Consider the following 72,089-nt stretch of genomic DNA (forward strand, 5'->3'; position numbering starts at 1 on the left):
AGCTGATCAACACCTCCACTCACTAACCCACTCGTCCATTTCCTTAACCACAGCTACTTTATCATTGCAACGCACACAAAATGCTGAAGAACTCAGCAGGCCAGGCAGCATATATGGAAAAGAGTAAAGTCAATGTTTCGGGCTGAGATCCTTCATCAGGACTGCAAAGGAAGAGGAGAATTCAGAATAAGAGAGAGAGAGAGGAATGGGGAATGAAGAAAGGGGGCAGGGGATGGGATTACAGGAAGTTCGAGAAATCGATGTTCATGCCATTAGGTTGGAGGCTACTCAGATGGAATATAAGGTGTTATTCTTCCAAATGAGTGTGGTCTCATCACAACAGTAGAAGAGGGCATGGACTGACATGTCGGAGTGGCAGTGGGAAGTAGTATTGAAATGGATGGCCGCTGGGAGATTCCACTTTTTGTGATGGACGAAGCAGAGGTGGTCGATGAAGTGGTCTCCCAACTACATTTGGTCTCATCAATATACAGGAGCACCGGATACCGTAGATGACCCCAAGTGACTCGTAAGTTAAGTGTCGCCTCACCTGGAAGGACTGTTTAGGGCCCTGAATGACAGTGAGGGAGGAGGTGTAGGGGGAAATGTAGCACTTGTTCCATTTGCAAAGATAAGGACCAGGAGGGAGATCAGTGGGGAGGGACGAGTGGACAAGGGAGTCACATAGGGAGCATTCCCTGTGGAAAACAAAAAGTGGGAGGAAGTGAATGATGTGTTTGGTGGTGGGATTGCATTAGAGAAGACAGAAGTTAAAGAAGTTATGGTGGAAGTGCTCCTCAGGTTGGGGGAGCAACACCTTATATTCTGTCTGGGTAGCCTCTAACCTGATGGTATGGACATCGATTTCTCAAACATCTGGTAGCTACCCCTCCCTCTCCTTCACCACTCCCCACTCCTGTCATAAACAGAATAAAAAAAGAGGGAATCAATTTCAGTGTACATTGCTGATTTGAAGATGTCTGATTAGTGTCAGTTTGGTAATGGGTTTAATGATGCACTGAGAAATTGTTTAGTGTAGAATCTTACAAGAAAATATTAAAAAATGTCTCTTAACTGAAGCACAATTTACATTTCAATGAACAGTTAAAATAGTTGTATCAATAGAAACGGGAGATAGAGACACAATTGAGTTGCAGTCAGGAATAAAAGTGAACATAAACAAAACTGCAATGTCTAAACAGAAATAATCCCGGACAAATTGTGTCACCATTGTGGCAGGGGCTCACATACAATGCAGGTTTAGAGGTGAAACTTGCAGAAAATGCAACAAAGTAGGACGCATACAAAAAGCATGTTAGGCAGACAAAATTAAATGGACTGCACAGAGAAAAGTTGAAGATAAAGAGTTGAGTTGCAGATTCAAGAAGAGTCTGCATGATAGAGATGAAAAATCTGATTATGATGAGAGTGACACAGGATGGCGTAGCTTTGAGATTTGCAATGTGAAAAGGAGACAAGCAATATGGCTTACATCAGAAGTGAATGGAAAATTAATTAAAATGGAATTGGACACTGGCTCAGCTGTTTCAATAATTCCACAACATGAGTTTGAGTGGTATTTCAAAGATACTAAAGTCTGCAGATATCCAGCTAATAACACATAACTGGAGTAAATATAATTCATGTAGGAATGTCATTCATAACAATGAAATATGTCAACCAACAAACCACCTTGGGCTTGTATGTGGTAAATGCAGGAGGACCAGCATTGTGGGGCCATGATTGGCCGAGGTAACTGCAGCCTGACTGGAGATCCCTCTGCCGTTTGCATGCCACATCCTCTGAAATAGAGTCAACTGAGAGCAAATTAAGAAAGGTACTGGATGATGCCATAGCAGTGTTCAATGTTGGTATTGGAAAATTGAAAATTATCAAGGGTAAAATAGCATTAAATAAAAATGCTATACCAAGTTTTACAAAGCCCGTCTGGTTCCCTATATCAGTGATAAGGTAGCCAATGAGCTTCATCACTTGGTGCCTGAAGGAATTCTTCCTAAGGTTGACTGGTATCAATGGGCAATGTCAGTTGTCCAAATAGCCAAAAAGAATGGGTCTGTCGGTACTTGGGTTCACGCACTAACCTAGTACTGAAAGCAGATCAATATCCTCTGCCCAGGATAGAGGTTATTTTTGCAAACCTTACTGGAGGAAAACACTTTAGCAAAATGGATTTAGCTGAGACCCACACACAGATAGAGATGGAAGAATAATCCAAAGTGTTTCTCACCATAAGTAGCCACAAAGGGGTTTATTGCTATACAGGTGTCCCCCGCTTTTCGAACGTTCGCTTTACGAAACCTCACTGTTACGAAAGACCTACATTAGTACCCTGTTTTCGCTTTCAGAAGGTGTTTTCACTGTTACGAAAAAAAAATCAGCGCGCGATAAAAGGCAGCGCGCCCCGAACAGCCACTCTCCCCCGGATTTGGAACGGCATTGCTTAAACACGTGCCTGTGAGCAGCCGTTTACAAGATGAGTTCTATGGTATCGGAAAAGCCTGAAAGAGCTCGTAAGTGTGTTCACTTACGGTAAAACTAGACATAATTAAGCGTTTCGATCGTGGTGAACGAAGTAAGGACAAAGTGAGTTTGGCTTGTGGAAGTTGACGAACATGATGTTGAAGAGGTTTTGGCATCCCATCACCAAGAACTGACAGATGAAGAGCTGATGCAATTGGAAGAAAAAAGGATAACAATTGAAACCGAATGAGTAATGATAAAGTACGACTTTAATTTTGAAAGGGTACGTCGGTTTAGGCGATATTTGCAGGATGGTTTGAGTCCTTATTAAAGAACTGTGCGATACAAAAATGCGCGAGGCTCAGCAGTCAAGCAAGCCTTCCACATCAGCCACAGCAGACGACGAACCTCGACCTTCGACATCGAGGCGGGCAGAGATAGAAGAAGATGAGCTGCCTGCTCTAATGGAAACAGACGACGAGATGACACCCCAGTGTGTCACCACCCCAACACCCAGGCCACGGACAGATACTGATTCGCGGAGAATGCAAAGGTAGCCGAGAGGCACACAGCACATCTTTAAGAAAAAAGCCGAAATAAAAATGCTATTTAATTAGGTGCCGCCGACACGTAGTTGTTGGCCCAGATCAGAGATGATGCAACTGGAAATTGGCACTGATCTGGGCTGACAATTACGGGCGGCACCTAATTAATTAGCATGTTTGTTTCGGCTTTTTTCTTAAAGATGTGCTGTGTACCTCCCGGCTACCGCTGGACCCCTGCGTTCTTCACGGCAATGTATCGCTCAGCGGCCCACAGGGTGGGGGCCACTGCACCACCCAAACTCCGACATCGTGTGCTCGGCGCTGTCTTCCCGATTCCCGTAAGTGATACTACACTGTACATACATTATTTCTACTTTATATAGGTTGTGTATTTTTACGTGTTATTTGGTATGATTTGGCACTGTCATAGCTTAAAGGTTACTGGAGATTTCGCTTGTGCGTGTTTCTGCCGAGAGCGCTTGCATGAGATTTTCTGCTGACGGCGCTTGCGTGCGATTTTCGCTACGGAGAGCAGTGCAGTAATGATTGTGGAAAAGTATTTCTACTTTATATAGGCTGTGTATTTATCATATCATTCCTGCTTTTACTATGTGTTACTGTTATTTTAGGTTTTATGTGTTGTTTGGCATGATTTGGTAGGTTATTTTGGGGTCTGTGAACGCTCGCAAAATTTTCCCATATAAATAAGTGGTAATTGCTTCTTCGCTTTATGACATTTCGGCTTACGAACTGTTTCATAGGAACGATCCACCTTTGGATGGCAGGGGAAAGCTGTATAAGCATTACTTTTGGAGTAGCATCTGTTCCTGCACAATGGAAGAAAGCTATGGATCAGGTACTGCAACAAGCGGTTCAACATTAGCTGGATATCGTCATTGCTACTGGTAAGGATGACAAGGAACAACTCCAAACTCTGAGGAAAGTGCTGAAAATGTTAGAAGATTATGGGTTCAGAGCACAAAACAACAAGTGTGGTCACACTAATGACACAGAAGGATTACACAAGAGTGCTGATGAAATTCAAGCAGTGGTGGATGCCCCCAAGTTGAAGGGCATGTCATAGTTGCAATCCTTTTCGAGGATTTGTCAATTACTCTAGCATGTTCCTGCCAAACCTGTCCACTGTGCTCCACCCCTTGGACTCATTACTACAGATCAGGAAGAAATGTCAAAGGATACACCAGTGGGAGTTGGCTTTCAAGAAGGTAAAGGAAATGGTGACGTCAGACACTGTACTCACACATTATAGAAACATAAAAACATGAAAAACCTACAGCACAATCAGAGCATTGAGTATAGGAGTTGGGAAGTAATGTTAAAATTGTACAAGGCATTGGTGAGGCCAAATTTGGAGTATTGTGTACAGTTCTGGTCACCGAATTATAGGAAAGATGTCAACAAAATATTGAGAGTACAGAGAAGATTTACTAGAATGTTACCTGGGTTTCATCACCTAAGCTACAGAGAAAGGTTGAACAAGTTGGGTCTTTATTCCTTAGAGTGTAGAAGGTTGAGGGGGTACTTGATAGAGGTATTTAAAATTATGAGGGGGATAGATAGAGTTGACGTGGATAGGCTTTTTCCATTGAGAGTAGGGGAGACTCAAACAAGAGGACACGAGTTGAGAGTTAAGGGGCAACACGAGGGGAAACTTCTTTACTCAGAGAGTGGTAGCTGTGTGGAACGAGCTTCCAGCAGCAGTGGTAGAGGCAGGTTCGATTTTGTCATTAAAAAAAAATTGGGTAGTTATATGGACAGGAAAGGAATGGAGGGTTATGGGCTGAGTGCAGGTAGATGGAACTGGCTGAGAGTAAGTGTTCAGCACGGACTAGAAGTGCCGACATGGCCTGTTTCCGTGCTGTAATTGTTATATAGTTATATGGTTATAATACAGGCCCTTCGGCCCACAAAATGTGCCAAACATGTCCTTACCTGAGAAATTACCTAGGGCTACACATAACCCTCTATTTTTCAAAGCTCCATGTACCTATCCAGGAGTCTCTTAAAAGACCCTATCATATCCACCTCCACCACCGTCGCCGGCAGCCCATTCCATGCACTCACCACTGACATCACCTCTGTACCTACTTCTAAGCACCTTAAAACTGTGCCCTCTTGTGCTAGCCATTTCAGCCCTGGGAAAAAGCCTCTGACTATCCACACGATCAATGCCTCTCATCATCTTATACACCTCTATCAGGTCACCTCTCATCCTTTGCCGCTCCAAGGAGAAAAGGCCGAGTTCACTCAACCTATTCTCATAAGGCATGTTCCCCAATTCAGGCAACATCCTTGTAAATGTCCTCTGCACTCTTTCTATAATTTCCGCATCCTTCCTGTAGTGAAGCAACCAGAACTGAGCACAGTACTCCAAGTGGGGTCTGATTAGGGATCTATATAGCTGCAAGATTACCTCTCAGCTCCTAAACTCAATCCCATGATTGATAAAGGCCAGTGCACTGTATACTTTCTTAACCACAGAGTCAACCTGTGCAGCAGCTTTGAGTGTCCTATGGACTCGGACCCCAAGACCCCTCTGATCCTCCACACTGCCAAGAGTCTTACTATTAATATTATATTCTGCCATCATATTGGACCTACCAAAATGAACCACCTCACACTTATCTGGTTTGAATTCCATCTGCCACTTCCCAGCCCAGTTTTGCATCCTATCAATGTCCCGCTGTAACCTCTGACAGCCCTCCACACTATCCCAATACCCCCAACCTTTGTGTCATCAGCAAATTGACTTACCCATCCCTCCACTTCCTCAGCCAGGTCATTTATAAAAATCACAAAGAGTAGGGGTCCCAGAACAGATCTCTGAAGCACACCACTGGTCACCGATCTCCATGAAGAATATGACCCATCCACAACTACTCTTTATTTTCTGTGGGCAAGACAATTCTGGATCCACAAAGCAATGTCCCCTTGGATCCCATGCCTTTCTCAATAAGCCTTGCATGGAGTACCTTATCAAATGCCTTGCTGAAATCCATATACACTACATCTGCGCGTTACTTCCATCAATGTGTTTGGTCACATCCTCAAAAACTTCAATCAGGCTCGTAAGGCATGACCTGCCTTTGACAAAGTCATGCTGACTATTACTAATCATATTATGCCTCTCCAAATATCCATAAATTGTGCCCCTCAGGATCCTTTCCATCAACTTACCAACCACTGAAGTAAGAGTCACTGGTCTATAATTTCCTGGGCTAGTTCTACCCCCTTTCTTGAATAGGGGAACAACATCTGCATCCCCCCAATCCTCCGGACCTCTCCCGTCCCAATTGATGATGACAAGGTCATTGCCAGAGGCTCAGCAATTTCCTCCCTCGCCTCCCACAGTAGCCTGGGGTATATTTTGTCTGGCCCCAGTGACTTATCCAACTTGATGATTTCGGAAAGCTCCAGCCATCCTTTTTCTTAATATGTACAAGCTCAAGCTTTTCAGTCCGCTGCAAGTCAGCACTACAATTGCCAAGATCCTTTTCCGTAGTGAATACTGAAGCAAAGTACTCATTAATTACATCTGCTATCTTCTTCAGTTCCATACACACTTTTCCACTGTCACATTTGATTGGTCCTATTCTCTCACGTCTTATCCTCTTGCTCTTCACATACTTGTAGAATGCCTTGAGGTTTTCCTTAATCCTGTCCTCCAAGGCCTTTTCATGGCCTCTTCTGGCTCTCTTAATTTCATTCTTAAGCTCCTTCCTGCTAGCCTTATAATCTTCTAGATCTAGATAGATAGATAGATAGATATACCTTATTAATCCCGAGGGAAATTTGGTTTCGTTACAGCCGCACCAACCAAGAATAGAGCGTAAATATAGCAATACAAAAACTCCAACAATCAAGCACCAAAATGCAAACTATGCCAGTTGGAAAATAAGTCCAGGACCAGTCTATTGGCTCAGGGTGTCTGACCCTCCACGGGAGGAGGAGGGTCAGACACCCTGAGACATCTCTATCATTACCTAGTTTTTTTGAACCTTTCATAAGCTTTTCTTTTCTTCTTATTTAGATTTACAACAGCCTCTGTACACCACGGTTCCTGTACCCTACCATCCTTTCCCTGTCTCGTTGGAACGTACCAAACAGAACTCCACTCAAATATCCCCTGAACATTTGCCACATTTCTTCAGTACGTTTCCCTGAGAACATCTGTTCCCAACGTATGCTTCCAAGTCCTGCCTGATAGCCTCATATTTCCCCTTACTCCAATTAAACACTTTCGTAACTTGTTTGTTCCTGTCCCTCTCCAATGCTATGGTAAAGGAAAACACGAGGAAATCGGCAGATGCTGGAAATTCAAGCAACACACACAAAAAATGCTGGTGAATGCAGCAGGCCAGGCAGCATCTATAGGAAGAGGTACAGTCGATGTCTCGGCCCGAAACGTCAACTGTACCTCTTCCTATAGATGCTGCCTGGCCTGCTGCGTTCACCAGCATTTTTTGTGTGTGTTGCAACGGTAAAGGAGATATAATTGTGATCAGTATCTCCAAAATGCTCTCCCACTGAGAGATCTGACACCTGACCAGGTTCATTTCCCAATACTAGATCAAGTGCAGCCTCTCCTCTTGTAGGCTTGGCTACATATTGTGTCAAGAAACCTTCCTGAACACACCTAACAAACTCCACCCCATCTAAGCCCCTTGCACTAGGAAGATGCCAATCAATATTTGGGAAATTAGAATCTCCCACCACAACAACCCTATTATTATTACACCTTTCCAGAATCTGTCTCCCTCTCTGCTCCTTGATGTCCCTGTTACTGTTGGGTGGTCTATAAAAAACACCCAGTAGAGTTATTAGCGTAAAGGAGGGGGGCTGGCGGTTCTGGTAAATAACAGATGGTGCAATCCTGGGCATATTACAATCAAGGAACCGGTCTGTAGCCCACATATTGAACTTTTTGCTGCTGGACTCCGGCCATATTGTTTGCCAAGGGAAATCTCGCATGCAATTGTGGTTGTTGTGTACATCCCTCCCTTGGCCAACCCGACGTCGGCTTGTAACATCATTCACACCGTCATAGCCAGACTACAAACCCAGCACCCGAGTGCCCTCATTACCATCTCGGGTGACTTCAACCAGGTTACCATGGCTTGAACACTGTCCAACTTCATGCCGTATGTGAGCTATACAACCAGAGGGGAGAGGACTCTGGATTTGATGTATGCTAACGTTAAGCATGCATACAGCTCCTCTCCCCTCCCCCCACTGGGAAGGTCAGATCACAACCTGGTGCATCTAAAACCCTGCTACGTGCCTCTGGTGAAGTGTAAACCTGCAACCTCGAGGACAGTGAGAAAATGGTGGAGGAGGCTTATAAGGTGCTCCAGGGTTGTTTTGAGGTGACAGACTGGCAGGCACTCTGTGAGCCACATGGAGAGGATATTGATGGGCTCACAGAGTGCATCACTGATTACATCAACTTCTGTGTGGACTGCAATGTTCTGACAAGAACTGTCCTTTGTTATTCAAATAACAAGCCATGGGTGACAAAGGACATTAAGGACATCCTGAACGCTAAAAAGAGGGCGTTTAGAGATGGAAATAGGGAGGAGCTGAGGGCAATACAGAGTGACCTGAAAGCCAGGATCAGGGAGGCTAAAGACAGGTACAGGAGGAAGCTTGAGTGGAAACTCCAGCAGAACAAGATGAGAGAGGTCTGGAGGGGGATGAGGACCATCACTGGGTTCCGGCAAACTAGCAACAGAGGAGTGGAAGGCAGTGTGGACAGGGCCAATGAACTTAACCTGTTCTTCAACAGATTTGACAGTGTGGCCCCTGTCCATCCCACACATGAGCCATCTGTAGTCGGCCCCCAACCAACATATATTCCACTCTCCCCCCCTCCTGTTTGAGTACTGTTGGGGGGGACAGCTTACCTGGGGGAAGCGACAGTGGCCGTGCCTCTGGCACAGAGTCTGGCCCAGTAGCTCAGAAGGGTAGGGCAAGGAAGAGGAGGGCAGTTGTGATAGGGGACTCGATAGTAAGGGGGTCAGATAGGCGATTCTGTGGACGCAGTCCAGAGACCTGGATGGTAGTTTGCCTCCCTGGTGCCAGGGTCCGGGATATTTCTGATCGTGTCCAAGATATCCTGAAGTGGGAGGGTGAGGAGCTAGAGGTCGTGGTACATATAGGTACCAATGACATAGGTAGGAAAAGGGATGAGGTCCTGAAAGGAGAATATAGGGAGCTGGGAAGGGAGTTGAGAAAAAGGACCGCAAAGGTAGTAATCTCGGGATTACTGCCTGTGCCACGCGACAGTGAGAGTAGGAATGCGATGAGGTGGAGGATAAATGCGTGGCTGAGGGATTGGAGCAGGGGGCAGGGATTCAAGTTTTTGGATCATTGGGACCTCTTTTGAGCAGGCGTGACCTGTACAAAAAGGACGGGTTACACTTGAATCCTAGGGGGACCAATATCCTGGCAGGGAGATTAGCTGGGGCTACTGAGGTGACTTTAAACTAGAATGGTTGGAGGGTGGGAATCAAATTAAAGAGGCTAGGTGTGAGGAGGTTAGTTCACAACAGGGGGATGGGAACCAGTGCAGAGAGACAGAGGGGTGTAAAGTGAGGCAAAAAGTACTAAGGAGAAAAGTAAAAGTGGCAGGCTGACAAATCCAGAGCAAGCATTAAAAAGGGCCACTTTTCAGCATAATTGTATAAGGGCTAAGAGAGTTGTAAAAGAGCGCCTGAAGGCTTTGTGTGTCAATGCAAGGAGCATTCCTAATAAGGTGGATGAATTGAAAGTGCAGATTGTTATTAATGCTTATGATATAGTTGGGATCACAGAGACATGGCTCCAGGATGACCAGGGATGGAAGCTCAACATTCAGGGATATTCAATATTCAGGAGAGATAGACATGAAGGAAGGGGAGGTGGGGTGGTGTTGCTGGTTAAAGAAGAGATTAACGCAATAGAAAGGAAGGACATAAGCCGGGAAGATGTGGAATCGATATGGGTAGAGCTGCGTAACACTAAGGGGCCACCTAACAGTAGTAGTGAGGTCGGAGATGGTATTAAACAGGAAATTAGAAATGTGTGCAATAAAGGAACAGCAGTTATAATGGGTGACTTCAATCTACACGTAGATTGGGTGAACCAAATTGGTAAAGGTGCTGAGGAAGAGGATTTCTTGGAATGTATGCGGGATGGTTTTTTGAACCAACATGTCGAGGAACCAACTAGAGAGCAGGCTATTCTGGACTGGGTTTTGAGCAATGAGGAAGGATTAATTAGCAATCTTGTCGTGAGAGGCCCCTTGGGTAAGAGTGACCATAATATGGTGGAATTCTTCATTAAGATGGAGGGTGACAGAGTTAATTCAGAAACAAAGGTTCTGAACTTAAAGAGGGGTAACTTTGAAGGTATGAGACGTGAATTAGCTAAGATAGACTGGCAAATGACACTTAAAGGATTGACGGTGGATATGCAATGGCAAGCATTTAAAGGTTGCATGGATGAACTACAACAATTGTTCATCCCAGTTTGGCAAAAGAATAAATCAAGGAAGGTAGTGCACCCGTGGCTGACAAGAGAAATTAGGGATGGTATCAATTCCAAAGAAGAAGAATACAAATTAGCCAGAGAAAGTGGCTCACCTGAGGACTGGGAGAAATTCAGAGTTCAGCAGAGGAGGACAAAGGGCTTAATTAGGAAGGGGAAAAAAGATTATGAGAGAAAACTGGCAGGGAACATAAAAACGGACTGTAAAAGCTTTTATAGATACGTAAAAAGGAAAAGACTGGTAAAGACAAATGTAGGTCCCCTGCAGACAGAAACAAGTGAATTGATTATGGGGAGCAAGGACATGGCAGACCAATTGAATAATTACTTTGGTTCTGTCTTCACTAAGGAGGACATAAATAATCTTCCAGAAATAGTAGGGGACAGAGGGTCCAGTGAGATGGAGGAACTGAGCGAAATACATGTTAGTAGGGAAGTGGTGTTAGGTAAATTGAAGGGATTGAAGGCAGATAAATCCCCAGGGCCAGATGGTCTGCATCCTAGAGTGTTTAAGAAAGTAGCCCAAGAAATAGTGGATGCATTAGTGATAATTTTTCAAAACTCATTAGATTCTGGACTAGTTCCTGAGGATTGGAGGGTGGCTAATGTAACTCCACTTTTTAAAAAAGGAGGGAGAGAGAAACCGGGGAATTATAGACCGGTTAGCCTAACATCGGTGGTGGGGAAACTGCTGGAGTCAGTTATCAAGGATGTGATAACAGCACATTTGGAAAGCGGTGAAATGATCGGACAAAGTCAGCATGGATTTGTGAAAGGAAAATCATGTCTGACGAATCTCATAGAATTTTTTGAGGATGTAACTAGTAGAGTGGATAGGGGAGAACCAGTGGATGTGGTATATTTGGATTTTCAAAAGGCTTTTGACAAGGTCCCACACAGGAGATTAGTGTGCAAACTTAAAGCACACGGTATTGGGGGTAAGGTATTGGTGTGGGTGGAGAATTGGTTAGCAGACAGGAAGCAAAGAATGGGAATAAACGGGACCTTTTCAGAATGGCAGGCGGTGACTAGTGGGGTACCGCAAGGCTCAGTGCTGGGACCCCAGTTGTTTACAATATATATTAATGACTTGGATGAGGGAATTAAATGCAGCATCTCCAAGTTTGCGGATGACACGAAGCTGGGTGGCAGTGTTAGCTGTGAGGAGGATGCTAAGAGGATGCAGTGTGACTTGGATAGGTTGGGTGAGTGGGCAAATTCATGGCAGATGCAATTTAATGTGGATAAATGTGAAGTTATCCACTTTGGTGGCAAAAATAGGAAAACAGATTATTATCTGAATGGTGGCCGATTAGGAAAAGGGGAGGTGCAACGAGACCTGGGTGTCATTATACACCAGTCATTGAAAGTGGGCATGCAGGTACAGCAGGCGATGAAAACGGCGAATGGTATGCTGGCATTTATAGCGAGAGGATTTGAGTACAGGAGCAGGGAGGTACTACTGCAGTTGTACAAGGCCTTGGTGAGACCACACCTGGAGTATTGTGTGCAGTTTTGGTCCCTTAATCTGAGGAAAGACATCCTTGCCACAGAGGGAGTACAAAGAAGGCTCACCAGATTGATTCCTGGGATGGCAGAAGTTTCATATGAAGAAAGACTGGATGAACTGGGCTTGTACTCGTTGGAATTTAGAAGATTGAGGGGGGATCTGATTGAAACGTATAAGATCCTAAAGGGATTGGACAGGCTAGATGCAGGAAGATTGTTCCCGATGTTGGGGAAGTCCAGAACGAGGGGCCACAGTTTGAGGATAGAGGGGAAGCCTTTTAGGACCGAGATTAGGAAAAACTTCTTCACACAGAGAGTAGTGAATCTGTGGAATTCTCTGCCACAGGAAACAGTTGAGGCCAGTTCATTGGCTATATTTAAGAGGGAGTTAGATATCGCCCTTGTGGCTACAGGGGTCAGGGGGTATGGAGGGAAAGCTGGGGCGGGGTTCTGAGTTGGATGATCAGCCATGATCATAATAAATGGCGGTGCAGGCTCGAAGGGCTGAATGGCCTACTCCTGCACCTATTTTCTATGTTTCTATGTTTACCCCTCCTCACAGTCCCCCACCCTGCTCTCATGACTATACCTCTTCCCCACACGAAACCACCACGGTGGGCTTCACAGCTCTACAGATGAGAAGACAGCTGAAACATCTCAACCTGAGCAAGGCTGCAGGACCGGATGGTGTCAGTACCAGTGTGCTCAAAGCCTGTGCCCCTCAGCTATGTGGAGTACTTCGCCATGTATTCAACCTGAGCCTGAGGCTCCAGAGGGTTCCTGTATTGTGGAAGACGTCCTGCCTCGTCCCTGTGCAGAAGACGCCACGCCTCAGCGGCCTCAATGACTACAGACCGGTGGCATTGACCTCCCATGTCATGAAGACCCTGGAGAGACTTGTTCTGGAACTGCTCTGGCCTATGGTCAGACCACACTTAGATCCCCTCCAGTTCACCTACCAGCCCCGACTAGGAGTTGAGGATGCCATCGTTTTCCTGCTGAACCGTGTCTACGCCCACCTGGACAAACCAGCGAGCACTGTGAGGGTCATGTTTTTTGACTTCTCCAGTGCGTTCAACACCACTCGCCCTGCTCTGCTGGGGGAGAAGCTGACAGTGATGCAGGTGGATGCTTCCCTAGTATCATGGATTCTTGATTACCTGACTGGCAGCCCACAGTACATGTGCTTGCAACACTGTGTGTCCGACAGAGTGATCAGCAGCACTGGGGTTCCACAGGAGACTGTCTTGTCTCCCTTTCTCTTCACCATTTACACCTCGGACTTCAACTACTGCACAGAGTCTTGTCATCTTCAGAAGTTTTCGGATGACTCTGCCATAGTTGGATGCATCAGCAAGGGAGATAAGGCTGAATACAGGGCTACGGTAGGAAACTTTGTCACATGGTGTGAGCAGAATTATCTGCAGCTTAATGTGAAGAAGACTAAGGAGCTGGTGGTAGACCTGAGGAGAGCTAAGGTACTGGTGACCCCTGTTTCCATCCAGGGGGTCAGTGTGGACATGGTGGAGGATTACAAATACCTGGGGATATGTATTGACAATAAACTGGACTGGTCAAAGAACACTGAGGCTGTCTGCAAGAAGGGTCAGAGCCGTCTCTATTTCCTAAGGAGACTGAGGTCCTTTAACATTTGCTGGATGATGCTGAGGATGTTCTAGGAGCCTGTGGTGACCAGTGCTATCATGTTTGCTGTTGTGTGCTGGGGCAGCAGGCTGAGGGTAGCAGACACCAAGAGAATCAACAAACTCATTCGTAAGGCCAGTGATGTTGTGGGGATGGAACTGGACTCTCTCATGGTGGTGTCTGAAAAGAGGATGCTGTCTAAGTTGCATGCCATCTTGGTCAATGTCTCCCATCCACTACATAATGTACTGGGTGGGCACAGGAGTACATTCAGCCAGGGACTCATTCCACCAAGATGCAGCACTGAGCATCATAGGAAGTCATTCCTGCCTGTGGCCATCAAACTTTACAACTCCTCCCTTGGAGGGACAGACACCCTGAGCCAATAGGCTGGTCCTGGACTTATTTCATAATTTACTGGCATAATTTACATATGACTATTTAACTATTTATTGTTCTATTACTATTTATTATTTATGGAGCAACTGTAACGAAAACCAATTTCCCCCGGGATTAATAAAGTATGACTATGACTATGACTATTGACCCCTTCCTTTTCCTAACTTCCACCCACAGAGACTCCTTAGACAATCCCTCCATGTCTTCCTCCTTTTCTGCAGCCTAACACTAACCCTGATTAACAGTGCCATGCCCCGATCTCTTTTGCCTCCCTCCTTGTCCTTTCTGAAACATCTAAAGCTTGGCACTTGAAGTAAACATTCCTGCCCCTGAGCCATCCAAGTCTGTGTAATGGCCACAGCATCATAGCTCCAAATACTGATCCACGTTTTAAGCTCATCTGCTTTGTTCATAATACTCCTTGCATTAAAATGGACACATCTCAAACCATCAGTCTGATCGCATTTCCTTCTCTATCACCTGCCTATCCTCCCGCTCGCACTCCAAGTCTCCAAGCTTTCTCGATTTGTGAGCCAACCACTTCTTCCTCCGTGTCTTCAGTTTGGTTCCCACCCCCCAGCAATTCTAGTTTAAACTCCCCCCATTAGCCTTAGCAAACCTCCCTGCCAGGATATTCAAGTGCAACCCATCCTTTTTTTTACAGGACACACCTGCCCCAAAAGAGGTCCCAATGATCCAGAAATCTGAATCCTTGCCCCTGCTCCAATCCCTCAGCCATGCATTTAGCCTCCACCTCATTCTATTCCTATACTGACTGCCACGTGGCACAGGCAGTAATCCTGAGATTACTACCTTCGAGGTCCTGCTTCTCAACTTCCTTCCTAACTCCCTGTATTCTGTTCTCAGGACCTCCTCCATTTTCCTCCTATGCCGTTGGTACTAATATGCACCACAACCTCTGGCTGTTCTCCTTCCCTCTTCAGGATATCGTGAACGCGATCAGAAATATCCTGGACCCTGGCACCTGGGAGGTAAACTACCATCTGTGTTTCTTTCTGCGTCCACAGAATTGCCCGTCTGACCCCTTAACTATAGAGTTCCCTATCACTGCTGCCATCCTCTTCCTTTCCCTACTCTTCTGAGCCACAGGGCCAGATTCTGTGCCAGATCACTGTTGCTTCCCCCAGGTAGACCGATTACGATCCACATCTTCCAGTGAAGCTTGCCATTTACCATTCCGGATGCCAATACGTCTGGAGGAAAGGAATCCAGAGCTGTCAGAACCCCTTCTCGCAGTCCCAGAGTCAAATCCTACAACTGCCAATGGAAGAAGCTCCAGAACCTGAGATAGTTTCCTAGCCACATGTCTCTCTCACCAAGCAGATTGACCTCTCCCTGTCAGGAAAGATGTTTTCCGAGCAAAAGTAAGAAATCCTCCATAGCGATTAAATCTTTAGACCGAATAGGACAATTTAAAATTTACTTGGCTGTGAATGTCCATATATGTGTACACTTTACGAGGAGTGATTGATAAATTTGTGGCCTAAGATAGAAGGAGTCAATTTTAGAAAACTTAGCACATTTATTTTCAACATAGACCCCTCCTACACTTACACACTTAGTCCAGCGGTCTTGGAGCATATGGATCTTGGACCTCCAGAAAGTGTCCACAGTAGGGGTGATTGATAAGTTCATGGCCTAAAGTAGAATGAGATGAGTTATACGGCTCTCGTTACATGCACATGTAGTTCAACTCTGAGTGATTATGCAGAAAGTTTGAAGTTAATAACTCATCAGGGGTGATTGATAAGTTCGTGACTTAAGGTAGAAGGAGATGAGTTATTAACTTCAAACTTTCTGCATAATCACTCAAAGCGTTGAACTGCACGTGCATGTAACGAGAGCTGTATAACTCATCTCCTTCTACCTTAGGCCACGAGCTTATCAATCACCCCTGCTGTGGACACTTTCTGGAGGTCCAAGATCCGTATGCTCCACGACCGCTGGACTAAGTGTGTAAATGTAAGAGGGGACTATGTTGAAAAATAAATGTGCTCGGGTTTCTAAAATTGACTCGTTCTGCCCTAGGCCACAAACTTATCAGTCACCCCTCATATCTAAGTTGTGATGCATTCGATATTGAGTTGGAGTTTCTAGCTAAATAGGGAACACCTCACCTTGCTTAAAGTAAAAGCAAAACTTATATACACGAGTTATCCCAGTTCTGTGTTTTTCTTTTAATTAATTAAATGTTTTGGCATTACAAAACATAACAAGCGAAGTCAGTGATAATAAATCTGATTCTGATTCCTTTCTATCGTTCGTCCTGTCACTGAACTATCTATTAATAGGTACAATCTCAACAGATGCTGCTCATGCTGGTAATCAGAGAAACACACACAAAATGCTGAAGGAACTCAGCAGGTCTTTACAGGACAATATTGTATGCAGTCAATGTTTCAGGCTGAGACCCTTCATCAGAACTCCTGATTTGTGAGTTCCTCCAGTATTTTGTGTTGATCTATTAATGGGAGCAGCTTCCCTCTATTTATCCCGTCTAATTCAATTACGATCCTCTACACCCTTGTAAAATGCTCACAAAAAAGCTTCCTGCTTTCCATCACTAACCACCATTATTCCCCCTGATGACCACACACCTAGCTCAGATCCGTCACCAAATTTCCAACAAAGTGATGGCTCTTGATTATCTGCCAAATTGCTAACAGAACTTGCCCTTCTTGGAAAAACTCAGTCGGTCAAGCAGCATTTGAGGAAAGAGAGGAAGAAAAGTTATTCTTTCTGATTTTCAGCAGTGGAGTTTTTAAGATTTTCATGTTTTTAATTTCAAAGTATCCTGTTAGCTTGTCATTTGCTATGAATACAAGCATTTTAGTACATTGTCATCACTTTAGAACCACTGCAGCGGTTTGGATTTAGGTTTGGATGTAATTGTTAATCATATGTACATGAAAACATGTGGTGAAATGTGTCATTTGCATTTAACAACCAACCCAATCTGAGGATGTGCTGGAGGAAGCCGCACATGCTGGCACCAACATAACATGCCCACAATGTTCAGCAGGGCAATACTAGGCCAACATACAACAAGCAACAACAGCAAAACAAACTCTTATCCCACCCTGCACCCACATGGGTCTCCAACATGAGGACAGGCTGCCTCCAGGGCTGCAACCTTCAGACTGCGGCCCCGGACTGGTTTTAAATGGGCCAAATAATTGTGGAACACAGGAAGAATTTCTTTTGGATTCTTGATATTCATAGTTCGGGGGGTACTCTGAAGCATTTCCCTTCCTAAGATAGTCAATAGGATCTCTTGTGTCCATCCAATGAGGCAGACTGTGCCTTACCTTTACCTGTGAGGGTACCAAGCTTGCAATTAAGTTGTCGCACCTTGCAAGTCAAGAGTAGGGCTAGGAACAAATAACTTAGAGCTGAGGGAGCCATTATGGGCTGGCATCAGCTATAAAATTAAAAATATCAATGTTTCTAAGACATTATTGTGTTCAAAATGTCTTTCATTCTTATCCCTAGAACAACAGACACCATACAATGGCATCCATTGTATATGAAGAGTCCAGGGACAGATCTGATTTTGCATAATTGGTGTAGTGATAAGTACTGGGAACATTTTGCATATCGAAACAGAATCAGGTCTAACAACACTGACATATTTCATGTCGTGAAATTTGTTCTTCGGCAGCAGCAGTACATAAAATTTATGATAAATTACAATAAGAAATATTTATTTTAAAAATAGTAAAAAAAATAGCAAAAACAGTGAGGTAGTGTTTGCAATGAGCTCTTCAGGCCTGTGCGTTAAGCTGGAGAGTGTTGGGCTCCGAGGTTCTTAGAGCACCTGAACTGGTTAACTGTTGCTTAACAAGTGTCGGTAATCATTTAGATCTCCTTGTGTTTTTTTCTTGAATGACTCGCTCTTTGTAATGCAGTCTCCTGGTGGTTACTATCTAAACTTGTGAAGTTTATTTTGATAGGCTCTGGGATTTCGTGTTACTTGTCTTATTTAAGCAGATACCCAGTTAGTGCTAATCGCGGGGCTTTAGTTTTGAGAATGTTACGCCTTGCGATGTCACTCGGCCGAGCCGCGGAGGTTCTGTTGGAGGAAAGAGTCCCTCCACACTTGGGTTCTGACATTGCCAGCGCACATTGTGACAGTCTTCAAGGTTGATTGGCTGCTCAGATATCTGGTGGTGGAGGGGAAGAAGCTGTTCCTAAGCAGTGTGTGTGTGTTCAAGCTTCTGTACCTCCTCTCTGATGATAAGAATAAAAAGAGAGCATGTTCTAGGTTGTGGGGACATCCTTAATTATGGATGCCGCCTTTATGAGGCATAGCCTTTTGAAGATGTCCTCAATACTGGGAAGCCTAGTGCCCATATTGCTATCCTAATATTAGGAAAGGAAGGACCACAAGAATGACAAGGTAATATAAAGGATCAAAAAGTGGCAATTTCATAAGGGTGAAAGGTGAAATGTTTTATGGGAACATGAGGGAGAACTCAGAAGGTGGTATGAGCGTTGAATGAGCTGCCTGAGAAAGTGATCAATATGAGTTTGATTTCAACACAAGAAAAATTTGTATAAATACATGGATGGGAGAGGAGTGGAGAGCTGTGGTCCGGGTGTGGCTTGGCGGGACGAGGCAGAGTAACAGTTTAGCAGGGACTAGATGAGCTGAAGAGCCTGTTTCTGTGCTGTAGTGCCCTATCACTCTACCTATCCTCGGTACTTATAGTGATAAAGTTTGCTAATGACCCTAAGAACTGCCTTCTCCAGTAGATCTTGCTTGGCAAATCTCCTCTATCAGTTTGCTTTTGAACAACTCTCCTGAATTTACCATGCTTAGAACATTTCTGTACAATATTTAGAAAACGCTGAACTGTGAACAATGTTGCAATGACCTCTGTGCATGAGAGAGCATTTCACTTGCAGCACAGTTGGTCAATCCAAACACGAGGAAATTTGCAGATGCTGGAATTTCAAGCAACGCACACAAAAAGTGCTGGTGGACGCAGCAGACCAGGCAGAATCTATAGGAAGAGGTACAGTCGACGTTTCGGGCCGAGATCCTTCGTCAGGACTAACTGAAAGAAGAGATAGTAAGAGATTTGAAAGTGGGAGGGGGAGGGGGAGATCCGAAATGACAGGAGGGGGAGGGATGGAGCCAAGAGCTGGACAGGTGATTGGCAAAAGGGATATGAGGCTGGAGAAGGGAGAGGATTATGGGAAGGGAGGCCTAAGAAGAAAGAAAGGGGGAGGGGAGGGGGGGAATCCCAGAGGATGGGCAAGTAGTTGTTGTTGTTCGTCCTTCCTAGTCGAAGATGACCATGGCTTCAAAGTCAAATGGGAGATTGGTGGCTATGGGTCCGGAGGTGACTGATGAGGCCAATCCGGGCCCTGAAGGCTCGCCCACATGTGGGACACAAGTGGGTGGGTGCTGTTGTGGCAGTGGATGCTGCTCGGGCCTTGCGCACAGCACGCTTTCGTTGCGCCTCGATGATGCGCCTGACTTCAGCTGCACGGGCTCCTGTGGTGATCTTGCTGCGCCAAGCTGGACGGTCGAGGGCAAGCGTCTCCCACGTGTTGATGTCGACACCCAGGCCTTTGAGGGACGCCTTCAGGCAGTCTTTGTAACGTTTCATCTGCCCCCCGACTGAGCGCTTGCCCTGACACAGTTCTCCGTACAGCAGCTGCTTAGGCAATCGGCTGTCTGGCATTCTGACCACATGTCCAGCCCACCTGGCTTGGGCTTTCAGCAGGAGGGTGTAGACGCTGCAGAGCCCAGCTCGTTCCAGGATTTCCGTGTCGGGGACTTTGTCCTGCCACCTGATGTGGAGGAGTCTGCGGAGACAGCTCAGGCGAAAATGGCTGAGCTGTTTGGCGTGCCTGCTGTAGACAGTCCAGGTCTCGATGGCGTAAAGGAGGGTGGTAAGGACCACTGCACAGTAGACCTTCAGCTTGGTGGTAAGGCTGAGTCCTCTCCGCTCCCAGACGTTCTCACGGAGTCTCCCAAAGGCGGCGCTGGCTTTAGCAATCCTGTTGTTGACCTCAGCGTCTATGTTCACTGCGCAAGAGAGTATGCTGCCCAGGTAGGTGAAGTTGTCGGCTGCCTGGAGGCTCTGGCCCTTCACCGTGATGCGCGGCTCCTGGTATGGCTTTCCTGGGGCAGGCTGGTACATAACTTCGGTCTTTTTGGTGCTGATAGTGAGACCGAAGTTGTCGCAGGCTTGTAAGAAGCAGTCACTTCACGCTGCATCTCCTGCTCTGTGCTGGCGTTGAGTGCGCAGTCATCAGCAAACAACAAGTCTCTGATGACAGTCTCTCGCACCTTTGTAACTGCCTGCAGGCGCCTAAGGTTGAACAACCTGCCGTCAGTTCTGTATCTGACGTGGATTCCTTCTTCGTAGTTATGGAAGGCATCTGTCAGCATGGCAGAGAATACCATACTGAACAGAGTCGGGGCAAGAACGCAGCCTTGTTTGACGCCATTTGTTACTGGGAAGGCCTCCGACTCGTCGCCGTCATCCAGAACTTTCACCATCATACCGTCATGGAACTGCCGGACGATTGTGATGAACTTGCTGGGGCAGCCAAACTTCTCCATGATCTTCCACAAGCCCTCTCTGCTGACCGTATCGAAAGCCTTGGTTAGATCGACAAAGGTCACGAAGAGGTCGCTGTGTTGCTCCTTGCATTTTTCCAGGAGTTGGCGCGCAGCAAAAATCATGTCCGCGGTCCCACGTTCAGCACGGAAGCCGCACTGGCTTTCTGGGAGCAGACCTTGCTCAAGATGTTGGAGAAGGCGGTTGAGCAGGACGCGGGCCAGAATCTTCCCCGCAGTGGACAAGAGGGAGATGCCTCGGTGGTTGTCGCAAGACTGGCGGTTGCCTTTCCTCTTGTAGATGTGGACTATGCTGGCATCTTTCAGCTGTTGCGGGACCTGTCCCTTTTTCCACATGGACTGGAAGAGTACAGTCAGCTTTTGCATCATGACAGGGCCTCCTGCTTTGTATACCTCAGCAGGGATTGCATCGGGTCCTGGCGCTTTGCCACAGGACAGTTGCTTCACTGCCTTCCTGACTTCATCTACTGTGGGGAGGGTGTCGAGGTTCTTGTTGATCTCTACCTGGGGCAGGCGGACAATGGCCTCGTCGTTGATGTCGGCAGGGCGGTTATGGACGTTGTTAAAGTGCTCAGCCCACCGATCCAGAATCTGCTTCTTCTCTGTCAGCAGCTGCGTCTCATCTGCGTTGAGGAGGGGTGAGGAGCCGGAGGACTGGGGTCCGTATACAGCCTTAAGCGCATCGTGGAAGCGCTTTACTCGTGGCTGTCTGCATAGCCCTGGATTTCATCCGCCTTCTTGCTGAACCAGCTGTCCTGCACCTCGTGAAGTTTTTTCTGCACCTTTCTTCTTGCGTTGGTAAAGGCATCTTTCTTGGCTAGCTACGTGGGGTCGTTCTGATGTGCTCTGTAATGTTGATGTTTCTCCGTTAGTAGTGCCTGTATTTCTTCATCATTCTCATCGAACCAGTCTTGGTTTCTTCGGGTTGCTGGTCCGAGGTGTTCGAGGGCAGTAGTGTAGACAGTGTCTCTGAAGGCCGTCCACTGTTCCTCAACGCTGGTCCCGTCTTCCTGTGGTGTGCCCGGCAGTCTGCCTTCAAGGTCATCGACGAATTCTTCTGCAACCCTGCTGCTTTTCAGCTTGGAGACATTCAGCCTTTTTGCAGTCTTCTGCCCTTGGGATCTTCTCATGGGCAGAATACGAAGCCTGAACTTGGACACAATGAGGCGGTGGTCGGTCCAGTAGTCGGCACCACACATGGCTCTCGTCACTCTGACATCCATCCTGTCCCTTTTCCTGGTGATGATGTAGCCAATCAGATGCCAGTGCTTCGAGCGTGGGTGCATCCATGATGTCTTCTTACGGGTGGGTAAGCGGAACAGGGTGTTGGTGATGACAAGGTCGTGTGTGGCACACGTCTTGAGGAGCAGAAGGCCGTTGCTGTTACACTTGCCAGTGCCGTGTCTTCCAATGATCCCTTCCCAGGTTTGGTAGTCTGTCCCTACTCTGGCATTGAAGTCCCCGAGAACGATGAGCTTCTCTGACTCTGGGGTTGCTGAGATGAGGGTGTCGAGTTCTTCATAGAACTTGTCTTTAATGTCATCTGGGTTGGTCATGGTGGGAGCGTAGGCACTAATCAGCGTAGCGCTTTTCTTGTTCGCAAGTGGGAGCTGAAGTGTCATCAGGTGGTCGTTGATGCTCTGTGGGTGCTTGGTGAGTTTACGGGCGAGGTTGGAATTGATGGCAAATCCCACGCCTGCTTCTCGTCGTTCAGCGCTGCTGCGACCGCTCCAGAAGAACGTGTATCCACCACTACGTTCTGTCAGCTGGCCCTTGTCTGCTAGGCGCGTTTCGCTGAGCGCTGCTATGTCCACGTTGTAGCCAGCTAGCTCTTTTGCAACCAGTGCAGTTCTTCTCTCTGGTCTGTCTGCCTTGATGTTATCTCGCAGAGTTCTCACGTTCCATGTGCCAAGGTTGAGCACCATCACTTTATTCCGCGTTGGGTTTGAAGTCATGACTTGCGCTTGACTTGGATTAAAGTGAGGGAGAGTTGCGCAGGTCATCAGCCTCACTCTCTCGTCCCGGCCTATCTGGACCCAGTGGCAAGACATAGTCAAGACGGCTGGAGATAGGTCAGGATGCAGTGGATGGCCAGCAGTGTTCTGTGTGTCTCACTGTGCCCTCTTAGCGCTCCACGACGCATTGCTGAGAATCGCCTTTCTGCCCGTTGAACCAGTGATGATTTCTTCCGCGCAGTCCGCCGGATCCAGGCTTCACACGCTAGGTAGACAAGCCCTGAGTGTTGTGGGTCTACGGCAGTTCTTGCGGCGTGCTCGCAGCCTCCCTACCCATTGTTGGGCATCCTCATCCGCCTTTGCAGCCGTTGGGAGATGTCTCCTCTTCCGCCTGCTCCGCCGTTGGGATGATCACCTCGTGGTGTGGTAATGACACCACTCCCTCACTTGTTTTCGCCCGCTAGCTGCTCCACCTTCGCCGGGTCCTGCAGCTGCTGCCGACCGTACCAGGCGGTGGGGGCGGGCGGCAGCCGTCGCGACGAGCGGCAGGCCAACTCCAGGCCTCGGGCCTCGCCCCCTCTGCCCGCCGCCGCTCGCCTTACACCCGTATAATAGGTCCAGTGTCAGTTCGGCGGCCTCGGACGGGAGTCTCGGCGCTCACGACCCGCTGTCGGCTCGACCTCGGCCGGGTGTCTCGGAATAGATATGATGGGATTGCCCTGAGAGCTGGCTGAGGCTTGATGGGCTGAATGACTTCTTGTCAAGGAGTATAATGAGAGAGACAGAGCGAGAGAGAGAGAGAGAGAGAGAGAGAGAATGAATTAATAATAAATAAATAACGGATGAAGTACGAAGGGGAGGTGGGGCATTAACGGAAGTTAGAGAAGTCAATGTATCAGGTTGGAGGCTACCCAGACGGAATATAAGGTGTTGTTCCTCCAACCTGAGTGTGGCTTCATCTTGACAGTAGAGGAGGCCGTGGATAGAATGGGAATGGGATGTGGAATTAAAATGTGTGGCCACTGGGAGATCTTGCTTTTTCTGGTGGACAGAGTGTAGGTGTTCAGCGAAACGGTCTCCCAGACTGCGTTGGGTCTTGCCAATATATAGAAGGTCGGACTCTCACAGCTACCTGGACTATTCCTCTTCCCACCCTGTCTCTTGCAAAAATGCCATCCCCTTCTTGCAATTCCTCTGTCTCCGCCGCATCTGCTCTCAAGATGAGGCTTTTCATTCCAGGACAAAGGGGATGTCCTTTTTTTAAAGAAAGGGGCTTCCCTTCCTCCATCATCAACTCTTCTCTCAAACACATGTCTCCCATTTCACACACATCTGCTGTCACCCCATCCTCCCGCCACACCACTAGGAATAGGGTTCCCCTCGTCCTCACCTACTACCCCACCAGCCTCCAGGTCCAACATATAATTTTCCGTAACTTCCACCACCTCCAACGGGATCCCACCACTAAGTACATCTTTCCCTCCCCCCCCCCGCTTTCCGCAGGGATCGCTTCCTGCGTGACTCCCTTGTCCATTCGTCTCCCCCATCCCTTCCCACCGATCTCCCTCCCGGCACTTATCCTTGTAAGCGAAACAAGTGCTACACATGCCCTTACACTTCCTCCCTTACCACCGTTCAGGGCCCCAGACAGTCCTTCCAGGTGAGACGACACTTCACCTGTGAATCGACTGGGGTGATATACTGCGTCCAGTGCTCCCGATGCGGCCTTCTATATATTGGCAAGACCCGATGCAGGCTGGGAGACTATTTTGCTGAACACCTACGCTCTGTCCGCCAGAGAAAGCAGGATCTCCCGGTGGCCACACATTTTAATTCCACATCCCATTCCCATTCTGATTTGTCTATCCACGGCCTCCTCTGCTGTCTAGATGAAGCCACACTCAGGTTGGAGGAACAACACCTTATATTCCTTCTGGGTAGCCTCCAACCTGATGGCATGAAACATCGACTTCTCTAACTTCCGCTAATGCCCCACCTCCCCTTCGTACCCCATCCATTATTTATTTATTTATTTATTTATTATTAATTTTTTTTCTCTCTCTCCTTTTTCTCCCTCTGTCCCTCTCACTACTTGCCCATCCTCTGGGCTTCCCCCCTCCCCCTTTCTTTCTCCTTAGGCCTCCCATCCCATGATCCTCTCCCTTCTCCAGCCTCATATCCCCTTTGCCAACCAACTGTCCAGCTCTTAGCTCCATCCCTCCCACTCCTGTCTTCTCCTATCATTTCAGATCTCCCCCTCCCCTCCCACTTTCAAATCTCTTACCATCTCTTCTTTGAGTTAGTCCTGACGAAGGGTCTCGGACCGAAATGTCGACTGTACCTCTTCCTATAGATGCTGGCTGGCCTGCTGCGTTCACTAGCATTTTTTGTGTGACAGATGGTCAACCTATGTTTCAAATAAACAAAACATAGGAACCTAAGCTGACACTTTATTGAGGAAGTGTTGCATGAATTGAAATTGTTCGGAATAAGACATTAAACCAATATGCCTTCTGAACGAATTAAGCCTTTGTCTTCTCATCCAATCTACTATCAGTGGATTTTAATTGGTGGATTTAAAAGATAATGTGGCTTTATTTTGCTTTTATTTTACTTAGAGATGCACCACAGAACAACCCTTTCTGGCCCAATGAGTCAGGTCTGTCATACGGGGGCGCTGGTAGCGGACCCAAATGCAAGACACAGACACTGAAGAACTGGGAACTGGACTGGACTAGAGTTAGGGGCTGGACTGGACTAGAGTTAGGGGCTGGACTGGACACAGACTAGGAGCTGGGACAGGAACACAGACTTGGGCTAGGACTTTGGCTAGAAAAGCAGGACCAGGACAAGGAACTGGGAACTAGGAGCCTGGGCATGGACTCTGAGCCAGAGACTGAGCAAGGACTCAGAACCTGGGTCTTGACTCGGGCTCGGACCCCAGAACTAGGCGATGACAGGGTCCTTCGAGGCTTGGCTACAGGACTAGATGAGGCTTGGGTTCTTCGAGGCTTGGGTATGGACTCCGAGCCAGAGACTGGGCAAGGACCCAGAACCTGGGTCTTGACTCGGGCTCAGACTCCGGAACTAGGCAAAGACATGACATGGCTACAGGGCTGGATGAGGCTTGGATTCCTCGAGGCACTTCTGGGCAGGACAGGGTACTCCTTGTTGGAACGCAGGGCTGGGACCCTTTCTAGGATGCAGGGCCGGGATGCTTACTAGAATGTGGGACTGTGATAACTGCCGAGGTAAACTGCTGAGGATACTGTCAGGGATACAGATGGACAGAGGAAGGGACCAGTCCAGCCTCAGGGTAATGGCAAAGATGGCCTGGCTTACCCAACGGAGGCGAGGACGGGAAGGGACAGATCCAACTGCAGGGCAATGGCAAGGATGACCTGACTTACCCCCACAGAGGCAAGGACAGGAAGGGAGCTCAATCCAGGGTGGCTCTGAGTCTCGGGGCGGCCAGCAACCTTGGCTGGCTACGGAAACAGCCGAATCCATATCCAGCTTGGAGTCACAGACGGCCACTCAGCTGGCCCCAGAAATGGCTGAATCCATACCATGTTGACTGCTCCAACTAGAGACAGCAAGGCTCCATGAAGCGGTGGTCCTCCCACCAGGCCTAGAGATCATGAATGGCTGTTCTAGCCTTCCACTGGCGGGTTGCTCCAAGGGGATACTGATGAGACGAACCAGCAACCACGCTCGACCCCAGGGCCACTTACATTCCCAGCCTCAAGACGAGAATCAGGTTCCTATGATTAAGCCCAAATGAAGCAAGGGACAGCCAGAAGACCTGGAGTCCGGAGTCCATGGACCGGACTGTGAACCGGAATGTGGACTTTACGGACCGGACCATAACAAGAAAGCCCAGTAACCCACTTAGCCTAATTGCAGGGCAATTTACGTTGGTCAATTAACCTACTAACTGCTATGTCTTTGGACTATGGAAAGAAACCAGAGCACCTGGAGGAAACTGATGCGGTTACGGGGAGAACATACAAACTCCTTACAGACAGCATCAGAATTGAACTCGATACTCTGATGGCCTGAGCTGTAATAGCATCGCACTAACCACTATGCTGCCATAGTGCCCCTTTTGACCCCAAGGACCTAGACAATACTTGATGGGCCCAATGGCCGAATTCTGCTTCCATGTCTTATGATCTTTTGGTCACATGCTCATCTCTCAGTAATCTTGCAAATCCAACTCTCATAATGATCACATTTCTACTTACTCTGCACCATTTGGCCTCTGCATCTTCAACTTCCTTTAAAAGAACTTGGTTTTTAAGAGTGCTTTGGGAGAACCTAACGCTGCAATACTGAAAACACTGGAAATATTGGAAACACTGAATTGATGTCACAATATTTGATAGAGAAAGATCTACATCGGTTGCTTTTTTTTTACAGCATTTAATTAAATAATGTATTAAAATGGAAAGTTATCCCAAAAGTTTCATGGGTGGACTGTTTAATAAAGAAACATAAGTAATGTTGATACATTCCGAGATAATGTATCTAGTCATTGTACTGTGAACATAGAGATGTGTACCAATTGTATTTACTGTATATATAAGTATATATTTTTTAAAAGACACTCAGCAGTTCAGGCTGTATCTGTGCAGAGATACACAGTTAACATAAACGCAACAGAGTCTTCAGATGCTATAAATGCAACATCAATCGTGAAGGGTCGCAGCCCAAAACGTCTTTCTTTATTCCCCTCCATAGATGCTGCCTGACTTGCTGAGTTCTTCTACCATTTTGTGTGAAGAGTTAACAGTTCAGGTCCAAGACCCTTCATAGATTTTTTTTCTTCAGCAAAATGACCAAAAGTGCGCTCAGAGGTGATTAGCGAAGGGAGGAAATCTGGAAATTAGAACCATCGGCAGTTGCAGGTACAACTGCCGATGGAGATCGCGTTTTAAAACTGGGGCAAGAGGCCAGTGTTAACGAGACAAAGAGGCAGAGGGATGAAGGTCGATGATATCTAGTGCTGTCTGCCGAAGATTGGTGTGTGTCCCCGCGGGCGGGAGATTGGTGTCACACACCTTCTGGCACCTGTAAGCTAGGCTGCAGTCAGGGCTCCCAGACCCACAATAAGGTGGATGAAACAAACACAGCCGAGAGGTTCCCAGCCGGCACAGAAAATTCCCCTCCTCCGGTGAAAATTGATACAATGGTGACGAGCTGCGCGTGCGCCGAGACTGCCTGGTTGACTGGTTACTTCTGGGTTTCTCCAGATCGCAACAAACAGACGGAGGGAGAGAGGGAGCGGAGCGCCCGGGGAGCGGAGACCACGGCCGCAGGCTCAGTGTTTGCCGAGGACGAACGAACGAGGTAGCAGCTCTCATTTTTTTTTTGTTTCTGTCTGACCGCTTGCAATGGTGGATCGGCAATTTAAAAAAAAATCTATTTCACGGAAACACTTCTGGCTGCCGATGTATTTAATTCTCTCGGGCTGTGGGGAGACTTAGAAAATCGATTTCAAAATGTGTCATTACAGCCTCGTATTTGGGTGTTAAGACATGTTACTTATGTATTGTGTCCAGCGAGGTGCTGTGTTCTTTCCGAATAAGCCAAGTGCTTTTGTTGTTCATTACCACAGAATGCTTCTTTGTCCCCCTTCCGTACGTGGCAATAGACCATTAAATTCCCAGGGACTGTCTCGGGGTCTCATACTGGGTGTTTTGGGGGTTTTAAGGGAAAGGGTAAGGGAGGAACTGGGATGTTTTCTTTTTGTTTATCATGGACCGTCATACACGCATGTTGACGGGATTTTCACCGATGACCTTTGGCCCAGTTTGAAGTTTATTTGTCTTGTCCATAAATCAGGAGTTTTAGAAAGCAGCATCCCGCATTGGATTTGTTCGATATCCTGTTTGGAAAGCGAACTTACATAAAAACAAGATTCCCCCTGTATTGGCGATCATATAACACCCCCCCCCCCCACACACACACACACCACACTCAGCACACACACAATGAGCTTCTCAGACCGGCTGCGATGTTTATATTGTCTTATTATTTTGGAAGTGTTCAAGTTGCCGTCGAGCGGTTGTTTAGGAAGATGACGTTTGCTTGTGGTGGTTATTGTGCACCTGTTGGATGGAAGAGGAAGTGCGGGATGGGGGGGGGGGGGTTGGTGGCGCTGGGGTAGTGCTTTCCAAAGTTTTGCTGAAAAGAGGGAGCGAAACTCCGGTGTCAACATCTGGGCGAAAGTTCGCAATCTCCTCACCGCGCTAGAACCGGCTATTCGGCCCAGAGAAGCTTCGCCGGCGCTGGCTATCCAAGTGGATCTCCGGTACCCGTTGTTTTTTTAAAAAAAAAGTTGCCTGTGGTTAATGAGGAAGACCGAGGAATGTGAATGAGTGGGTCGTGACTGTTATTCCCTCGAGGTGTGCAGGGTTCGCAGTGAAACGTGATACATGCAGGCTGTGTCAGATCCGGCAGTGCTGTTTACATGTTGAGAGGAGGCTTCTATAAGTACAACTTTTCCAACGCCAGATAAAGATATTTGCACTGTACCGGGCTGCATCGTGTGTAACCGGTCTTTGAGTAAAGGAGGTCCTCTCCCTCTCAACTATGCTGTCTCGCCAATTATTGTTGGGGACTGCCGAATTTCAAGCCCTGATCCATTTATTTAACATCCGCTGGCCTGTCACTTTGAGAGGAAAAATGTTATAAATAAGGTGTGTTGTTTGAACAAAGGTGCGGGGGTTGGGGAGAACATTGGTTGCGAAATGACGACGAAGAGGCGGATGTACAGGATCAGGATCGGGTCGAACCGAGATTCGTCACTCTGACTAGACTAACTCTTTCCTCTGCGCTTCCTTTAGCGTGGAGGAATTTTCAGGCCATTGTTGCGAGATTTTATGAGCCACAATGCATTCTCAAGGATCCGGTGTTAAATTATTGGTATGTCCTGTAGGACGGATCTCAAACAACGTTGCGTTTTAGAACCAGCTAGAGCGGGTCTTAGCACAGTGCAATGAGTGCGGAATCCACAGTAGTCAGGAGATGCTTCGGCTACTGTCCCAGGCCCTCGGAGTACATTGGAACCGGGGCTGTCGCTACTCAACCCCCCTCACAACCAGCTCAAGGCTGAACTTTTAACACCGATCGATGGGTGCTGAACGGCAGAGCACCGGGTATTGGAAATTGTTAGAGGAAGAGGGAGAGTAATGGGGGAGGGCCAGTGAAAGGGGAGGGTCAGAGGGAGTGGGTCGGCGAGGGGGGAGGGCCAGAGGAGGAAAGGGTCATTGAGTGGGGAGGGTAAGTAAGGGGGGAGAGGGTTGGTGAGGGAAGAAGGTCAGAGGGGTTGGGTCTGTGCGGTGGGAGGGTCGGTCATGGGGAGGGTCAGTGAGGGGGAGTTTCGGTGAAGGGGGAGGGTCAGAGTTGGGGGCGGGTCACTGAGGGGGAGGGCCAGCACACTTTTTCTTCAATATCAGTTTTATTTCGTATTGCTGCCGCAGAGCAAAAAATTTCACAACATTAATAAATAATAAATCTAAATTGATAATACAGTAAATCTAAATTTGATTCTCATTCTTTAATATGGGGGCCAAGAATGTTCACAATATTCCAACTGTGGTCTGGCCAATGCCTTAGAAAGCCTCCACGGTATATGCAACGCACACAAAATGCTGGAGGAACTCAGCAGGCCAGGCAGTATCTATGAAAAACAGCAAACAGTCGACGCCCAGGGCCCAAGGTTCTTCACCAGTTCTTCCAGCATTTTGTGTGTTGTTTGGATTTCCAGCATCTGCACATTTTCTCTTGTTTGTGATTGGACTCCACAGGTTTTCAATTTTAGCCCTCTCTTTGGGAGTAGAGGATCATCCACACTGCCTCTTCTTATTCTTGCCATGCGTTTAATCCTGACTTTTGTCTTGTTCTCCTCTTTAGTTTCCTTAGAAGAAGAGCTTGGACGGTATGCAAAGTTGTGAAATATCTTCAGACAGTGCAGATGATCCTCTCAGTCGTGGCTCACAGGGAAAGCGACAACCTCGAATAGTAGTAATTGGTGCTGGTCTCGCTGGCCTTTCTGCTGTCAAACTACTTCTGGTGAATGGGTTCACTGATATCACTGTTCTAGAAGCATCAGAGCGAATCGGAGGCAGAGTTCAAAGCGTTAAACTTGGTGAGTCTGTTTCTTTTTTCGGTTGGACGTCCCGGAAAATCAGAACTCAGGACCTGGAAGGTCCACAGCGACCAACTGTTCACAACAGTCTGGTGCCTTTAATTAGTAAATACAAAGGTGCTTCGCAAGAACATTACTAAACCGAGTTGGACACTGAGCCACATATTGGGACAGGAATTTGAAAGCATGGTCAAAGAGGTAGGCTGTAGTGAATGTCCTAAAGAAGGTACTCTAGGATCTCAAAATGCATTATCTTACACTTGTTGGGATTACATTCCAAAGAAGTGTGACTTGAGGGCTTTCTGACATTACCAGATCAGCAAGTGTGGTGTGAGGACTCTAAACTGTGGCTCAATGTTGCTATTTCCCAAATATATATTTAATTTAGAGATACGGCATGGTCCCAAGCCCTTCGGAGCCAACGAGCCTGTTCCACTCAATTACTCCGATAGGCCAGTTGATCTTCTAACCCGTGTGTCTTTGGAAAGTGGGAGGAAACTGGAGAGCCTGGGAGAAACAGACGTCATCATGGGGAGAGCAAGTACTACTAGGCTCAAGGTCAGCGGTTCAGGGATGGGTGATACAGTAGCATAGTGGCTATCGTAATGCTTTACAGTACCAACAGTCTGGATTCAATTTCTCTCCAGGATCTGTAAGAAGTTTATATGTTCTCCCCATGACTGCATTGGTTTCCTACAGGTGCTCTGCAGGAAAGATGTACAGGTTAGAGTGAGTAAGTTGTGGGTATGCTGTGTTGGTGCCGGAAGAAGCAACACTTGCGGGCTGCTCCCAGCACGTCCTCAGACTGTGTTGGCCACTAACGCAAATGACATTAATGAAAGAGGATGTGCTGGGGCTTTCGGAAAGCATCAAGTTGGATAAGTCTCCGGGACCGGACGAGATGTATCCCAGGTTGCTGTGGGAGGTGAGGGAGGTGATTGCTGAGCCTCTGGCAATGACCTATGGATCACCAACGGGGACAGGAGAGGTTCCGAAGGACTGGAGGTTTGCAGATGTTGGCCCCTTATTCAAGAAAGGGACTAGAGATAGCCCAGGAAATTATAGACTAGTAAGTCTTATTTAAATGGTTGGTAAGTTGATGGAAAAGATCCTGAGAGGCAGGATCTATGAACATCTGGAGAGGCATAATACGGTTAGGAAAAATCAGCATGGTTTTGCCAAAGACAGGTTGTGCCTTACAAGCCTGATGGAATTTTTTGAGGGTGTGACTAAACACATTGATGAAGGTAGAGCAGTAGAAATAGTGTATATGGATTTCAGCAAGGCATTTGATAAGGTACCCCATGCAAGGCTTATTGAGAAAGTAAGGAGACATGGGATCCAAGGGGATCATGCTTTATGGATTCAGAATTGGCTTGCCAACAGAAGGCAAAGAGTGGTTGTAGACTGGTCGTATTCTGCATGGAGGTCGGTTAACAGTGGAGTACCTCAGGGATCTGTTCAGGGACCCTTACTTTTAGTGATTTTTATAAATGACCTGAATGAGGAAGTGGAGGGATGGGTTAGTAAATTTGCTGATGACACAAGGGTTGGGCATGTTGTGGATAGTGTGGAGGGCTGTCAGAGGTTACAGCGGGACATTGATAGGATGCAAAACTGGGCTGAGAAGTGGCAGATGGAGTTCAACCCAGATAAGTGTGAGATGGTTCATTTTGGTAGATCAAATATGATGGCAGAATATAGCATTAATGGTAAGACTCTTGGCAGTGTGGAGGATCAGAGGGATCTTCGGGTCCGAGTCCATAGGTCACTCAAAGCTGCTGCACAGGTTGACTCTGTGGTTAAGAAGGCATATGGTACGTGGGCCTTCATCAACCGTGGGATTAAGTTTAAGAGCCAAAAGGTAATGTTGCAGCTATATAGGACCCTGGTCAGACCCCACTTGGAGTACTGTGCTCAGATCTGGTCACCTCACTACAGGAAGGATGTGGAAACCATAGAAAGGGTGCAGAGGAGATTTACAAGGATGTTGCCTGGATTGGGGAGCGTGCCTTATGAGAACAGGTTGAGTGAACTTGGTCTTTTCTCCTTGGAGCGGAGGAAGATGAGAGGTGACCTGGTAGAGGTGTAATAAGATAATGAGGGGCATTGATCGTGTGGATCGTCAGAGGCTTTTTCCCAGGGCTGAAGTAGTTAACATGAGAGGGCACAATTTTAAGGTGCTTGGAAGTAGGTACAGAGGAGATGTCAGGGCTAAGTTTTTTAAGCAGAGTGGTGAGTGCGTGGAATGGGCTGCCGGTGATGGTGGTGGAGGTGGATACGATAGGGTCTTTTAAGAGACTCCTGGATAGGTACATGGAGCTTAGAAAAATAGAGGGCTATGGGCAACCCTAGGTAATTTCTAAAGTAAGTACATGTTCAGTACATGTGGGCCGAACGGCCAGTATTGTACTGTAGGTTTTCTCTGTTTCTTTGACAAATTTCACTATTTTTCAATGTTTCGATCTAGATCTGACGAATACAGCTGATTTCTTTAAATCTTCTATCCCACTGTAATCACACTCTGGAACAGACCTCTCATACACTAAAATTTAACACTTCAAACTCTTGATTTCCCAAATCTACCTCATTGTAACCTTTGCACTTTATTTGACGACCTGCTCTGCACTTTCTCTGTAACTGCAACACTAAGTTCTGTATTTTTTTTTCTTTTTACTAATTCGATATAAATTATGTATAGCATGATCTGCCTGGATGCAGAGTAAAGCAAAATCTTTTCACTGTATCTCAGAATATCGGGTCATAAAGGCATACAGCACGGGAGCAGGCACTTAGGCCCAAATTGTTTATGTCAGTCAAGAGGCCCAACCAAGCTAGTCCCATTTGCATGTTTTTAACCCATAACCCTCTAAACCTTCTTACAACATGTAACAATAATGAACTATTTATGTATAGTTTTTTCATAATTTATATTGTATTCTCTTTTTCCCCATAGAGCAATTAACACTGCAGTGCAGTGTAGACCCTTTGGCCTATGATGTCGTGCCAACTGTTAACCTACTCGAGGATCAATCTAACCCTGCTCTCCCGCATAACCCCCAATTTTTCTTTCATCCATCTGCCTAAGGGTTTCTTAAATGCCCCATATGTATTTGTCTCCACCACCACTTTCTGTTTAAAGAACTTGCCTCTGATATCCTCCTCGTATACTTTCCTCCAGTCGCCTTAAAATTATTGTTCCTCCTATTAGGCAGTGCTCCTGAGGTGGGGTTAGTGCGGCACTATTACAGCTGGAGTTCGGAGTTCATTTCTGCGGTCTTCTGCAAGCAGGCTTGTCCATCCTTCCAGTACACGAGTGGTTGTCCTCTGGGTGCTCTGGTTTCCTCTCACAGTTCAAAGACATGATGATTAGTCGGTCAATTGGTCATTGTACATTGCCCTGAGATTAGGCGAGGGTTAAACCGGTAGGTTGCTGGGCAGTGTGGCCTGTTCTGCACTCTACCTCTAAATAAAATAAAATAAAATTAGAATAAGTATCTCTGATGGACTTTGTGTACGTACTTTAATAACAAACTTTCTTTGAAATTTGAAGATGTGAAGCATTCTGTTTCAGGCTGCGCTACATTTGATCTTGGAGCAACTTGGATTCACGGTGCTCATGGGAACCCGGTTTATCAGCTAGCAGAAGAACACGGACTCCTTGAAGAAACTACAGATGGAGAACGCAGTACTGGCCGTATCAGCCTCTACTCCAAGAATGGGGTTGCACACTACTACACCAGCAGTGGTCAGAGAGTACCTAAGGATATCATTGAAGAATTCAGCGATGTATACAACGAGGTGAGATCACATCCCCACACTTCAGTTTCGAAGAATGAGGGGGATCTCATTGAATACTGAAAGGCCTAGGTAGAGTGGATGTGAAGAGGGTGAAAGTATCCAAGTGCAGTCTCACCAATGCCTTATAAAGCCTCAGCTTTACATCCTTCCTTTTATTTAATAGTCCTCTGAAAATGAATGGTAACATTGCAATTGCCTTCCTTCCCTCCAACTGCAAGTTAATTATTTAGGGAATCTTGCTAGAAGACTCACAAGCCCCTTAGCACCTCTGATTTCATAATTTGATCTCCATTTAAAAAATAGTTCACATTTTTACCAAAGTGCATCTTCTACCAAAGTGCTTGACTATACACTTCCCTACCCTATATTCTATCTGCCACGTCTTTGTCCATTCTCCTAATCCAAGTCTTCCTGCAGACTCCCTGCTTTCTTAGCCCTACCTGCTTGGTTTGCACTGCTCAATGCAACAGCCACCATGCTGTGGCCTTGATGGCCTTTTTCTGTACGTGGTACCCATTGTCCTGGAGGTCAGCCACTGGTTCATGTATATGATTCAGTAATGTCTGTTAGGGAAGGAAATCTTCAGTTCTTATCTGACCTGGCATTAGTGCGTCACCAGACCCACGCAACTATGGTTGACCCTTCAATTCTCCATGAGCCTGGTATGCTAAATCGTAGGTGATTAACATAAAGATAAGCATTAGCTTTATTTGGCATATGTACATCAAAACATAGAGTAAAATGTACCATTTGCATCAACAACCAACGCAGTTGGAGGATGTGCTAGAGGCAGCCCTCATGTGTCATCAAGCTTCCAGTGCCAGCATAGCATACCGACAATTTACTAACCATAACCCCATGTCTTTGGAACGTGGGAGGAAACGGAAGGACCTGGAGGAAACCCATCCAGTCATGGAGAGAATACACAAACTCCTTAGAGACAGAGGCAGGGAATGAACTCAGATCGCTGGTGCTCTGAAGCGTTACCGTAACCGCTACACACCCAGCCATAGTGTAGAGGTGGAGCAATGAATGCAAACTTTGCCAGTTATTTAAGGATTTTTACATAGACCAAGCCATTGGGAAAGTTGTGTGTGTGGTTCTTAATGCTTCTTGATTTCCTCTGATAGGTCTACAACCTGACACAGGAGTTCTTCCAACGGGGGAGGCCCGTTGGTGCAGAAAGCCAAAACAGCGTTGGTGTTTTCACAAGAAATGGGGTGCTCAAGCGCCTCAAAGCAAATCGCGATGACTCGGGAATCAGCAAGAAGCTGAAGCTGGCGATACTCCATCAGTTCTTGAAGGTATGAGGGGGTGCTTAAAGTGGAAAACATAATCATACGTTAGAGGAGGCTATTTGGCCCTTTGTGTCTTGGTGCATAGGAAGAGTTGACATATTAACTCACTTCTCCCCTTGGCTTTGCAAGTATTTTTTTCCCTTTCTCAGCAGAGAAGTAGGTGAAAGGTTATATGGGTTAGGTGAGAATGTGGAAATATAATGAGAGGATATATAGGATTCTTAGTTCCCACTCAGGAACAGTTTAATACCTTCAACCATCAGGCTCCTGAATCAGCGAGGATAACTTCACTTACCTCAACACTGAACTGATTCCACAACCTACAGAATCACTTTCAAGGACTTTACGTGTTCTTAGTATCTATATACCCATCAATCAATCTTCTGTCTGTTTTTTAGTTTGTCTATCAATCTTTTTTTTATATTTTCACACTTTGTCTCCTTTTTCACGTAGATTGTTTGTTGGACCTTGTGTGTAGTTTTTTATTGATTCTATTGTATCTGTTATGTCTTTCCTGATTTGGATTGTTATTTTATTTCTAATTACTAGATCTCACTGCTTAATCGTAAATTTACAGCAGTTGCTGATTACTCATTATCACGTTGTTAAGCAATTAGCCTTTGTTGTCAGGTTGGCCATTATACATTTGCTTGTGTATTCATTTGTTCGTTAGAAGCACTTGTTAGAAGCCGAAGGAGTTTCAATCAATATTTGAATCTTTGTTAGAACGCCGAGGAGTACTGACTTTTTATACCGGCTGCTTGTGGACTGTAACGCGTTGGTGAATAATAAAACCTCTTTCGACTACAGCCACACCAGGACTGGAGTTATCCATCTGTCTAACTTAAGAAAACAGGGAAACTCTTGAACCAGGGCAGAATAGTATTTCTTTATTCTGCGGTGAATACCTGCAAGAAAATGAATCTCAGGACATATACATACTTTGATAATAGATCTATTTTGAACTTTGATTAGGAATTGTGATGTTATTGATTGGTGGAGCAGGAACAAAGGGTCATGCTGCTCCTAAATCACATGTTCGTATTCAATTCATCCTTAAAAGTCAGCAACCAATCTATTTCCAGCACTGTTTCACATGCTGCTTCCCAAATCACGGCACTTTACAGCTGGCTTTTTGTCAATTATGTCTAATCTTAGTTGCTGAGCCTCCCATCGATGAAAACACTTGCAACTTTCCTACTGTTCATCGTTTTGGACATGTTAAGTTGAACGCTATTTACAGTCGAGGAAAAGGCTGGCTGAAAAAGCATTCAGTCCACTTCACCTCAAAAGGAAGTTGATATTGGCTCGTGCATGAGGATTGAAAAGAGTCTTTTTTGAAAAATTACTTTGGTTGCACTTTGAAGGATAGCTGTAAAAATAAAGACTTTTTTTCCTGAATTATACCAACGCTACATGTAGAATCTCCTAAAGATCCGCAGAAAAAAATCGTGAAAACTATTTTTAAGTCGATTCCTGCATTAAAATAAGCAACACTAAAGGAAACACATTTCATCCTATTCCATATCATAAGCTCAAATCACGCATTACAGACCATTAGTGTGCAATCTCTATTTCAAATCTCTGGGGAATATTCTTCACAAACATTATATTAGTTTTTAGTTCAATTAGAAATAAACCTGGAATTAACTTCCTTTTAAAACTGGGCTATGAAAAAGGACCCAGCAATCACCCATTCAAAACAGCAGCTTGTTTAAAGAGGGTTCAAAGGTTGATAAACCCATGCAGTAGGCTATAGTGCTGACTCAAAAATGCCCTTTCAATTCTTGCTTCTCTTGGTCATGCGGTCCTTCAGTAATGACTTATATTTAGTGGCCACTTTATTAGGTACCTCCTGTACCTAATAAAGTAGCCACTGAGTGTATATTTGTAGTCTTTTGCTGCAGTAGCCCAACCACTTCAAGGTTCAATGTGTTGTGCATTCCGAGATGCTGTTCTGCACACCACTGTTGCAATGAGTGGTTATTTAGGTTTCTGATACCATTCTGACAGCTTGAACCAGTCTGGCCTCGACCTCGCTCATTAACAAGGTGTTTTTGGCCACGGAACTGCTACTCACTGGTGCACCTAATAAAGTAACCACTGGGAGTTTTTGCATCAGCTTCTGTAGTATTATGCTATATTTAAAGGAATTAATCTTCTGCTCTACCTTCGAAATCTTTTACATATAAGGGTTGTGAACCTAGAGTACTCTCTGTCCAGAAAACTGTAATGTTCAGCCATTGGCTGAACACTTATACTCAAGGCAAGGGTCCAGAGACCTTTGGTTACCGTGGAACCTGAAGGATATGGAGATGGAGCAGAGGAAGAAGATTACATGATCTTATGATTTGCAGAGAAGCTGAAGAGCTTCTTCTTGTTCTTGCCTCTTTGGTTCCTGTTCATTGTTGCTCTGGTGACCAATTTTATTGGACCCTTCAATTACTGGACATAGCTGTTTCCTTGTGCACTATTATAAACACATCTATTAAATCACATACTAACCTCGTCTGTCAAATGAATACAGTCCCAAGTTATGATAATTTGCTATAGCTCAGGCTTTAACAATTCATCGCTTTTAAAGTGATAGTTTTGGAATTAGGCTAATATGTTGCCCACTCAGTGAGTAACTGCACTAAAGGCAAAGGTCAACAGATTAGCAGATTAACCAATCTTACCTTATCTTCCCACTCTTATAACAAGGATGGGGTTCCCCTTGTTCTTACCTACCACCCTACAAGCCTCTGTATGCAGCATACCATTCCCTCTTTCTCTGGTTTTCCATTTTCTATTCTGGTTCCTCTCATACACCTCATCTTCTCAACTGCCCATCAATTCCCTCCTCCTGTCCTTTCTTCCAAGGTCCACTCTCCTCCCCTCCCCCCAGCCACCCACCTTCCTCCTCCCCTGGTCTCGCCTATCATCTGCCAACTTGTATACCTTCCCCCTTCCCCCACCCCACCTTCGTATTCTGGCTTCATCCCCCCCCACCCCACCTTCGTATTCTTGTGAAGAGTCTCAGCCCAAAACATCATGCCAAGTCAAGTTTAGTGTCATTTAACTATATACATGTATACTGCCAAATGAGACAAAGTTTCACTGGACCAGGGTGGAAAGCACAGTAGTACACATAACATACAATATCTTAGGAAAGTAAGAATTGAATCTACAAATTAATTATGCATAGATAAGCAAAGTAGAGTTCATTGACTGCCTATTCATTTCATAGATTAGGCAATAAACTCTTATTGCAACAGAGTGGTAAAGATTCATTATGCCTGCCTTCATGAGTCAGGTCATTGAGTACATGAGTTGGGAAGTCATAGCGCAGCTATATAAATCTTTGGGTAGACTGCACTGGGAGAATTGTGTGCAGTTCCTGTCAATTCATTTCAGGAAGGGTGTGGAGGCTTTGAAAAGGTTCACCAGGATGCTAACTTAGAGAGTATTAGCTGCAGGGAGCAGTTAGATAGGTTGAGAATATTTCCTCTGGAGGTTAAGTGAGGACATTATATTACTAAATATATTTAAGATACGGTTAGATAGATTTTTACGTAGTAGGGGAATTAAGGGTTATGGGGAAAAGGCAGGTAGATGGAGCTGAGTTTACAGACAGATCAGCCATGATCTTATTGAATGGTGGGGCAGGCTCGATGGGCCAGATAGCCTACTCCTGCTCCTATTTCTTATGTTCTTATGTTCCTATGACCTGACTGGGGTTTATAAAAATGTGAGAGGCACTTACAGATGGGGTTAATTAGTCAGTTACTTCCTTGAGTAGAAGGTATCAAATGATAGGGGATAATTAAAGGATATGGGGAGCAAGTGTTTTTTTTTGACACAAGGTGGTTGAAGCTTAGAATGTGCCACAGACAGCTGTGGAGGATTGGGCCTATTTAAAGTGGAGTTTGCTAGGTTTGTGATTAGTGAGGGTGTCAAAGGTTATAGGGAGGAGTCAGGAGAATGGGCTTGAGAATGATAATGATCAGCCATGATGGAATGGCCTATTCTGCTCCTATGTCTTATAGTCTTCTGGACTCCACAGAAATCTATTAACCTCCCCAATGTTCATAGCCTCCCATGTCTTGCTGTAAAGCTATTGGGAAATGGAAAGTATTGACGCAGAACAGGCACTTGAGTTTGGACTATTGGAAAAAAGCCAAGTTAATAACGGTTGTCAGCACTTTCTCTCACTCTGTTCTCTCACAATGATTTGAATTGCTGCGGTCCAGCACTGTGCTGACTGCTCTGGAGATTTCCGGGATACTGCCCTGCTTAAATCTTTTCTCCTTTTGCTTGGCAGGTTGAAAGCTGTGAGAGCAGTTGTCACAGCATGGACGAAGTGTCCCTGAGTGAGTTTGGTGAGTGGACCGAAATTCCCGGCGCCCACCATGTCATTCCGAGCGGCTTCATTAACATAGTGGAGATTCTGGCACGGGATATCCCCAAGTCGGTCATCCAGCTGAACAAGCCAGTGAAGCGCATTTACTGGAATGGCTCGTTCAAGAAGGAAATCCACTATATCAACAGCACCCTCCTCAACCACAACCTTGACGGCCAGGAGGAGGAGGAGGGCCACCAGGTGTGGGTGGAATGTGAGGATGGTGAGTTCATCCTGGCCGACCATGTGATTGTCACCATGTCGCTCGGCGTGCTGAAGAAGTATCATGAGACCATGTTCCACCCTCACCTCCCAGAGGAGAAGGTCTCGGCAATTCAGATGCTGGGGATCAGCACCACGGACAAGATCTTCTTGGAGTTCGAAGAGCCCTTCTGGAGCTCCGAGTGCAACAGCATCCAGTTTGTGTGGGAGGACGACGCAGAGAATGAGAGCCCAGTGTACCCGCAGGACCTGTGGTACAAGAAGATCTGCAGCTTCGACGTGCTGTACCCTCCCGAGCGATATGGCCACGTGTTGAGTGGTTGGATCTGTGGGGAAGAAGCCATCATCATGGAGAGATACGATGACGAGACGGTGGCAGAAACGTGCACAGAGCTGCTGCGAAAGTTTACAGGTGGTTAACCTTCTAACCTATGGACGCTAGCTCTATCTGTGAGTTATCACTCAATATCCTTGTAGAGGACTGCACACATTTAATGACAGGATTCCCGACAATTGCGGAGGGGTCGAGGTGTTCAATGTTGAGGATCGAGGAGTCCAAGTCCACAGCGATAAGGAAGTGGCTGCACAGGTAGGCAGGGTGGTAAAGAAGGTCTATGGCTTACTCGCCTTTATTAGCCAAAGGACTGAGTTTAAGAGTCAGAACGTAATGTTGCACCTTCATAAAACTCTAGTTAGGTCACATCTGAGGTATTGTATTCAATCCTGGTTGCTCCCTTATAAGAAGGATATGGAAGCTTCAAAGAGGATCCAGGAAGAGGTTTACCAGGACGTTGCCTGAATCAGTGGGCATGTACTAAAGGGAGAGATTGGACAAACTTGGGTTGTTTTCTTTGGTGTGATAGAGGCTGAGGGAAAAGCTGACCTGAGAGGCATAGTTAGAGTAGACAGGTAGTGTCTATTGCCCAAGGTCGAAATGTCCAGTACTTAGAAGGCATGCATTTGTGGTGAGAGGAAGGAGTGCAAAGCAGAGTTGGGGCAAGGTATGTTCACATAGTGTGGCTTGGAATGCACTGCCAGTTATGGTACTGGAGGAAAATATGATAGGGTATTTAAGAGGCTGTTAGATAGGCAAATAATAGGGTAATGGATGTGTAGGCAGACCATTGTGGGCCATGGTGGATGTTATGTATATGGAATTTAGTAAGACTTTTGATAACTTTCTCCATGGTAGGCTCATCCAGAAGCTAATGTGGCATGGGATCCGTGGAAACTTGGCTGTGTGGATTCAGAACTGGCTTGCCCACAGAAGGCAGAAGGTGGTTGTAGATGGAGCGTATTCTACCTGGAGGTCAGTGACTAGTGCTGTTCCGCAGGGATCTGTTCCAGGACCCCTGTTCTTCGTGATTGTTATAAATAACTTAGATGAGGAAATGGAAGGGTGGGTTAGTCGATTTGCAGATGGCTCAAAGATTGGTGGTGTTGTGGATAGCATGGAAGGTTATTGTGGGTTATAATGGGACCAGACAGGATGCAGAGCTGAGCGGAGAAGTGATAGATGGACAGTAGTTCAATCCAGAAAAGTATGAAGCGATACATTTGGAAGATTGAACTTGAAGGCAGAGTACAAAGTCAATGGCAGGATTCTTATCAGTGTGGAGGAACAGAGGGAACTTGGGCCCATAGATCCCTTAAAGTTGATAGGGTTGTTAAGAAAATGCATGGTGTGCTGGCCATCATTAGTCGCGGGACTGTGTTCCGGAGCTGCAAAGTAGTGTTGCAGCTCGACGAAACGCTGACTGGACCATACTTAGAATATTGTGTTTAGTTTTGGTCACCTCATTATTGGAAGGATGTGGAAGCAGAGGGGACATACCAGGATTCTGCCTCCTTTAGAGAACATCTCTTATGAGGAAAGGCTGAGCAAGCTCGGGCATTTTTCTTTGAAGCAAAGGAGATTGAGAGGTGAATTGATAGAGGTGTATAAGATTATAAGAGGCACGGATAGAGTGGACAGTACCTTTTTCTCAGTGTGACAATGGCCTTTATCAAAGAACATCCTTTTAAGTTGAGGGGAGATGTCAGAGGTAGGATTTTCACGTAGAGAGTGCTGAGTGCTTGGAGTGCACTGCCAGGGTTGGTGGTAGAGGCAGATACAACAGTGGAATTTAAGAGACTCTTCGATAGGCATATGGATGTAAGAAAGATGGAGGGATATAGGTTGTCTAGTCAGAAGGCATCAGATTGATTGTGGAGTAGGTTTATGTAAGTTGGCACAACATTGTGGGCCGACGGGCCTGTACTGTGTTGTAATGTTCGTACGTTCTGTGTTTACTCCATGTGCTGTTCTGGCCTGTATTTTGTTTTCCATGTTCCAGTTGCACTGTACGTGTTGTGTGCTGGTATTCTGGCAGAGGAAACCTTTACCCTCATTCTTTGCAATATATTCATATTATGTTTATTTTCTAGTACTCATGTTAAGAGACTTGGATGTTTGATCGGGAGACTTGGGGCAAATCCCAGTGTGGCATCTGAGTATATTATTAAATAAACGAATACGGTTGCTATGAAAGTCCTGGGTCATTGTAAACTTCATTTGATATTGGTTAACCTTACATGGTCACTTCTATATGTGATTCCAGAGCCATCACTATGGGTTGACTTTGAGATGCCCAGTAACCTCCCCCCCCCCCCCAACCACCCCTGCAATTAGGGATAGGCAGTAAATGCTGACCAAGTTATGATGCTGGCAAACACAAAAAAATGCTGTGTTTCTTTGGAGACAGGTGAAATTAGGCAAAGACGTCTCTCTCTAGCAAAAGTTAAGGTGGAAGACGTTCGAAGAGTAGAAGGACTTTCTTCCAAGATGGTTGACCTGAAATGTTAATTCTGTTTCTGTTTCCACAGATGCTGCCTGACCTGCTGAGTAGCTCCAGCATTTTCTATTTTTATTTCAGATTTCCAGTATCTGAGCATTTTTCCTGCTCGTAGGTATGATAGCAGTTCAGGTTTGTGGTTTATCAGTGTGTTGTAGCAGGCTTGGCAAATGATTTCCTCTCTAGACCAGCAGTTCTGGGGAAATAGGCATTCTACGTGCCATGGAGTATTGTGATGGTGAAGACCTTTTTCAATAATGAAAATGATAGTAACTTATTGCCAATCATTGTCATGGCCCAGAACATTTCCAAAGCATTCACTGAATTGATTCAACAAATGAGCATTTAAAAATAGGTCTAACACAGAGGAAAAAATATGCCAAGGAGTTCGATAAGAAGGCTCCCATTTGTATAAGTCCTTCATGTCATCGTGAGGCACATAGTTATTTGTAATGGATGTGTAACTGTCAGTTTGAGCACTGCCAGATCCTGTGAGTGGCAGTGATAATGGCAATTCGTTTTTTTAAGTAACGTTGACTAATAGATATAAATTAGCCAGAATACAAAGACTTCAAAATATTGCCACAGAATTTTTGAAAATTCATCTGTGACAAAGTATCTCAGCTAAATGCTCACGTGAAAAACTGCACCTCCAATGCTACAACAGCCCATGGGTGAGAGTGAATAGTGTTTTGGTCCAATGCACTGAAGTGTCAGCCTTGAATTTTGCACTCACCTTAACAATAGGTGGCTTGAACTGCAGTTTTCAGCTTGAAAGCAAGAATCTTATCAACCGAGTCACAGCTGGCAATCGAGTCACAATACCTAAACACAAAATACTCTGCAGATGCTGGGGTCAAAGCAACACTCACAACATCTGGCTGAAAACATAAGTTTGGAGGTTCTGTTACTGGCTCTCTTGTTGCATTATGGATAGAGGACAAACTAATGCATTGAGTATGTCAGTCACTGCACTATGAATATGATTTGTTGTCAGAGGTCCAGGAGAATTGATGGACTGATCTTGGCTCTCTCCACAGGATGAAGCTTGCTGCTGCTCAGCCTGCCAGACTCAGCAAAGGAAAAATATTCCCCAAACACTTCAACTGTTGAGGGCTCAAAATGGTAAAATGCTGGCTGTGCACAACAGGCTGTCAAAAAAAGCTACTGGGATTAACTTCCCATCCATGTGTTTCCTTTGCAAGGCACTTGCTGTGTCTACTCTGGTACGGTAATGCCTGATCCTTGCCCTCCCAAAAGAAAACTGGAGAAAGTTTTTTTTTTATGGCTGGTATTTGGTTTTAAAAGTTTGAAATGTTTGATTTAGAGTGACCTTGTGGCAAGCTTTTAACTTACAGGGCAGAAATAAAGTTTGGCTTGATTTAGCTCAGTCATATGATGTTACAGAATACCTCAATGGATTGAAAGTGGAGACATCCACTAGGACGAGAGAGCCAGGGTTCGATAAAGTTCAGAAGATCCTGTGAATTCTATTTGGGAGTTGAACACATTGGCTGTTCTAATTTGTGCACCATCTTCCTGGTTGTAATCCAAGATCCAAAACTTTCTGTACACATATGTCTCTCACTCCACATCTCCCAGACCTTGGCCTCTTAGTCCTCAGACAGTGTGTCTTTCTCACCTTTTTGACCCCTTCCCCTGTGATATCCCCAGTAGCTCGAAGGGAAGGCCGTGGTTCTCCAGTCCTATCAGGATGGCCCACCTAAAGTTGCCACCACTCTCTAATGCTCCTTGCGCCCCTGCCCCAGGATGTTCCCTCATCTGCCCCCCGTGGGACGCTGTGACAGTGCTGGATGGCTGGGCTGCAGTGGGCATGCATCCTGCCAGGTGAATGGGCCGATAGCTCCTTCTTGTCTACTATAGGCACAAAGGGGGTGACTTGCTTCCTCCTGTGCTGCAGCTTCTCTGAATGGTTTCAAGCTTCAGGCCTTGTCTTGTTCATTTCTGTGGCGGGCCATCCGGGCAGGGGCTGAGATGCTCTCAGCAATACAGGGGACCATGTAATAGGGAGGCGGGGAGGAAGAAAGGTGATGGAATATGGGATGTGAATCCCTGTGGTTGTGATTGTATGCTGTTCCAACCTGCAGGGCCTTCTATCTTAATGTTAAGTTGCTGTCGCAATGTGGATAATGAGGTAGGCAGTGCGTACACAGAAAACTCCCACAAAAAGCAAACTGACAGTGAGTACATAAGGACTAGAGATGGAATAGGCCACTGGGGTTCCTCTCCAACCTGCTCTGCCTGATCTTCTACCTCAATGCCACTTTCTGGCTCTGTCTCCTTCTTCCTTCTCCCTCCGCTCATCGATTCTGCCTCTGCTGCTGCACAGTATGCTAAGCAAACCTTCGGGAGCAGCCCAGCATCTTCCTCAATCAACTGATGCTGTGTTTTTCCAGCTAGAGGCTAGGCAGGGTCCCAGCTAGTAAGGCGTGGACTTTGTCGAGGTCACCAGCATGGTGGAGAACAGTGAGGTAGGGTGTGGGAGGAGGTTTGACATTCCCACCAAACAGTCTGAAGTAAATTTTCTGACTCTATAACATAAGACTATAAGTCATAGGAGCAGAATTAGGCTATTCAGCCCATCGAATCTGTTCTGCCATTTGATCCTGGCTGATTTATTTTCCCTCTCAATCTCATTCTCCTGCCTTATCTGCTTAATCTTTGATGCCCTCGTAGTTCAGAACCTATCAACCTCTGCTAATAAGGTGACCGTAGAATGCAGGAGACCATTCAGCCCATCGAGTCTACGGGCACAACAAAGCTCATTCAGTGTCCAAAACCATGTGTGTCTGTGTGTCTACCAGCTGACCTTGTATTTATCTCAGCATGCTGACCACCAGCTGTCCATCAAATAACGCCGCCCTCGGTTACCATGACGACTCACGAGCTGTTCGTTTCTCTCTCTCTCTCTCTCTCTCTCTCTCTCTCTCTCTCTCTCTCTCCATGGCAACCCAGAAGTGGACAACAGTAGTCAGTGTCCTTGTAAAAGTGTAAACGTGAGCTGAAAGGCAGACTCTGCCCCTCTCTCTCTCTCAGCAGAAATCCAAAAGTTTGTCTCAGTTTGCTCTTGTGCCTTAAAGTGACAGTCCACAGCAAAAAGGAACCCCAGGGGTACATATCTGTTCACTCCCACTCCCCCATTGATGCTTCCCTGCAGCCGATTGTCTCTGCATTCCCATGTGCAATCTCCATAAAGCCAGTGCCCTGGGTCAAGGTCAAATCCTGATTGCTGGAACCGTGAGGCTGTCACTCTGCTGTCTCAGTTATCAACACCTTCCTTCCAGACCACCTCTGATTTAAGATGCTGTGAAAGTCACATCATCCAGCTGACCTGGGGTTCCTCACGGACAGTCAACACAATTTAGTCAGATTGTGCAGGGTGCCGGGAAAGCCTTGCAGGATTAGACTTATTCCACTCAAGCTCATCAGCACTGTAAGAACTTTGTCTAGCCAAGGGTGAAAGTTTTTCAGTCCTTTCAGTTAATTCCATAGTCTCAGGGTGGAAATCAAGTAGGTGTTCCAATCTTGCGTGGGAACTTGCATCATGACTTTTTCCATCCATATATCTCCTGGAATCTGGATATTGTTAGCCTTGTCAGCAGTTACTGTCCATCTTCAGAAGGTGGTGATGAGAGAGATTAGCTTTATTTGTCATATGTACATCGAAACATACAGTGAAATGCTTTGCTTTGCATCAATGACCAACAAATCTAAGGACGTGTTGGGGGCAGTTTGTTCGTGTCACCGTGATTCTGGCGCTAACATAGCATGCCCACAACTTAAGACTTTGGAAAGTAAGAGGAAACCAGAGCACTCGGAGAAAATCCACATGGTAATGGGAGAATGTACAAACTCCTTACAGGACGGTGGTGGGAACTGAACCGGGTTCAATTTTACAGCTGGTGCAGCAGAGTGTTGTGCTAACCTCTACGCTACTGTGCCAAGCTGCCTGTACGAATGGCTGTAGCTCTTTTAAAGATTGCATCCTCAGAGTGATAAGGGGCAGGAACTTTCAGTGTTACATTCAGCGCTGTTGAAGGATAGCCACATATTCCCGAGTCAGGACTGTGAGCAAGTTCGGGAGGGCAGGGGATCTTCCTACGTGTTTCTGCCCATGGCCCTTGTCGTGGGTTTGGTAGGCGCTGTCAGAGCTGCATGGTGCACCAGTGTTGCCTGCAATGTTGATGGTGGTGCACAGAGTGCTAATCACATGGCTGCGTTGTCCTGGGAAGTTCTTGACGTTTGGTGGAGCTTCATTCATTTATGCAAGTGGAGAGGATTCCACCACACTCCTGATCTGCGCCTCATAGGTGGAAAAGTCTTGCGATGTCAGGAGGTGAGTTACTAACCACAGCGTACCCATCTTTTGACTTGATTTTGTAACCATAACAATGACAATGATTACAATCATACAGCAGGTCCAGTTGAACCTGGTAGCATAGTGGCTAGCATAACACTTTGCAGGGCTAGCTGCAAGATCATGGCTCAATTCCCGACACCGTCTATAAGGAGTTTGTCCTCCCCGTGACTGCGTGGGTTTCCTCTGACTGCTGTGGTTCCTCCCACATTCCATAAGTGTATGGGTTAGTAAGTTGTGGGCAGGCAATGTTGTTGCTGGAAGCATGGCAATACTTTCCCAGAGCACGTCCTCAGACTGTGTTGGTTATTGACACAAATGACGCATATCACTGTAGTTTCGATGCACAGGTGATAAATAAAGCAAATCTAAAATAATGGCTGATCACTGGTGACCACCAAGGTACTGATGATAGGAAACACAATAGTAATAATGTTTTAGATTGTTATAGGTCAGTTGTTAGGCTCTCTCTTGATGGCCATTGCCTGGCAGTTTCAAGGCATTTACATCATGTGCCGCTTATCAGCCCGTCCTTGAGTGTTAGCAACAATCAGTCAACGGGATGTGCTCAACAGATCAAGCAGCATCTGTGGCTGCTCGACCCACTGAGTTCTTCCAGCAGGTTGGTTGTTGTTCTAACTTCCGGAATTGGCAGTCTTTGGTGTCTCCATGCATGAATGTTGCCTAGGTCTCACTGCACACAGACCTGGGCTGCTTCATTTGCTGAGCTGTACCAGATAGATTTGAAAATAATATAATCCTTAGCAAACATTTGCACCAATATTGGGAGGAGGGTGACTGAGCCTAGGACACTGCCTTGAAGAGCTTGTGCAGTGTTGTCTCGGATGAAGAATGATAGTTCTTGAACTATCAAAATCATGTTCCTTCGTTCAAATTGGGAGCTTAACCAATGGACTGCCTTCCCCTTCAGTTTTGCTGCCGCTCCTTGTTTCTAGATTGAGTCAAATGCTGCCTTGATGTCTCACCTCACCTCCAGAATTCAGCTGAGCTGAGCGGGGAGTCGAGTGGTCCTGGCAAAGCCCGAGCTGAACATCACTGAGCAGCTTATTCCTGACTAATTGCTGCTTGATGGCAGTGTCGACAACTGCTGATGATTAAGAGTGGCTGCAGTTAGTCGGATTAGATTTGTCCTGCTGTCGTGTGAATCAGGACTCACCTGGCAATTTTCCACGTAGCTGAACGGATGCCAGTATTGTAACCGGACTGGAACAACTTGGCTGGAGGTTTCAGTTCTTCAGCCCAGATACTATCCGGCCCATAGTGTTTGCTCTTCTGTAATACATGATCCAATTATGTTTGCTCTATTGTGTTGCTTGATACAATAATGTTTGATGTTCTGTATTGTGTGATCCAATTCTGTTTGCCCTACTGTAACGTCTTGTCTAATAGTGTTTGCTAAACTGGCACAGTATTGGTCTCCTTATGTAAGGGAATATGTTAGTCTGTTGGAAACAACTTAGAGAAAGTTAACAAGACTCATACATGTTAGGGGCAGTATTGTTTTCTGAGTAAACATTGGACAGAGTAGGCTTGTATCTGCTGGAAGCTAGGAAAGTGAGGAGCATCTTGATTAAAATACGCAAGATCCGAAAGGGTCTTGACAGGACTTTGAAGAGCCCTGAAGAGGAGTCTTGACCCGAAACGTTGACTGTTTACGCTTTTCCATAGATGCTGCCTGGCCTGATGAGCTCCTCCACTATTTGTTGCCTGGATTTCCCGTGTCAGCAGATTTTCTCGTGTTTGAGATTTTACCCCCTATTTCATAAGTTGTTATCTCCTCTGTATCAAATAAAGCAAGTTGGCTGAAGCCTGTAAAAGTGGGTATCTCAGGAGAAAGCCCGCTGGATCACGCACTCAATACATTTGGCTGAACATTGGGCACTTTATTAGCTGTGGATAAATTCTAATTGTAACGTCAACAAATGCTCTCTGTTGGCTAAACTGCAACATTGGCCAGAGCAGATACGTAGATATTCTAAATAAGTAACAAGTAATTCACATTGTGCATAATATGTACCACTGCAGGATCCAAATCTGCTTCATAAGATTTCTGTATTTAACAGTATTCCATTTTGTCAATAAATGCTAATCTCTTGGCTCACAATTCACTTACAGCTGGCATCTTGACATCCTATAAAGCTTAATGATTGTAGCAAAATTACAACTTAAACTCATTGTTCAATCAAATATTCATCATGTACCTCAGTCTGGTGGATGGCAAATGGTACAAGTTTTTACAACCCTCGGGCTGTGATACCTTTTCACTTACACTAGAAATTCTGCAGATGCTGGAAATTCAGAATAACACAAAACAAATTGCAGGAGGTCAGACAAGTCAGGCAGCACCTAGGAATAAAGAGTCTATGTTTCGGGTTGAGGCTCTTCGTGAGGACTTTAAAGAAAAGGGGAAGAAGCCAGAATAAGAAGGTGGGGGAGGGGAAGGAAGAAAAACTAGAAGGAGATAGGTGAAGCCATTGAGGGGGAAGTTAATGTGGGGAGGGGGAGCAAGAAGCTGGGAGGTGATAGGTGGAAAAGGTAAAAAGCTGAAGAAGAATATATCTGACAGTAGCGTGGGAGAAAAGGAGATGGTAGGCATGTCAGGAGAAGAGAAAAGGTGAGAGGGGAGCTAGAATGGGAAATAGAAGAAGAGAGAAGGGGGTTGGGGAGAAATTACTAGAAGTTAGGCAAATTGATGTTCATGCCTTCAGGTTGGAGGCTAACAAAGCGCAATATGAGGTGTTGCTCCTCCAACCTGAGAGTGGCCTCATTTTGGCAGAGAGGAGATTATGGACCGACATGTTGGAATGGGAATGGGGATTGTATGTAAAATATTTAGCCCCCATACTTTTTCATTTGTGTGGATAAGAAGTTTGACTTGTGATACTTGTATTATTGTCGGTGGTTCTGGTGGAATTTGTTAAAATTACCTAGACTGTTCTTCTACTGAGTATGTTACCTGTACTTTGGAAAACCCTGTACCTTGGCACACAAGGACTGAACGGATTTTGAAACCTCTTTTACAGGCAATCCACACATTCCAAAGCCCCGGAGGATCCTGAGGTCAAAATGGGGCAGCAACCCTTACATCCGTGGCTCATACTCCTACACTCGAGTTGGATCAACAGGAGCAGATGTGGAGAAACTTGCAAAGCCACTCCCTTACCCAAAGAGCACAAAAGCCCCTGTAAGTAGCACATTGGTCTTTACAAATGGGCAGATGGGAGGGTTGATCCTTGGTTATCCCTAAGGATTTAATGCTGAGGCTTGATAAGGTACTGGTCAGACCACATTTGGAGTATTGTGAGCAGTTTTGGACACCTTAGCTAAGAAGGTGGAGAGGGTCCAGAGGACATTTATAAGAACGATCCCGGGAATGAAAGGTTTAATATATGAGGAGCATTTGAAGGATCTGAGCCTGTACTTGCTGCAGTTTAGAAGAATGAGGGAGGATCTCATTGAAACCTATGGAATATTAAAAGGCCATGTTAGACAAGACAAGAAGATGTTTCCAGTAGTGGGAGGATTCTAAGACCAGAAGCTACACCCTCAGAATATGATGTTGTCCCTTTAGAACAGAGATGAGGAGGAATTTCTTTAGCCAGAGGTGGTGAATTCATTGCCACAGTTGGCTGTGGAGGCCAAGTCTTTGGGTATATTTAAAGTGGAGGTTAATAGGTTCTTGATTAGTAAGGGCGTCAGAGATTACAAGGAGCAGGCAGGAGGATGGGATTGAGAAGGATAATAAATCAGCCATGATGGAATGGCAGAGCAGAATGGATGGGCGAAATAGCCTACTTTTTCTCCAACGTCTTTTGGTCACAAAAATGAGACACTTGCACTAACATTCATAGAATATTACAAATACTTTTGAAGCATTTTGCTGTGCGTGTGTATATATGTATATATACACACAAATACATAGGGCTTATAAAAAGTATTCACCCCCCCTTTGGAAGTTTTCAATTTTTATTGTTTTACAACATTGAATCATAGTGAATTTAATTTGATCCTTTTGACATTGAGCAACAGAAAAGGCTCATTCGTGTTAAAATGAAAACAAATTTCTACAAATTGGTCTAAATTTATTATAATTATTAAATCCAAAATAATTGATTGCATAGTTATGAACTCCTTTCAAGTCAGTATTTAGTAGATGCATCTTTGGCAGCAAGTCTGTGTGGCTAGGTGTACATCAGCTTTGCACATCTGGAATGGGCAGTACAATTTTTCCCTATTCTTTACAAAATTGCTCAGCCTCTGTCAGATTCTGCCACAAATTCTCAATTGGATGTGTTCTGGACTCTGACTTGGCCACTCCAGGACATTAACTTTGTTGTTTTTAAGCTACTCGTGTGTAGCTTTGGCTATATGCTTGGGGTCATTGTCTTGCTGGAAAACAAATCTTTTCCCAAGTCGCAGTTCTCTTGCAAACTGTATCAGGTTCTCCTCCAGGATTTCCCTGTATTTTGCTGCCTTCACTTTACTGTCTGCCGTCACTTTACCGTCTGCCGTCACAAGCCTTCCAGGACCTGCGGTAGTGCAGCATCCCCGCAGCATGATGCAGCCACCACCATGCTTCATGCTAAGGATGTTGTGTTTTTGATGATGTGCGGTGTTTGGCTTATGTCAAAGGTAGTGTTTAGTCTGATGGTCAAAGACATCAATTCTGTTTTCATTAGACCATAGAACTGTCTTCGAGCTGACTTCAGAGTCTCCCAGGTGCCTTCTAGCAAACTCTAGCTGAAATTTCAAGTGAGTTTTTTTCAACAGTGCCTTTCTCTTTGCCACTCTCCCATAAAACTGCAACTGGTGAAGCACCGGGCAACAGTTGTTGTATGTGTAGTTTCTCCCGTCTCAACCACTGAAGCTTATAACTCCTTCAGAATTGTCATAAGTCTCTTGGTCATCTCCCCCTCTAGTCCCCTTCTTGCATGGTCACTCAGTTCTTGAGAATGGCCTGCTCTAGGCAGATTTACAGCTGTGCCATATTCTTTTCATTTTTTGATGATTGACGTAACTGTACTCCAAGGGATAGTCAGTGACTTGGAAATGATCTTGCATCCATTTCGTTACCTGTTCTTTTCTATAACTTTTTCGCTGAGTTGCTTTGAGTGTTCTTTTTTTTTCATGGTGTAGTTTGTTGCCAGGATACTGACTCACCAGCAGTTGAACCTTCCAGATACAGGTGTTGTTTTAGTACAATCAGTTGAAACATTGGATGGCACATGGTGATCCCCGTTTAACTAATTCTGTGACTTCTAAAGCCAATTGGCTGCTTCGGTGATGATTTGGTGTGTCATATTGAAGAAGAAGAAGAAGAAAACCCTTAACTCCGAGTGGAGTCACTTGGAAGCCGTCATGACGGTGTTTTTTAAGCAGGCTTTCTTATTCTTACGAGGCCGAGTTGCTAGCTCGACGCTCAACCCAGCACAGATGGAAAGCGTGCAAGGGAGCCGGCTGGATTCGAACTCAGGAGCCTTCGCTCCAAAGTCGGGTGCTGATGCCGCTACGCCACCAGTCGGCGTGTCATATTGAAGGGGGTGAATAATTATGCAATCAATTATTTTGTGTTTTATATTTGTAATTAATTTAGATCACTTTGTAGAGATCTGTTTTCACTTTGGCATGAAAGATTCTCTCTGATGATCAATGTCAAAAAAAACCCCAAATTAAATCCACTGTGATTCAATGTTGAGAAACAATAAAACATGAAAACCTCCAGGGGAGGGTGGTGAATACTTCTTTTCAGTTTCTAACAGAAAACTCTAATTTTACAGTGTTAACTGCTACTGAACAAGTGTTTTCCCTCCTGGTAGCCTATGCAGATTTTATTTGCTGGGGAGGCAACTCACAGAAAGTTCTACTCAACTACACATGGTGCTTTGCTTTCTGGTGAGCGTGAGGCTGGGCGTCTCATAGAAATGTATCAAGACTGCTACCAAGGAAGAGAAGATGAGAAGACTAATATGTGAGATCTTACACAGATTGGATGAAGAGCGTGTGATTAATGTATTTTTTCTTAAAGTAGAATGTTATAGTCTTGTTTAATAAGGGGATGTTAAAATCATTTTTAACTGGATATATACAAGATAAGCACATTCTGGTAATGCTTTGGTCATATAAATGTTTACACTTAGGTAATAGTTTAATTTTTAAATTAATACACTTCTAACCTCAGATTGATTTTCTGCAAATTGAATGCCTTCCTTTACTAACAGTCCAGTGCAATGCTTTCGGGATACTATATTGCAGAGGTGCAGTTTCTTAGATCAGATGTTAAGTGCCATTTGCCTTCTCAGGCCAATGCATTGTACTGAGGTAGGATTAAATGAATATGTGCTGAAATTACTGCAGTGTGATGAGTGGCACCTCCCAGAGGCTGAAAATAATCGGTGAGCCAGGAGCATCTGTTGAAGAACAAGAGATGGCAGATGTTGGAGTATGGAGAGGGAGAGAAACAAAAACCCAAGGGGCTGGAGGAACCCAACAGGTCAAGCATCATCTGTGGAAAGAAATGAACAGTCAACACACATAAAGGTTGCTGGTGGACGCAGCAGGCCAGGCAGCATCTATAGGAAGAGGTACAGTTGACGTTTCGGGCCGAGACCTTCGACAAAGGGTCTTGGCCCGAAACATCGACTGTACCTCTTCTTATAGATGCTGCCTGGCCTGCTGGGTTCACCAGCAACTTTTATATGTGTTGCTTGAAATTCCAGCATCTGCAGATTTCCTCGTGTTTGAGAAAGTGACAGTCGATGTTTTGAGCTGAGGCATTGGCCTCTCCCCAAAACAGCTAAATCTTTGCATCAACTGTAAACAGCGAAAAATGGGTGGGTTATGTATTTCTGTGCTGGAGCATAAAAGTTGTGAAGTTTATATTCCACCTCAGTGGATCCAGTTTTACAATGACTTTTGGAAGGGTACTGAATCCCAGATCTATCCCTCTAATAATACTGTCAAATTGGAGTTAAAATATCCAAGTGTATCACTAAAGGGTTTGTCATATCTCCACAGTTTAACTACAGGATGCAACTAGTCTTGGTGCTGTGCTGACTTGCTGACTCCCTCCAGCAGCTTGTTTTTAGCATCTGTTGAGAGCTCCAGCACCCAGTTTTTCTTAATATTTCTCAGTGATTTGGAAGAGCCTAATAACACCAAATTAGATGGCTCAGCAAGTAGTGTAGAAGGGAGAATAAAATTGTAAAGGGACTTTGATGGATTAAGAGTGAATATTAACTTCAATGTTTAACTCCAGGAGAATAGTTTGGAGTATTGTGGGGATGATGAGAAGCTGAGAATAAGAGATGCAGGAGTCCAAGTTTGGAAATTATTCAAAGCCAGTGAACCAGCGCAAAAAATAATAATGGTTTTTATCACAACGGTGTTAATATACAATGGAAGCAAGTTATCTTAGTTATATAAAGTTCTGAATGTTTCCAGTTAGAGATTTATGCTCAGTTCTGGTCCTTGGAAAGGGTGCAGAGCAGACTCATTGTGATGCCATCTAATACGTTTGAACCACGGAGACTGGGGTAAAGAGTGGTCTCATGTACCCTTAAATAACAAGGTTACAGGTGACTAGTTGCAGTGTTTAAGATGATTCTAGAAGTCGAAAGGGTGAACAGAGAGGTGTCATTACTCCAGTGGATGAGTCCAGATCAAAGGAGCTATTGCTTTTAAGGTAAAGCTACATCAATCTGAAATGGAGAAGTGCATCCTCATAGAAGTGACAGTGTAAATCTGAAATTGTCTTAAATAGCTAATGACACTTATGACAAATATCATGATGAAGTGGGAATTTTGTAAGGTGAAGAAGTCAGACATGTGGACTCAAGTCTGGGCATTAGACTTAAGTTACAGATCCGGAAGATTTGAATATCACATCAGGCCCTCCTGTTCCCATGCTAAAGGGAACTAAACCACTGATAAAGGTTACTGTTGTTATATGTGCGACCTTGTGTGTAAATTAGTTACTTCATTCTCAGCACCATAAGATTAACTGTGGTTCAGAAAATACTTAATTAGCTCCAGGACAAGAACTGCTGAAGTCAAGAGAAGCTCCATCTAATTTGCATGTTTTTTCTGTCTCTCCCCAAATCTTTGCCTTGTCTGTGAACAGAGAGAACTGGATGGGTTAAGTGAATCAGTGCTGCAGCATAGAAGTTTGTGGAGTTCAAATTCCACCCAGCTAATCCAATTTTTCAATGCCTTTCAGAAGGATATTTAACCCCAGATCTACCCCTGCAGTTTCAGAGGAGAAGGTGGGTGTAGAAGGAACACCTTGTTTATAAGCAATGCAAAGGAGAGGCTTTCTGGTACTTTGTGTTTCATTCTTAAGTGTTGCCATTTTAAAAAAAAGTCATCTCATTCTCTGAAGAAATAGGTGACTGCGCTTAACTCTGGAACATGGCACACACGCTAATCAATTTGTCTGAAACAACAGCAACCCATTCCAGTTGATGCAGAGCAATGTAGAGGGCAAAAGGGAGGGCACTGCCAATGCAATAAAACTGAGATCTGACATTAACTTCATGGTCAGCTGCAATATTGGTTATCTTATAATCTCATAATGTTACATTTTAATCTGTTATGTTATTTTAATCCATTAATGTTATATCTTACATAATTTTTAGGTTTTATTTGACATGTCTATGTGCATTTTTCTGATATATGGAGATTGTTGCAGAGGAATCTGTATTTGGGTACAGATCAGTACGTAATTAGGTGAAAAAATGGCAAATGTAATGTGATGTTTGAGAAATGTAAAATATTGCACATCATTCAAAATAAAATAGGGTCCAAATCTTGAATAAATAGGAATGAATTGTGTTTTGTGTTCTAGTTTGCTTTTCTTTTTCAAGTTTCTCACTCAACATCAACAAAGAGCTGATTATTGACTTCAGGAGGAAGAAGCCGGAAGCCCATGAACCAGTCCGCATTAGGTTCGGAGGTGGATTTTAGGACAAATGTCCATAAAACAATGCTTCAAAAACAAGAGCAACAGAAACAAATTGCTGGAGGAAATCAGGTCAGGCAGCATTTCTGGAGAGGAATGAAAAAAAAAACAATGTTTCAAGCCGAGACCCTTCATCAGGACTGAATACGAAAATGAATTCTGCAAATCTGAACCAGAAAAAGAAGAGGAATGCAGAGATTAACATGCTTGAAGAGACAGAAAAATTAGGGTGGGGAGGGGACAACAAAAGGGCAAGAGGGGTCCAGGGATTAAAAGATAAAAAGTCTAGAAGAGGAGAGGAGCCACTGGAAGACTAATGAAATCCGTGAATGATTCCAGTGATGAGGAGGAAGTTTTGAAGGGTGATAATGTTGCCCAAGAATTCACTTAAACCAGTACAGTTCAGTTGTTGTTATTGAACTAATCAGAGCCAACTGCCAAACTGATGTGAGGTCTGCAATTTTTGAACTCAATGTGTGGTCTAATGTGCCTATTGTAATGATAAACATTGAGTCCTCAAGCCTCTGGTGAGCCATGTCAGGGCCATGTAAGAAGCGGAAGATAGAGAGGTGAGAGTGTGACAGAGAACTAAGATGGCTGATGACTGATGCAGTACTGAGCAAAGGTAAATCAACCGTAGTCATGTTTGGTTTACCAAAGGAATATATTGTTGCCTGGAGAGTGTTGTCCAGGCTTATTCTGCATTTTGGATTTGGACTTAGGCTATAGAGTTTTTTTCAGTTTTATAGTTTTTATATTCTGTGTTTTTCCCACCCAATCTTAGATTTTTTGAGTGCGAAGGATTTGGGGGTTGGTGTGCTGATCCGTTTTGCTCGATGTTTTTTGTGTGGGAGGAGGAACTTGTGGAATTGATGTGCCTGTTCTGTTTCTCTTCCTTGTTTTTTTTATGGGGAGCTGAGCTGGTGGTGGGATTTGGGGTTGGTGATCATGCTGCCTTTCTTTTCTTTCTTGGGTTTCATGGCTAGCCAGAGAATTGAAGAATTTCAGAGTTGTATAATTTGATAATAAATGAACATTTGAACATTGTTCCAAATGGAAAGAGCTACAAATAAATCACTCTCAACTTGAGTCACAGACGAAATCATCTGCAGATGTTGGAAATCCAGGCAACATACATAAAATACTGGAGGAGATCAGCAGGCCAAGCAGCATCTATGGAAAAAAGTAGAACCGACATTTATGGACCGATACCCTCAACTTGAAGATGTCTTAGGTTCCTGTAGATTAAAAAGGCTGGAGATACAGAAGCACCTTTCCAGCTCTGGCACACATATGCAAGGGGCTATAGAGCAATATGGTACATAAACAGATCCTTTGACTCATTGAGTCTATGCTGACCATTAATTTCCCATTTACACTAATCCATTGTTTATTCTCCCTAAATACTCATCAAATCTTCCCTCATTTTATCATTTACCTCCACATGGGGCAGTTTACAGTGGAGTTGTCATGAGTGGGCTGGCTTGTAACCACTGGAGTTTAAAGGAGCAAGAGGTGACTTGGTCAGAACATTTAAGACACTGAAGGGTATTGTTAAGGTTGATGTGGTGAGGATATTTCCTCATGGGGGAATATAGATCAAGGGCCACTGTTTGTAAAGGAATGGCCATCCACTGAAGATAGAGATTAGATGAATATTCTTCTCACCTATACGGCATAGAATTATAGAGTCATAGAGCCATACAACATGTACACAGGCTCTTTGGCCCATGTCCTTGTTGTCCAAACCTATCTGTACTAATCCTAATTGTTCACATCAGGCCTGTATCTCTCTACTTTCCTATCTAAGAGTCTGCCCAAGTGCCTTTTTAAACTTGCAATTGAAACTGCCTCTGCCTCCGCCTCAGGCAGATGGCTTCAGATATTCACCATTCTGTGTGGAAAAACATCCCCCTCAGATCTCCTTTAAGTTTCTCACCCCTCACCTTAAACCCCTAGTTCTGGACTTCTCTGCTCTGGGAAAAAAAAGCTATGGCCCTCACAATTTTGTAAACCTCTATAAATTCATTCCTTAGTCTCCTAGGTAACAGAGAGAATAATCCCAGCCTATCCAATCTCTATTTATAACTGCAGCCTTCTTATTCAAGCAACTTCCTGACGCATCTCTTCTCTCTCTATTGCTGTACACCCTTCCTAGAACCCCACTCACAATATTCAAGATGCAGTCTAACCAATGATTGAGAGACAGACAATCAGAGAAAAGTACAGAATGCACAATACGCTGGAGGAACTCAGCAGGTCGGGCAGCATCCGTGGAAACGAACAGTCAACGTTTCGGGCCGAGACCCTTCGTCAGGACTGAAGAGGGAGGGGTCAGAGTGGGGGGAGGGTGGGAAGGAGAGGAGAAGGCAGGTAGGTGCCAGGTGAAAAACCAGTAAGGGGAAAGATCAAGGGGTGGGGGAGGGGATAGGCACAGAACAAAAACAGTCCCTTTTTTTAAATATAATTTTTGAGTTTTCGAAGTGATTACATAGAATGATAATATATACCCTCCCCCCTCCCCTTACCCTTCCCCCCGATATATAGGCCTACCTGAAAAAAGAAGAAAAAAAAAGAGAAAAAGAAAGAGAACTGCCTGGATATTGGAAGGTTTCCACATGCTCCATGGGATTCAAAATAAATTTAGTATATTTATTTATTACTTTCCCCAAGGGACCAACATCTTTATCATCGGACCAACCAAATATGCCATCCTATCTTTTGTAAATAAGGGTGCCAAATATTCAAAAATGTATCATATTTATCTCTTAAATTATAAGTAATTTTTTCAAGTGGAATACAACTAGAAATTTCATTATTCCAATGATTCATACTTAAATACGAATCCAATTTCCAAGTAACTGCTATAGCCTTCTTGGCTACTGTCAATGCAATTCTTATAAATTCTTTCTGATATTTATTCAGTTTAAGTTTCGGTTTTATCCCTTCAATATCACCTAATAGAAATAATATAGGGTTATGTGGAAGTTGAGTTCCAGTAGTTTGTTCCATTAAAACCATTAAATTTATCCAAAAAGGTTGAATTTTGGAACAAGACCAAGTAGAATGTAAGAAAGTACCAATTTCTTGATTACACATTGATCAGATAAGTTTGAATTTAATCTATTTATTTTTTCCAGTGTAATATATAATTGGTGTAAAAAATTATATTGCACTAAGTTGAATTTTTATTGTATTTGTCATACTGTCAAGACAGAGTCTTGACCAATTTGTTTCATCAATATTAATATTCAGATCCGTTTCCCAGTTTTGTTTTGACTTGTGGATTCCTTGTTTAATTGTCTGTTTTTGAATCAAATTATACATAAAAGAAATAATTTTTAAAATTTTTCCTTTTTGAATTAAAATTTCAATTTCATTGGGTTTTGGCAAAAACCCAATTTGACCAAATTTGCCTTTTAAATAAGCCCTTAATTGAAGGTAACAAAAGAAAGTGTTATTTGATATTTTATATTTATTCTTTAGTTGTTCAAATGACATCAATATACCTCGTTCATAACAGTCTTTTATAGATCTAATCCCTTTTTGGTACCAATTATATAAGAGTCGATTATCCATTGTAAAAGGAATAAGTCTGTTTTGGATCAAAGGTCTCCTTGCTAATAAAGATTTCTTTATTTCATTATCAACGTTTATCTTATTCCATAGATCAATCAATTGTTTTAATATAGGAGATTCTTTCTTTTCCCGTATCCATTTAGATTCCCATTTATATATAAAATCTTCGGGTGTATTTTCTCCTATTTTATCTAATTCTATTCTAATCCATGTCGGTTTTTGTTCGTGGAAGAAAGATGCAATAAATCTAAGTTGATTTGCTTTATAATAATTCTTAAAATTTGGAAGTTGTAACCCTCCTAACTCAAATTTCCATGTCAATTTTTCCAATGATATTCTTGACATCTTACCTTTCCAAAGAAATTTTCTCACACATTTATTTAACTCTTGAAAAAGTTTCTGTGGCAATTGTATAGGTAGTGTTTGAAACAAATACTGTAATCTAGGAAATATATTCATTTTTACAACATTGACTCTACCCACTAATGTTATTGGTAGTATCATCCAATTGTCAAGATCTTCTTGAATTTTTTTCAATAGTGGTAAATAATTAAATTTATATAAATTCTTTACATCATTATCAAGTCTTATATCTAAATACTTTATGCCATTTACCGGCCATCTAAATTGGGTTGCTAATCGACATTGGCTATAGTCTCCTTTAGTAAGAGGTAAAATTTCACTTTTATCCTAATTTATTTTATACCCTGATACTTTCCCATATTCATCCAATCTCGAAGATAATTTACCTAACGAATGCTGTGGGTTTGTTAAGTAAATCAAAACATCATCAGCAAATAGATTAATTTTATATTCCTCCTGATTAACTCTAAAACCCTTAATATCTGAATCAATTCTAATTAACAGTCCCTTCTTAAGAAAGAAATCAGGAGGGCTAAAAGAAGACATGAGGTTGCTTTGGCAGTCAAGGTGAAGGATACAGGTATATTAAGAGCAAAAGGATAGTAAGGGATAAAATTTGTCCTCTTGAAGATCAGAGTGGTCGGCTGTGTATGGAACCAAAAGAAATGGGGGAGATCTTAAATGCTTTTTTGCATCTGTATTTACTAAGGAAACTGGCATGGAGTCGATGGAAATAAGGCAACAAGTAGTGAGGTCATGGAACCTATACAGATTGAAGAGCAGGAGGTACTTGCTATCCTGAGGCAAATCAGAGTAGATAAATCCCCAGAACCTGACAGGGTATTCCCTCGGACCTTGAAGGAGACTAGTCTTGAAATTGCAGGGGCCCTGGCAGATATACTTAAAATGTTGGTATCTACGGGTGAGGTGCCGGGGGATTGGAGGATAGCTCATGTTGTTCCATTGATTAAAAAAGGCTGTAAAAGTAATCTGGGAAATTATAGGCTGGTAAGTTTGACGTCGGTAGTAGGTAACTTATTGGAAGGAGTACTAAGAGATAGGATCTACAAGTATTTGGATAGACAGGGATATATTAGGAAGAGTCAACATGGCTTTGTGCGTGGTAGGTCATGTTTAACAAATCTATTAGAGTTTTTCGAGGAGCTTACCAGGAAAGTGGATGAAGGGAAGGCAGTGGATATTGTCTACATGGACTTCAGTAAGGCCTTTGACAAGGTCCCGCATGGGAGGTTAGTTAGGAAGATTCAGTCGCTAGGTATACATGGAGAGGTGGTAAATTGGATTAGACATTGGCTCAATGGAAGAAGCCAGAGAGTGGTAGTGGAGGATTGCTTCTCTGAGTGGAGGCCTGTGACTAGTGCTGTGCCACAGGGATCAGTGCTGGGTTCATTGTTATTTGTCATCTATATCAATGATCTGGATGATAATGTGGTAAGTTGGATCAGCAAATTTTCTGATGATACAAAAATTGGAGGTGTAGTGGACAGTGAGGAAGGTTTCAAAGCTTGCAGAGAGATTTGGACCAGCTGGAAAAATGGGCTGAAAAATGACAGATGGAGTTTAATACAGACAAGTGTGAGGACTTTGGAAGGACAAACCAAGGTAGAACATACAAGGTAAATGTTAGGGCACTGAGGAGTGCAGTAGAACAGAGGGATCCGGGAATACAGATACAAAATTCCCTAAAAGTTGCGTCACAGGTAGATAGGGTCGTAAAGAGAGCTTTTGGTACGTTGGCCTTTATAAATCAAAGTATTGAGTATAAGAGTTGGAATGTTATGGTGAGGTTGTATAAGGCATTGGTGAGACCGAATTTGGAGTATTGTGTACAGTTTTGGTCACCAAATTACAGGAAGGATATTAATAAGGTTGAAAGAGTGCAGAGAAGGTTTACAAGGATGTTGCCAGGACTTGAGAAACTGAGTTACAGAGAAAGGTTGAATAGGTTAGGACTTTATTTCCTGGAGTGTAGAAGAATGAGGGGAGATTTGATAGAAGTATATAAAATTATGATGGGTATAGATAGAGTGAATGCAAGCAGGCTTTTTCCACTGAGGCTAGGGGAGAAAAAAAATAGAGGACATGGGTTGAGGGTGAAGGGGGAAAAGTTTAAAGGGAACATTGTGGGGGGCTTCTTCACACAGAGAGTGGTGGGAGTGTGGAATGAGCTGCCAGATGAAATGGTAAATGCGGACTCACTTTTAACATTTAAGAAAAACTTGGACAGGTACATGGATGAGAGGTGTATGGAAGGATATAGCCCAGGTGCAGGTCAGTGGGACTAGGCAGAAAACTGGTTCGGCACAGCCAAGAAGGGCCAAAAGGCCTGCTTCTGTGCTGTAATATTCTATGGTTTAATGGTTCTATGTAGCACCAGGGTCCTGGAGGAACGTTGTTTCGTTTTTACTGTGTACCGTACCAGCAGCTTATGGCTGAAATGACAATAAACTTGACTTGTCTTGATGTTCCAAAGAAAAACATCCTAACTTATTCAATCTTTCCTTATAACTCAGTTCCTCCAGTCCCAGCAACAACTTTATAAATTTTCTCTGTACTCTTTCAACCTGTATATCATTCCTGTAGATAGGTGATCAAAACTGCATGCAGTATTCCAAATTAGGCCTCACCAACATCCTATATAATGTTAATATAACATCTCATCTCCTGTACCAATACTTTGATTTATGAAGGCCAATGTGCCTAAAGCTTTTTTTATGAACCATCTACCTCTGACACCACTTTCAATGAATTATGGACCTGTATTCCCAGATCTCTTTGTTCTACAGCACTCCTCAGTGTCCTACCGTTCACTGTATAAGACCTACCCTGGTTGGTCCTACTGAAGTACAACATGTCACACTTGTCTACAAAATTCCATCTGCTATTTTTCAGCCAATTTTTCAAAATGATCCAGATTACACTGCAAGCTCTGATAGTCTTCCTTACTGTTCCTCGCTTTCTTGAACACATTTAACAGACCCTATTCCATCTAGTTCTTTTACAGTATGGGATTAGTTAAAATTACCTGCTAGAAAATGTTCTGGCACTCTGGTTCCCATCCCACTGCAGCTCTAGTTTAACCTCCCCCCCACCACCCCAACCCCAGCAAACACAAGTAAACCTTCCCACTAGCATATCAGTCCCCTTCCAGTTCAGGTGCAAACCGTCCCTTCTGTACAGGTCCCAGGTCCCACCTTCCTAGGAAAGGAGCCCAGTGGTCCAAAAGTCTTATGCCCTCCCTCCTACACCAACACCTCAGCCATGTGTTAAACTCTATAACCTTCCTAGTTCTGGCCTCTCTAGCATGTGGCTTGGGTGGCAATCCTGAGATCTCAACCCTGGAGGTTCTTCCCTTGAACTTCACACTTAAGTCCCTGAACTCCTTATGCAAAACCTTGTCACTCATCCTACCAATGTCATTGGTACCTACATGGACCATGACTTCTAGCTGTTCACCAACCCACTCAGGAATGCCAATGACTGGATCCGAGATATCCCAGGCCCTGGCACTCAGGAGGCAGCATACCATCCGGGAATCTCATTCTTGCCCACAGAACTTCCTTTCTGATCCCCTAACCATCAAACCCTCTGTCACCACAGCTTGCCTCTTCTTCTCCCTTCCCTTCTAAGTCACAGAGCCAGACTCAGTGCCAGAGTCCTGACAGCAGTGACTTTACTCTGATAAGTTACCCCCACCCCTCCCCAACTGTATCCAACATGGAATACCTGATATGTGTTGTTGAGGGGGTTGGCTACAGGAGCACAGCTTTATCAACTCCTATGCTCAGTGAAGGCAAACATACCAAATGCCTTATTCACTGTCTACCTGTGTTGCCACTTTCAGGGAACTTATAATGTTAATTAGCTACAACGTTCCTAAGATTCCCATTATTTACCCTAGTCCTGCCAAAGGGTCTTAGCCAGAAACTTCAACTGTACTCTTTTCCATAGATGCTGCCTGGCCTGCTGCGTTCCTCCAGCATTTTGTGTGTGCAGCTTGGATTTCCAGCATCTGCCGATTTTCTCTTGTTTGTCATTTACCCTAAACAGTCAGTAGCTACTTTATTAGGTACACCTGTACATCTGTTTGTTAATGCAAATATCTAATCAGCCAATCATCTGGCAGCAACTTAATGCAGAAGAGGTTCAGTTGTTGTTCAGACCAAACATCAGAATGGGAAGAATTTTGATCTAAGTGACTTTGATTGTGGAATGATTGTTGATGCCATATGGGGTGGTTTGAGTATCTCAGAAACTGCTGATCGCCTGGGATTTTCATGCACAGCAGTCTCTAGAGTTTACAGAGAATGATGTGAAAAACAAAAATAAAACATTCGGCGAGTGGCAGTTCTGTGGGCAAAAATTTGGCATGTCTCTGCTGATCCTCACCAATTGTTATCAGTTCACCATAGAAAGATTCCTATCTGGATTCATAACGACTGCTGTGCACCTGACTGTAAAACAAAACAGCAGAGAGTTCAGCACATCAAAGAAACCAGTGCCCCACCATCCCCTTGAACTCTCACTGTAAGCCTCACCTCCTCGGTAAAGTAATCACCACAATCATAAAACCCCAGCCACCCTGGATATTCTCTATATTCTCTTTTCTGCCCTCTCCATCAGACCAAAGCCCAAAGGCACATACCGGCAACCTCAGGGGCAACATTTACCTTGCTGTTGAATGGTTCCTGAGCAGGATAAGATGGACTCTTGACCGCACAATCTACCTCACTCGAATGATGCACCTTACCGTCTACCTGCACTATACTTTCTCTACAGTTGTTACACTCTATTCGGCATTGTTATTGGTTTACCCTGTTCTTCCTCAATGCACTGTGGAATGATCTGATCTATGAGGGTGATTGATAAGTTCGTGGCCTAAGGTAGAAGGCATCAATTCACATTTATTTTTCCTACATTTACACACTTAGTCCAGCGGTCGTGGAGCATATGGATCCCTTCTTTGTAGAAGTCGGCATCTTGGACCTCCAGAAAGTGGTCCACAGCAGGGGTGATTGATAAGTTCATGGCCTAAAGTAGGTGATGAGTTATTAACTTCAAACTTTCTGCTTTTTCACTCAAAGAGTTGAACTGCACGTGCATGAACGAGAGCTGTATAACTCATCTCCTTCTACCTTAGGCCAGGAACTTATCAATCATCCCTGTTGTGGACCACTTTTATAAAGAAGGGACCCGTATGCTCCATGACTGCTGGACTAAGTGCGTACATGTAGGAGGGGACTACATTGAAAGATAAATGTGCTAGGTTTTCTAAAATTGAATCCTTCTACCTTAGGCCACAAACTTATCAATCACCCTTCGTATATGGACTGTATGAAAGACAAACTTTTTACTGTATCTTGGTCCATGTGACAATAATAAACCAATACCAGTAGCAATTCCAGAAAGCTTGAAGGGCTGACGGGCTTCCTCCCGCTCCTTTGTTTGCTGTGATGTTTTACCATTGAATGGGTCTTTAAATGCTTCTGATTGAAGTAATCAAAGTTCAAACTTCAAAGTAAAAATTATTTTCAAAGTGTATATGGGTTACTATGTATTCACATGAAATTAGTTTCCTTGCAGGTTTTTACAGGAAAATAAAAAAAAATTACAATAGAATTTATGAAAAACTACGTAAACAAAGACTGACGAATAATCAATGTGCAAAAGGAGGCAAACTGTGCAAATAAAAGGTAATGATGAGAGCACAGGTTGTAAAGAGTCCTTGAAAGAGAGTCTAGATTTTGAAGTCAGTTCAGAGTTGAAGTCACCGAATTATAGGAAAGATGTCAACAAAATAGAGAGAGTACAGAGAAGATTTACTAGAATGTTACCTGGGTTTCATCACCTAAGTTACAGAGAAAGGTTGAACAAGTCGGGTCTTTATTCTTTGGAACGTAGAAGCTTCTGGGGGGGACTTGATAGAGGTATTTAAAATTATGAGGGGGATAGATAGAGTTGACGTGGAAAGGCTTTTTCCATTGAGAGTCGAGGAGATTCAAACAAGAGGACATGAGTTGAGAGTTAAAGGGCAAAAGTTTAGGGGTAACATGAGGGGGAACTTCTTTACTCAGAGTAGCTGTGTGGAACGAGCTTCCAGCAGAAGTGGTTGAGGCAGGTTCGATATTGTCATTTAAAGATAAATTGGACAGCTATATGGACAGGAAAGGAATAGAGGGTTATGGGCTGAGTGCAGGTCGGTGGGACTAGGTGAGAGTAAGAGTTCAGCATGGACTAGAAGGGCCGAGATGGCCCGTTTCTATGCTGTATTTGTTATATAGTTATATGGTTATATGAAGTGAGTGAAGTTATCCACTTTAGTTCAGGAGCCTGATGGTTATAGGGTAATAACTGTTCCTCAACCTGGTGGTGTGGGACATAAGGCTTCCAATTATCCTGCCCAATGGTAGTAGAAGAAACCACGTCCTGGATGGTGGGGGTCTTTAATAATGGATAATGCTTTCCCGTGGCAGTGCTCCATATACAGTAAATGTGTTCAATGGTGGCGAGAGCTTTGCCTGTGATGAGCTGAGTTGTATCGACCACTTTCTGTAGATTTTTCAGTACCTGAGCATTGGTGCTTCCACAGCAATCTGTGTTGCAGCCAGTGAGGATATTCTCCACTGTGCATCTATAGAAGTTTTCTAAAGTCTTAGGTGACATGCCAAATCTATGCAAACTTCTAAGAGCGTAAAGGTACTGCTGTACCTTCTTTGTGATGGCACTTACACACTGGTCGCAGGATAGATCCTCAGATATAATATCTCTAAAAAATGTAAAGTTACTAACTCTCTCCACCTCAGATCTAACAAAAACTTGTTCATGAACCCCCAGCTTCTTCCTCCTGTTGTTGATCATCAGCTGCTTGTTTTGCTGATGTTGAGTGAGAGGTTCCAGACCAAATCAGATGATTCCTGTCAATTCCACATTGAATCTAGAAGGTAATTTATATAACGGAGATATTACCATCTTCCACATCAGTTGCTGTTCTGAACATGGCTTACATTTATTAGTGGGACCATTGAATTAAATTGGGGATAACAACTAGTGGGAGATTGTCCATGGGATACCTTTGTTCAAGGGAGCAGCTTTAACCTAATCTGTTTAATATAAGGGTTGCTGGTCTGGGACCCACAGACCCCTCGGTTAAAGTTAAGGGTCCATAGCATAAAAAAGGTTGGAATACCCTGATTTAATAGAAAGTAGACCATTACAGCACAGTACAGACCATTTAATCCACATTGTTGTGCTGACCTTTTAATCTATTCCTAGATCAATCCTTGTGCCTATCTAAGAGTTTCTTAAAAACCCCTAATGTATCTGCCTCTACACCACCCCTCACCCATGTACCCACAACTCTGCGTAAAGAAACTTACTTTGGACAATCCCCCCCATACTTACCTCCAATCAACTTAAAATTATGCGTCCTTGTAAGCCATCTTGTAAGGAAACTGGTTTAAAAAGGTGGGGTGAGGGGAAGGAGGATAGTTAGAAGGTGACACCAGGTAGGTTGGAAAGATAAAGGGCTGAAGAGAAACGAATCTGATAGGAGAGGAGAATGGAACATAGGAGAAAGGGAAGGAGGGGACCCAGGGGAGGTGATAGGCAGGTGAGAAGAGACAAGAGGCCAGAGTGGGGAGTAAAAGAGGGGACACAGAGGGAATTTATTTTACTGGAAGGAGCAATCGATATTCATGCCATCAGGTTGGAAGGCACCCAGACAGAAAATAAGGTGTCGCTTCTCTACCATGAGGGTGGCCTCTCATCATGGCACAAGCAGAGGCCATGGACTGACATATCAAAACAGGAATGGGAATCAGGATTAAAATGTTTGGCCACCAGGAAGTTTTGCCTTCAGCAGATGGAGCAGAGGTGCTCGATGAAGTAGCCTCCCAATTTACAATGGGTCTCACCAATGGCTACCCCTTGAGTCTGGACGAAGTGGAGGAGCTGAAGGAAAATTTGTTGAGGGTGAGGACTGGTTCTGTCAGATGGAGGAGTGTAGTGGCGGAGGGGAACTAATTGATTCTTTTATTGAGAGACGAGCCGAGATTGTTAAGGTCTTCTTGATGAGGGATAGAAGTATACAGGGAGTGGACATCCATGGTGTTAATGTGAGGTGGTCAGGGCCAGGGAATTAAAAGTTAGTAAGGAGATCGAGAGCATGAGAAGTGTCATGGATGTAGGGGGAAGAAACTCAACCAAGGGGGACAGAAGGGAGTCAAGGTATGCAGACACGAGTTCAGTGGGGGAGGAGCAGGCAGAGACAATGGGCCTACCCAGATAGTCAGGTTTGTGGATTTGGGTAAGAGGTAGAAGCAAGCAGTGTGGGGTAAGGGAACTAAGAGTTTGATGGCGGTCAGTGATGGTGTCTGAGACAGTTTTCAAGTGGGCTGGAGTGGGGCCTTCTTCGAGTGTAGGTATGTGGAAGTGTCTGAAAGTTGCTGCTTGGCCTCAGCAAGGTAGGGGTCAGTCCGGCATGCTACATCAGCGCCCCCTTGTCTGCGGTAAGGTTGGGATTGGTGCGGAGAGAGTGGAGGACAGTGTGTTCGGAGGGTATAATGTTGGAGGAGGAGAGAGGAGGGCTGATGTCTCGTCTGAAATTCGAGATGAAAAGGTCCAGAACAGGCAAATAACCAGAGTGGGAGGAGGGTGGGAGGAGGGTTGGAGAAGGGAGAAAGGGTCATCAGTGTGGGATGTGGAATTTTTGTCAAATAAGAGGGCATTGGATAGGCAATTTCTGTTATTTCTATTTTGTGAAGAGATTTTTAAAAAATTGAGATACCACATTTTCAAGCAGTAAATTCCTGTCCCCTGACACCATTCCTCTCAAATCCATCTACCATCTGCTTTACACCCATGTCTCGTGACTTTTAATCTTTCAACTTCTGGAACTAGAGTCTATCACTTATTCCAAAGTTACTCCTTGTAATTTTATGCATGTTGTGGACCAGAGAACCTGTACTGTGTTGCACTGTTCTATGGCCTATTTTCAATTTAACCTCCTCTTAGCATCCCTGATTCCAAAAAATAAAACTCACACCAACTTATCCAATGCTTTCACGGTTACAATTCTCCAGATTTGGCAACATCTTTTTAAATTTCCTCGGCAACCTTCCCAGTTTAATCACAGCTTTTGTGCTGTATGCTGACCAGAATTATACGTGGTATTTAGGTTGAAATGTCATGCAAAGTTCCAGTATAAATTCCCTGCTCCGATATTCTACACCTTCAACCTGTTCTGCTACGTTTAAGAATCTGTGAACATATGCTCCGAGATACCTTTGTTCCTCCTCATCACTTAAACAACTTTGCATCTATTTTATATTCCCTTGCATGATTATCCCTCCCCAAATGCATCAGTTTACATTTCTCTGGGTTAAATTCAACTTGCCACTTTTCGGTACAGCTAACCCAACCACTCACATTCTTTTTCATTCTAACATTTGCCCTTTCACTGTCAATCAATCAATTTTTGTAGCACTTGAAAACTTTGCTACCACACCCCCTACTCTAATTTCTGTCGCAATGTTTTTGTTTATACCAGGACCCATTCCAGTTTTGTCATGCATTATTGGTGTTATGTTGTAGTGCAAACACTCGAGTCGAATAAGATGTTTTCTCAAGGGGTGTCTATTGGTGGGTCTTCACCATTACAGGAGGCTGTAATGAGCCATCTGTGATTTACATATTCTGACTTATTCCAGGATGTTAGGCTGGATTCCTTTAATCTAGAACATCTACGTGTGACTATATTTAATGTAGGGAGGCTGATGCATGGGCAGCCACCACACAGTCCTTGACAGATCGGGGTCAGGGTCAGGGATGGAATGCAAGATGACTGAGGACTCTTCACTACTCCAGCCTTCCTCTGCCTTCCGTGATCTGTCATCAACTTCCACCAGCTCCACCACTGAGGCCCCGGTTGGATTGCTCTTTGTCTAGAACCTTCCCCTTGTCCTTACTGGCGTGGGTGATGTAGGGCGTGGGCACCAGATGGCTAATCTCCAGATGGCATGGCTCTTGAGATCTCACAAGCCTCTCCACCGTGACAGGGTGGCGATGCTCAGAGGTGTTAGCTGCTAAGAAAGGAAACGATATAAATAATTCCTGCTTTCCTAATTACTGTAAGGGATATATATTTTTGTACAATCCACAACATGATTACAGTTATTTTATGCAAGTCGGGGTTAATGTACTATAAATGGTATTTTACTGTATGTTTGTGTGTGTGTGTGTTCACATGTGTACAATGTGGCACACAAATACAAGAGATTTCTAATCCTCAAATTAAAATGCCTGATGTGGTTGAAGGACCTGTACCAAAGTGTCTGTTGTGGTAGAGAGATTTCTTTTGCAAAGAAGAGGTTCGGCGTGATTTTTGCAGAATGCTAGGGGAACAATATCCTCCAACCCCTTCTTCTTCAAACAGTGGGCTGTACAAAATGTCCTAGAGGCCCTGTTGGAGACAGAAGTGATGTATGCTATTGGTCAGCTGCCTGAACTCGTTCGGCAGAATATTTCATCAGCAGAACTCTCCAACAAGCATCAATCCTTGCACTGGCGAGATCTTCCATGCACAGTTGGAGACTTCACTATTCTTTTAGTTTAGAGATGTGGGAGAGGAGGTTCCCTATAGTGGGTGAGTCTAGGACCAGAGGGCACAGCCTGAAGATAGAAGCACATTCATTTAGAACAGAGTTATAGAGGAATTTCTTTAGCCTGAAGGTGCTGAATCTGCAGAATTCGTTGCCAAGGGCAGCCGTGGAGGCCGGTTCACTGGATGCATTGAAGGCAGAGGTTGATAGGCTCTTGATTAGTCAGGGCGCGAAAGGTTATGAGGAGAAGGCGGGAGTATAGGGTCAAGAGGGAAATGGATCAGCCATGATGAAATGGCTGAACAGACTTGATGGGCCAAATGGCCTAATTGTGCTTCTATGTCTTATGGTCTTATACAACACAGTAACAGGCCTTTCTGCCCCAATGAGCCTGTGCTATCCAATTACATGCATAAGACCAATTAACCCACTAACCCATATGTCTTTCAGATATGGGAGAAAGCTGGAGCACCCAGAGGAAACCCAAATGGTCACAAGAAGAACGTACAAACTCGTTACAGACTGTGGTGGGAATTGAACCTGGGTCGCTGGTGCTATAATAGTGTTATGCTACTGTGCTGCCCTCTTCTCCGTTGGTCGGGGTTGAACGTGGATATTGCGTCCCAGCTGCCTGCGTGCTACGTAAGGCACAGCAGTTCAATATAGAGAGCAAGCTGTTGCCCATGCACCAGGCTGCCCCTCTCCAGGAAGCTGATGAATCCAAAGAAATGGCAGACACTGATCTTGTTTGGCACCCACTGGTGTCGCAGGAGTTGCCAGTT

At 44.6% G+C, this 72,089-nt stretch overlaps 1 protein-coding gene across 2 annotated transcripts; it reads left to right on the forward strand.

Annotated features, from left to right (window-relative positions):
* Positions 1-27,923: 27,923 nt before the first annotated feature.
* smox (spermine oxidase) lies at positions 27,924-54,366 on the forward strand. Of its 2 annotated transcripts, XM_072256698.1 has the most exons (7): positions 27,927-28,052; positions 30,621-30,855; positions 34,430-34,656; positions 35,787-35,960; positions 40,258-40,969; positions 50,814-50,974; positions 53,607-54,366. In XM_072256698.1, the coding sequence occupies exons 2-7, from the start codon at positions 30,648-30,650 to the stop codon at positions 53,760-53,762; spliced, it is 1,638 nt and encodes a 545-aa protein (XP_072112799.1). In that variant the 5' UTR covers positions 27,927-28,052; positions 30,621-30,647; the 3' UTR covers positions 53,763-54,366. The 2 variants fall into 2 exon arrangements, with proteins under 2 accessions (XP_072112802.1, XP_072112799.1); XM_072256701.1 differs by lacking the exons at positions 50,814-50,974; positions 53,607-54,366 and adding an exon at positions 41,750-41,849 and having other exon boundaries at positions 27,924-28,052.
* Positions 54,367-72,089: the final 17,723 nt, after the last annotated feature.

This window comes from Mobula birostris, chromosome 4 (assembly GCF_030028105.1).
Source record: "Mobula birostris isolate sMobBir1 chromosome 4, sMobBir1.hap1, whole genome shotgun sequence".
Classification (NCBI taxonomy): domain Eukaryota; kingdom Metazoa; phylum Chordata; class Chondrichthyes; order Myliobatiformes; family Myliobatidae; genus Mobula; species Mobula birostris.

Coding starts and splice junctions, on each gene's coding strand:
- smox (XM_072256698.1), top strand. CDS start 30,648: ATGCAAAGTTGTGAAATATCTTCAGACAGTGCAGATGATCCTCTCAGT. Junction 34,657..35,786: donor TCAGCGATGTATACAACGAG/GTGAGATCACAT, acceptor TTCCTCTGATAG/GTCTACAACCTGACACAGGA. Junction 50,975..53,606: donor CAAAGAGCACAAAAGCCCCT/GTAAGTAGCACA, acceptor CCCTCCTGGTAG/CCTATGCAGATTTTATTTGC.